We start from the raw sequence: 72,089 nt of genomic DNA on the forward strand, positions 1-72,089 counted from the left end.
AAGCCAAGTTGTATATGATGCAACCTAAAGGTTTTATCGATCCAAAGGATGCTAACAAAGTGAGCAAGCTCCAGCGATCCATATATGGACTAGTGCAAGCATCTCGGAGTTGGAATAAATGTTTTGATAGTGTGATCAAAGCATATGGTTTTATACAGACTTTTGGAGAAGCCTGTATTTACAAGAAAGTGAGTGGGAGCTTTGTAGCATTTCTAATATTATATGTGGATGGCATATTGTTGATTGGAAATGATATAGAATTTCTGAATAGCATAAAAGGATACTTGAATAAGAGTTTTTCAATGAAAGACCTCGGTGAAGCTGCTTATATATTGGGCATCAAGATCTATAGAGATAGATCAAGACGTTTAATTGGACTTTCACAAAGCACATACCTCGATAAAGTTTTGAAGAAATTCAAAATGGATCAAGCAAAGAAAGGGTTCTTGCCTGTGTTACAAGGTTTGAAATTGAGTTAGACTCAATGCCTGACCACTGGAGAAGATAGAGAGAAAATGAAAATTGTTTCCTATGCTTCAGCCATAGGCTTTATCATGTATGCAATGCTGTGTACCAGACCTGATGTGTGCCTTGCTATTAGTTTAGCAGGGAGGTACCAAACTAATACAGGAGTGGATCACTGGACAGCAGTCAAGAACATCCTGAAATACCTGAAAAGGACTAAGGATATGTTTCTCGTTTATGGAGGTGACAAAGAGCTCGTCGTAAATGGTTACGTCGTTGCAAGCTTTGACACTGACCCGGATGACTCTAAGTCACAAACCGGATATGTATTTATATTGAACGATGGAGCTATCAGTTGGTGTAGTTCTAAGCAAAGCGTCGTGGCGGGATCTACGTGTGAAGCGGAGTACATAGCTGCTTCGGAAGCAGCGAATGAAGGAGTTCATATCCGATCTAGGTGTCATACCTAGTGCATCGGGTCCAATGCAAATCTTTTGTGACAATATTGGTGCAATTGCCTTGGCAAAGAAATACATATTTCACAAGAGAACCAAGCACATCAAGAGATGCTTCAATTCCATCCGTGATCAAGTTAAAGAGGGAGACATAGAGATTTGCAAGATATATACGGATCTGAATGTTGCAGACCCATTGACTAAGCCTCTCTCACAAGCAAAAGATGGTCGGCACCAAGACTCCATGGGTGTTAGAATCATTACTGTGTAATCTAGATTATCCTTATATCATGATAAATGTTTATTATTCATGCTAGAATTGTATTAACCAGAAACATGATACATGTTTGAATATATAGACAAAACAATATGTCCCTAGTATGCCTCTACTTGACTAGCTCATTCATCAAAGATGGTTATGTTTCCTTGCCATTGACATGTGTTGTCATTTGATGAACGAGATCACATCATTAGTAGAATGATGTGATGGACACGACCCATTTGTTAGCTGAGCACTATGATCGTTACAGTTTTATTGCTACTGCTTTCTTCATGACTTATACATGTTCCTCCGACTATGAGATTGTGCACCTCCCGAATATCCGGAGGAACACTTTGTGTCCAATCTAACGTCACAACGTAAATGGGTGATTATAAAGATGCTCTACAGGTGTTACCAAAGGTGTTTGTTGGGTTGGCATGACTCAAGAATAGGATTTGTCACTTCGTGTTTCGGAGAGGTATCTCTGGGCCCTCTCGGTAATGCACATCACTATAAGCCTTGCAAGCAATGTGACTAATGAGTTAGTTGCGGGATGATGCATTACAGAATGAGTAAAGAGACTTGCCGATAACGAGATTGAACTAGGTATTGAGATACCGACGATCGAATCTCGGGCAAATAACATACCGATGACAAAGGGAACAACGTATGTTGTTATGCGGTTTGACCGATAAAGATCTTCGTAGAATATGTGGGAGCCAATATGAACATCCAGGTTCTGCTATTGGTTATTGACCTAAGATGAGTCTCGGTCATGTCTACATAGTTCTCGAACCTGTAGGGTCCGCACGCTTAACGTTCAGTGACGATCGGTATTATGAGTTTATGTGTTTTGATGTACCGAAGGTAGTTCGGAGTCCCGGATGTGATCACGGACATGACGAGGATTCTTGAAATGGTCTAGACATATAGATTGATATATTGGATGACTATATTCAGACACCGGATGAGTTCCGGGGGTCACCGGATAATTATCGGAGTGCCGGGGGGTTATCGGAACCCCCGGGGGAACTAATGGGCCAACATGGGCCTTGTGAGAGAGAGAGGAGGGGGCCTTAGGGCTGGCCGCGCCCCCTCCCCTTGAGGAGTCCGAATTGGACAAGGAGGGGGGGCGGCACCCCCTCTTTCCCTCCCTCTCTCCCTCTCCTTCCTTCCCTCTTCCCCTTCGTAGTTGGTCTAGGAAAGGAGGGAGTCCTACTCCTACTAGGAGGAGGATTCCTCCTCTCCTTGGGACGCCCAAGGGCCGGCCGGCCTCCCCCTTGCTCCTTTATATACGGGGGCAGGGGGCACCCTAGAACACACAACAGACATTTTCTTAGCCGTGTGCGGTGCCCCCCTCCACCATAATCCACCTCGGTAATATCGTTGTAGTGCTTAGGCGAAGCCCTGCACCGGTAGCTTCATCATCACCGTCATCACGCCATCGTGCTGACGAAGCTCTCCCTCGACACTCAGCTGGATCGAGAGTTCGTGGGACGTCACCGAGCCGAACGTGTGCAGATCGCGGAGGTGCCGTACTTTCGGTACTACGATCGGTCGATCGTGAAGACGTACGACTACATCAACCGCGTTGTCTAAACGCTTCCGCTTACAGTCTACGAGGGTACGTAGACAACACTCTCCCCTCTCGTTGCTATGCATCACCATGATCTTGTGTGTGCCCGCGCGGCGACCTCCACCTCCGGCGAACCACCCCCTCGTTCTCCCTTCACCCCTCGTCGCCACCGACCAGTGCAGCCGGGGCAAAGCCCTGCGCGGCGCTCGGCGGCGGGGCAGTTCTCTCCATCCGACGCCATCTTGCGGTGCTCGTGGGGAACCCCTCGCTGATCTGTGTTCGCCGGTGCCGCGGCTGGTGTGTGGCCTCTTCTGCCGCCTGAAGAAGCTCCTGGAGTACATGGTCCATAGTTGGAGTTTGTGATTGTCCCGTGCATGGCCTTGGTGCGGCAGGCGTCTCTCAGATCCAATTTGGACAGGGGCTACCTGCTGCGGCTGCTCGCCAACCAACTCCTCCTAGGTTGTGGAGTCCGGATGCATCACAAGGAAGCCTCATCCGACGATGGCAGCTATGCCCAGGTGTGTTGCAGCTGCTCCAGTGATGACGGCTTTCTCCACTGGTGGACTGCACCCGTGCCGGGGTTTCGACCCGCCTCCTTTATCATGGCGTGGTTGGTTTGGTCTGGATGCGCGTGAGTGATGACAGTGATCTGTCTTTCATGCTCTAGTTCCAGCAATACGGTTTTGGGTCGACAGGATTGGCCATGGCTCTCTTCGGCGAGGTGGTAGTCTGTGGTGGTTTGCTTCGCTGTCGGTGTAGGTCCTTGGTAACCTTCGGCTTGCGGTGGTGGCCTCGCAACAGATTGCGGTGACCATCCAAAGGTCATTGTGAGGGTTCCTCTCTTTAGACCTGATGGTTGACTTCGACAGGGAGAAGCAAACTATCAACGACGACTTGACGCAGAGGGATGATTGTGCAGTGGCGGCGGTCGTGCATCGCGCAAGCATGTAGCTGTTGGGATCGTGGAAAAGTGGTGGCGACGACACATGAGTGACTTTGATGGTTGTGCTACTTGAGCACATGCTCTCGAGCTCTGGGGTGAAAACCTAGGTGCAACCAAGTTGGTTATACCTGGCAATGACGATGTTTTTATGTCGTTACCTTGTTGAAGTCATTGCTCGGATATGCTTAGAGTGGTTCTTCAGGGTGAAAACCTAGATTCAGACTTTGGGTGGTTGGATCCGGTGACGACAACACTTGAGTGTTGCTCCCTTCCTGAAGGAGTTGCAGTTGAAGAACCTCATTTTCCATGTGATGTCATGAGATGGTCGGTGCGGATAAGGTCATTAATATAGTTTGCCAATTGCGGATCTGATCGCTTTGGGGTTTCTTTTTTTTCTTTTTTTTGTGGCCCATGCATAGCTTTGGTCTTAGATGACTTTGCTATTTGATGGCGAGTTTTTTGCGTGCGTGTGTTGGTGTTGGCTGTGTGCATCTTAACTATGCATTGTGTTTGTATCTTTTTGATGCTCCATTTTGAGCCAATAAAAGTTCACCCTTTGTCGAAAAAAAATAATCTTGCATGTTTGTAGGAATTTTTTTGAAATTACTACGTTCCCCAACACTATGAACCAATGGAAACAGATAGGATAGGAACAGCGTACATCATTCCTCAATGTTACAAACCATATATGAAACAAATAAATCCAGTGGTCATATTTCCACAGTATTACAAACTATAGGAAACAAATAATCCAGTGGTCAACGTTCCACATTATTACAAGTCATCGGAAGCAAATAAATCCACTGGCAATCACTCCACAACAATACAAGCCATAGGAATTGTCAGATAAATCCAGTGGTCACAATTCCACATTATTACAAGCCATTGGAAGATAAATAAATGCAGCATGGTCCGCAACGAGCATATAACGCCTAATGACAAGGCATGCGTAGGGCCAGAAATCACTACCGAGCCAATTTGGCAGCATATCACAACGATGGTGAATCTTCTACTTCATCTTCGTCTGTGTCGTGTTCTTCCTGGTATTTTCTAAGGTTAGCAAATGTATTACCAAACTTAAGCAACAATCATAACGACTATTAACTTGAAAGAATGAGGCATCAAAAAGATTTATAGATGTATATACCTGCGGCATGAATTCCGGTGTGCCAACATCAAGTATCGGCGGGTTCTCGAGATGCCGAAGCTTTTCCCAATTAGGATGACCTTCTAGTTTGCACGACTTCACGAACTCATTGTCGCTTCCCACCAATTTAAACTTCTTAAGAGAACTGGGAAGTTCTGGAAGAGATTCAAGACGCCAGCAATCAACAATCAGTAGGCTCTCGAGCCACCTGAGGTCCTTCACACTGGCTGGCAAGTGGTCCCAGTTGCAGCGTCCAATCATGAGCTTGCGAAGATTAATGAAAACCTCAAACAGTTGAGGAGCAGGTTCCAGCCAGCAGGAGTCCAGCGCTAGTGTCTTTAGGTACTTTGGGCCGCTGTTCTGCTCACTCAGCATCCAACTTGGGTAGCTCGGACCTTGGTAACCGATGATTTCCAGATTTTCAAGATGCTCGGGTGGGCAAAGAGCCTCAAGTACCTCTGCTTGAACTTGTGGTGTGCAGCTCGTATCATGGTCCCACTGCAGTACCAATTCTGTCAGTCCTTTCTTGTCAGCTAGCTTTGCTTCACACGCCTCCCTCTTGCTTTTAACATTTCCAAGATCACGGATACTCAGATAGCCCTGAAGCTTGTTTAGGTCTCTCAGCTGGCTCAACTCATACCCAACCTCCTTCCTTACTTCGAAATCTGCAAGTGTTCGTAATGACGTTAAACTACCAATGAACGCAGCCGCAAAGAAACTTACGCCGCTGACATGCCGCAAGTTGGTGAGGTTACTCAGATTTGTATCAGGGGAAATTTCTACAGCACATAAATGCAACATTAGCACCTGCAGATGGTAAAGTTTGCCTAATGTTTTTGGTAACGACAGGTTTTCTGTGGGGACCACTATTCTAAGATAGCGTAGATACTTTAACTGACCAATACTTCGTGGAATATCCAAATAAGAATCATCTAAATAATCATTATACCCAGCTTGTACAACAAGTACCCGTAATTTCTTCAGCTTCTCGAACACTTCCTCAAAAAAAATTGTGTTAACTAGTTCAGGCCTCTCCACATCAATAATGAGAGTGCATAGGTTCTCCAATTCAAAAATCTCCTTGGTTACCATTGCTGCATCTGCAACAAAAAGATGGCGAACATCACGCGGAACTTTTTTTGTCAAGCCATTCTCGATTCTGAAGCAATCATCCCCAGCCGCCTTTTCAGCTAAATCATGCATAAGATCATGAACTATATATTGATCATTCCCTCCGGGTTGCACAAATGAGGTTGCTAGTAACTTATGAAAGTAACCCCGACCAACAGCTTCCATGTCCTCCTCTGCATCAGTAGTCTGTATGAATCCCTCTGCCACCCACAAATTAATTAACTCATCTTGGAGCAAGCGACGCCTTCTAGGAAAAATACTACAGTAAGCAAAGCATCGCCTGACTTGCTCATCAAGATGCTGGTAACTCCACCACAGGGCCCCTGTAGTATCATTCAGAAGGTCCCGATGTTGAACTTCCCTCCAAAATTTAACATCATTTTGTCTGATACGTAGTTGTCCCCCCACTGTACTGGCTGCCAGTGGTAGTGCTTTCAGCTTCAGTGCAATTTTAGCTCCAATACTTCTGAGTTCTGCTTTATCTGGATCATCTGCATTTGGATCTTCAAGGGCATAATACATGAACAGGTTCAAGAAGACTTCGCCATCCAAGTCAGGTATAGCAAAAACATCACGGGCCACATCAGGACCTAGATCTGAAAATGCATCTTTATTGCGACTTGTCGCTAGGATCCTGCTTCCTTCCCCTCCAACCTTCAATGGAGAAAGTAACCTTGGTAGCTCCTTCGTATCGGCATCCTTATTGCACCAGATATCATCTAGTACCAAGAGAAATCGTTTGCCTTTTATTTTCTCCTTCAATTTGTCTTCCAGGACACCTAGGCTACTGTAACTGTATGCAGGTGGGTCATTGCTTTTGTCCATTGAAGCTACCTCAAGCATCTCCTTGAAAATGACACGCAAACTATAGTTCTGAGAAACATGAATCCACATAACAAGGTCGAAATAGTTCTCAGTTTTTTCATACTCACAAACATGTTGTGCGAGGGTTGTCTTTCCAGATCCTGGTATGCCATGAATACCAATTACAGAGAAACATTTGTTGTTCCCTGAGCTCAGATTGGCACCACGAAGCTTTTCACTAATCCTCTGACGATCCTCATCTCGTCCAGTTACCTTTGCTGTTGGAGCTGAAGTGGTGGGTGCATGTGTATTTTTGGCAGTAACAGTTTCACGCTTGCTTGACGGCTTTGCTAGTGCAATAATGTCTTGTGCTTTATTAATGTGTTTTTCTATCTTGTCCATATTACGCTTCAAACGACGATTAAGATCTCCGGTGAGAGTATAACTCGATTCAACAAAAATATCCTGCATAAGAAACCAACATTTGAAAATTCAAATGGCAAGTTCCAATACCAACATTTTTGGAACGTTGACAACCGCTCGGCACTGTAAATGAACGGGCTGGACATTCATGCATGCCTAATGCAAGTCTTTATTCACGTGGCTTGGTTGGAGCTCGGTGTAGTACACATTTATATCTATATCTATATCTATATGTATACCTAATTATATTATAAATTGCCCTCAAAAAAATCTATCTATCTATCTATCTATCTATCTATATCTATCTATCTATCTATCTATCTATCTATCTGTACCTCTGTACCTATACTAATTTTAGACTCCCTAGAAAATCCTACGTTAATCAGTAATTAGGAGCCGTTAATCTGGTGGGACCGAATTATTGTGGTGTAGATTGACTCACGTAATCCTATAGACTAACCGACGTAGTTGTGCCCAGTTCGGCCAAAAATAATAATGTCCAGGCCCACATATATTAGAAATAAAAGATGGAGGAGAAAGCCCACAATGCTTTCACGGTTGTGAAAATAGACGCCCAAGGAAGAGATATCCCTATAGTATCTACTATATGTATACTCCACATAAAAAAAACTATTCCACGTCCTTTCTCTTCTCGGTAATGAAAACAACAATGTGATGCAAAAAAAAAACAATGAAAGAATCTTACGCTATCAAAACTCTATTGTCTCTCTTCCTCCTCAAGAAAAACAAATCCATGTCTTTCTCATATTGGAGCAATCCAGATGGGATATGGATCCGATATGCCCAGGGAACGACAAGATCAAGTCATGGCCCTCACTATGCCGATCCCTAATCATGATGCCGCACCGCGCCTCAGATTTGTACTAAAGAAGGGGAGCTAAGGTATGCAACAGCAGGGACCTAGGAGGAGAAGGAGATGAAAGCGGTCTGTAGCTGAAAAAACCTGGTGCCGAGGAGGATCTCCAAATCAGGCATATCCAACCCCTTTCTACCAGCGCTGCCCACAAGTTCCCCTCTCCGCAGAGGTTGCAACAACACACAAGTCTGTTTGTTCTGCTGCAGTAACTCCATGGTTTTCCTCACTTAGATTGATCTAATCTCCTCTTTAATCAGTTAGAAAGTTGATTGGTTCTGCTATGCATGCCATGATTTTGCTACCTCGAGTTACTGCACCGGCAGAAAGTGCATACCGATTCACATACGTATCCAATTATTTCTAGGCACGATATTTATGCATCCTATCTAATGTGTTGTTTTTTTTCTTTTATGTTGTTTGTTATATTTCCAGTGAATATTTGGATCTTGGACCTAGAGAATATTGAGTTGGCTCATCCATGCACTCTAGGTAACTGCCTATGGTGCTGACAGCAGGCATCATGCAAGTCTGCAGTAATCTGGCCATTAACTTATATGTAATGTTTCAGTTATGCACAAAAAAGTTTGTTTTGGTCCATCATGGTATTGATTTTTATCAATCACAGGAGAGCTTAATATATATATTCTATACTACGAATATATCGTATCCAGAGACCACAACTTGGATATACTACTGCAGCATGTCTCGATCAATCTCCTACTCTATAATTGTTCGTAAGGCACTGCCTTATTTTTTTTGTATAGCACATGGAAGAGTCTTAGTTGGTGAAGCTATGGAGGTGTCCTTGGTTGGCAGAAACATTTTTGTAAGACAACGAGGCTTATGTTTATAATTAATGGAGAATAATGCCATTTGGTGATTCAATTCCAAATCTTCTCAAGTACGTGATACGTAATGCAGATCGAGTCGAAGTCGGAGCGCAACTAAGGTTGAAGCTGCTTGACTATTTCCAGCGGGCTTCTCTCCGACGATGGTTATGACTAGGGCTCCGCTTCCTTTTAAGGCTAGCGAACTACACACACAACTCCTCGACCTGTCTTCAGATTTAAGGCAAGCGCTTGGGTTCCTCCTTCTATTGCATAGTCACTAGATACATCCGACTGGGTTTTCTTTGATTGGATGATAGGTTTGTTTTCATCCCAATTCACCCTTAATCCCAATGGATGTGTCCGCCCAATCAAAAGGATCAAGATAGCTTTACAGAGATTAGTTAATTGGCCAGGTATGTATAAAAATGTGAATCTAAACAGGACGCACCTACATCGTCACACCAATATGTTGCACTGTACCACGGCCATGCCTAACATTTGCATGGCACATACATGGTTTGCATGGTGGATAAGAGATGCGCGTTAAGATGAGCAGCAGCATGTTTACACATTATCTTTGTCATTTAAATAACCATATTTGTTCTTTGAAGTTTCCGGTATAGCAGCATTTGTTTGCTGGTCTTTGTGAAGACGAGATAGGAAGATAAATGTTCTTGATCAATCAAATAAGGTCAAAACTGTAGTTTTTTTACCAGTATAACCTTATGAATTACTTTGACCAAAAGTCCTACAATCTCATTACTAATTAGGTGTGGACAAATATGTTTTCAATCCAGTGTGATCTGATATATTCAATTTAAGCGACAAAACCTTCCTATTTGGCTTTCCGTAAGGACTAAGTTCACAAGAATAGGAATGATTAGGAGTTGATACGGGGCTATAAATTTTTATTATACTCATAGTTGGTATCGAATCAGTTTATACAGTAGAAACTTGGACATTGCTAAGATTGATTAGCATGTAAAGTCGTAAACTACAGAAATAAGATTATTTGTCCATTAGTCAATAACGAATTTGATCATATTCTTCTGTTGAGATTATTAATATTCTAAAAGCATTCAGTAACAAGTCGAATCAGCTATAAGCCTCTTAGAAGGGTAGCCGCCTCTGCTTCCGCATTACATCTCCATGTACGTTTCTAATGTACATTGACATATATTTTGGTCCGCATTCAGATTGAAAATGGCATCATGATATATAGTTTGGATGTGCTAATATGTTCTCCTAAAAATATTCTCTAAGTAGATTATCCGTGATGTATATTTGGATGTGTAGGGCAATAGAGAAGGTTCTGTCACATTAACATTTATGCTTAGATGAATTATATGAACGCATATTTATTGGACACGGGCCCATAGGTAGGAGTGATTACAAACTCGCCAATAGGCATGAAATTCCATACTATCGCCATGCCAAATAAAAAATTTGAGCAGCTAAACTTTCTTAGAAATAAAATTCCATACTATCGCCATGAATCTTTCTCAGAAATTAAAAAACTACCTATGTTTTGTTTAGCTCGTGAAGCTAAGTTTAGTTTGAATTCTGCACCAACGAGATGTCACATGGTTTGAACTAATCATCATTGTTGTATGATCAAAAGCATTTAGTATTAGCCTTCAAGGCTTGATGTGTCATCAAGTTTTTTTACATGTAAAATGCATATATTCAGCTATTTGTTTTTGAATAGTGAAGTATTTCTCTCCCTAACATTTTGTGTTATCCACATGAATGGATCCGTTAAAAATATGACTACCGTTGAAGTTAGTGTCTACCTAGGTATCGGATATTTTTCTTCCCTTTGTTCATGTTCCTAAAGAGGTGAAGTAAAAGAAAGAGACTATGGTCAAAGGATAGAATGCATGGATTTTAAGAGGAAGACAAATAAGGTATAACAATGCTGATTTTAACCAGGAGCGAAAATGGTACATTCAAGAAAGTTGCATTCTTTATATCCATCATTGACATTCAAAATTATACAACCTGCTGTTGACTAAGTTAAGACACCAATAGAATGCATACTTTTATGATGGATCTGAATCCATTCCTATGGATATTAACACAAATACATACACAAATACATGTCATCCCTTATGTTGAATTTTTTTTCATGCACTAGATATGCTTGCCCGTGCGATTGCATGGGTTGGCGACTAGTTATATTATAATATATTAAAGGATGGAACATTTTATGGTTCTCCATCCGTCATCTTTTTATACCCGTTAATTTTGTGTTTCTCATAAAGATTGATGGCTAAGATTTCTTTCTGTTTTACATAAGTTTTTTAGAGAAAACGTTAGATCGCAGAAAAAAAATTACACATATTAGCATGTCCTGGGCTATCCGTATTATATAACAAAAAAAAGGTTTCACATTACGAAATTTGGAATCCCAATCTTCTTCGTTCCGGCTCACGCCGCTTCCACCACAGGAAACGTGACCGGAGCTGCCTCCGTCCGTAAAAAAAATTAACGCTACAATCCATAAATCATGCGAGGGAGTTTACTACCAAATCTGACGACCAACACGCATCTGATCCAATGGTCGTGGACTGGTCTGATAGGTGAGAAGCATCAGTAGTCTGATGCCTAGTAGTTCCCTTGATCAAATCTATCCCACACTAAGAAAACTTAGGCGACCACTACTGAGATAAAGGAAACGACGGTGCAATTGGGGACGCTGGCAGCGTGGGGCGGCTAAGATTTGTATTTTGGAGAGGTAATTGAAGGAAGGGACGACTAAGCCGGCGTTCCGCTCACCAGCAGCTGCAGACGCCATCGACAGAGGCTGAAGTCGGAGATCCGCAACTCAGCTCCATCTCATATTCCTCCTATATTTTCGAAGGGGACGATGATGGACGGAGGAGGAGGGAGGCGGAGGGGCGGTGCTTGGAGCCGGCCGGTGCCAGGCGACTCTCATAGGCGGTGCTGTCGGTGGCGGCACGGGCTTCGGGTGTCAGGATGTTGAGCGACGGTGGTGAGCGCTAGCAAGCTGGGTCCTTGCACGCCGTCGGGATCGCGCTGCTGGAGGTGGCTGTCGTCGTGGCCTGGACAGGCTGGCCAGCGGCTGTCAGAGCACCACATCCTCGAGCTCGATGGACTCCCCAGCCACCGGCTGGCCGAGGTCCTCGCCATGGCCCTCGAGCGCCGCAGCTATTGCTGGATCCGAGCATGCAAGGGTACGCCCTGGGTCCATCCGCCATCACCGAGACATACTCCGCCACACCGTCTCTCTTGTGGCTCTGGGCATAGTTGGCGGGAACGGGGAACGATACAGCAACCCTCGATCCAGGATCGTCGACACGGATCAAGGGTCGGGGTCGACAACTTGACATGCGGGACGATGTGAGACGATGTGCGGGATGCGACCCCGGACTAGGCACTAGCGAACCTGAAACACTCATGTAGATCCAAGTTCCTAGAAACGGAAGAATTGATCCCTTCCTGGAGATGTTAACTCAGGGGGAGTCCATGGAGTCTGCCTTCCTCCTGCGCGTGAATGTGGTGCCCGGCGGCCTGCAGGCCTGCCTCCCGTTGTCGTTGTGTCGCATGATGCTGGTGGCCCGGCGGTCCGGCGAGCGACCGCGGGCGGCGACTACGCTCGTTACGGTTACGGACGTGACCCCGAAGTGCTGAACCGGCATCTCTCTTTGGTCAATGTTGCCTCCGAGCTCCTGTGAACTTTCTGAAAGTTTTTGGCCCAATGAAAGATGGCATGTGTATGACTAACGTCGATAAAAGGGCTGATCCGCTGTAGTACCTACTCCCTCCATCACGGTTTAGAAGGCACAGTTAAATTTGCGTGCGTTTCCTCAATAGACAAGGTTTAGGGCGCATTGCATTTATTTCTAATAGCTAATTAGTACTCTAATATACTATTTTTATATGCATGCGTAGTGTGAATGCTATTTTTTAGCCCATCTCATAACCAATAGATAATTACCTAGGTCCCAGAGAATTTTCAAGCGCGCCTTCTAAACCGTGACGGAGGTAGTACTATAATTAAGCCATGTAATTAGCGATATGCTTTGTCTGTACAATGGAATCAATCAATTGTGTTCTTATTTGACTCTCGCAGTGACTTGGCTAACTTCAAAATATGAATTGGCAAGGGTCGCGTTCGATCCGCCCCATCACCGGAAGGGCAGCACTGTCTTGTTTTTTTTTTCACATCTGGGAAGCAGCAGGCGCGGGATCCGCGCGGTTGCCGTGTTCTGCTGAGTCGTCGATGTAAGTCTCCAGTGCGTGTGCGGTCTGGTGCTTGTGTTGTGCGGTGTTCACCAGCGACGGTTGTATGGCCATGGAGCAGTACGAGAGTGCCATCTCCTTGAATGTCAACAGCAAAACGAGGAAGATGGTGTTTTCTCCTTCAAAGTGTGTCCTTATTCTGAATCGAGGCCATCTAACTAGGGGAGTCGATTCGCTGACCATGCCACTGCCGCCGACCACTTGCTCATGTCAGTCTAGCGGTGCAGTCTGTGTTCTTTTCATCTCTGATGCAGCTATTAGTTGTAGTCTTGCAGAGTTGCCCATCATTGTTTTCAGGTAAGCAGGGATCTTGCTCCTTCCCATATTAGATTTTGAAGTATTTTACTTCTATTGTATATACAGGCATACTGCCTTGATTAAGGTAGCCACCACCATTTGGCCAGCTGTCTCTATATTGGCACATGGATGGACAGTTTATATGATGCATGCAAATCTCCAATCATTTATACATATTGCGCACCTGATTGAGAAATACTGCCTTATTTTTCATTCTCTTGCTGGCCTTTACACATTACTTTGCCGTTTTAAAGCTACATATGCTTTTCTCTGTGCAGACCATAAAGGGTTGCATCTCAAGACAAGCAATGGCATGCTTTCATTAAACTGAAAAACTTAATTTCTTGATGAACACATTTGTTGGCTGAATTGGTTCTTGTGGATACTATAAGTACTACTCCTTTGTTACAACTACCAAGGAGAAATAAGTCCGTTGAATGTTGTTATTACTTGCCTTGGTATGTGTTATTGTGCGGCTATTTTTTGTTAATTTCTAGAGAGGCAAAGATAATATATTTTTGTTTGATTTAACCTATGACGAGTTTTCAATATAATTCTAAATCATGTAAGTATTGCATTTGCTTGCCATTGGCTTCATGTGTTTTCCCTTTTGCTTTTTCTATAACAAGTGCACAGTGAGTTTCTATAGAATGGCAAAAGAATTTGAGTATGTGAGGATGAGGATTTCTGAATGCATATTGCCCCCCCCCCCCTTCTCTCTCTCTCTTTGTTGTGTTGCATGATCTGCTAAATCTTATCATGATCTGCCGAGATGACAATTGCCATTGTATATTGGTGTGTGGTAGCAGTAGTGCATCCCTTTAATGGCTCTCCAAGAGCTGTTGTGCTTTACAGTTCAACCGGCTTGATTTGGTGTGGTAGCAGTAGTGCATCCCTTTAACGGCTCTCCAAGATTTGTGCTTTACAGTTCAGCCGGCTTGATTTGGTGTGATAGCAGTAGTGCATCCACCGATCTGGTTGGTCCTTGGTAATTGGAATTAGGGCTGCAAATGAGTCGAGCTCGAGCGAGTTGGAGTTGGCTCAGCTCAACTCATATGAAAATTCGAGCGAGCTCAAACTTAGTGAAGCTCATGATCGAGCTGCAGAACATGACTCGTGCTCAGCTTGTAACGATCTCGAGTCGATCTCGAGCTAGTTTCGAGCTAAATGAGATGGTAAAAATTATAAATCTATGGATGAAAAACAAAAAAAATAAGGTGAATATGCTGGGAACCTTTGCCAAAAATATAGGATATTTAACACATAGTCGACCACGTGCCATAATTAGGCCTAAATCTTCTCTACACTTAATTAAGTTTCTATGTTCATTGCTAAATAAAATGGAAAAAAATTATGGACAACATATATGGTAATAAATTATTTTATTTTCATTTAATATATGACATGATCATTTAACATAATGATATTATGTCGAGCTATCGAGCTAAAATCGAGCGAGCCAACATTTGCTCAAGATCGGCTCGTTTCTCGGTCGAGCTATATAAAGTGTTCAAACTCAGCTTGTTTTGTTTTAGAGCCGATCTCGAGTCGAGTCAAAAAACGAGTCGATTTCGAGCGGCTCACGAGCCTCGAGCATTTCTTGCAGCCCTAATTGGAATGCACGGTGTTCCAGTCAAAAAAGGCAGTAGTGCATCCCTTTAACGGCTCTCCAAGAGTTGTTGTGACGGCCATCAAGATCCTCAACATAGAGCAGTTGGAGCCCATCGCCTTCGGTTTGACCATGTTCGAATATTTTATGATCATGTGAACATCATGTCCTATTTTTATCTCCCATTGCAACGCACGGGCATGTTTACTAGTGAAACTAAAAGACGGTGTGCACTCTAGGTCTAGGACGATGCTAACAATGAAGTTGGAGCAGGTACAGTGACCCGAATAACAATGACCGTCTCTCTGAGGACGAGGTAAACATTGCTTTCACTATTAGTCTGTCCCTTGGTTATTCAGTGTTCAGAGAGTACTGCTATGGTGGATGGTTTGCAGGATGCTTTAGCTCGCGAGAAGGATATTAATCACTAAGGGGTGCAAAGTTCTAGACAAGGTCAGTGCCCATCTCCAACTTAGTCATGTGTACAGAAGTTTCCTTTTAGTTTGTTGTGATTAAGCTATTATATATACTATTGAAAGAATGATGTAGGTATGTAAAATTCAAAAAAAATGTAGGTATGTTTCTATAGTATGAATGCGTCATAAGATTGTTTCCTGATGTTGTTTGTGTATGGCCTTTTGATGCGACATCAATTCGGTTCAATTCAAAGTGTTCCTTACAAAACTGTTGTAAGCCGTGTTGTGGCAAGCGGTCTGACTTAATCTTAAAGACAACTTCTGTATATGGTTTTGTTCTGTATAATAGACTAATACAGTATGAGTTGTCTTATTTTATACATTTTAAAATAGTTTCTGCCCCAAAATTTTAATGATTTACACTAATTTCTAAACATTATTCAAGTAGCCTAGCTAAGCCAGAAATCAAAGATGAATTCTCCTGTGGGTTTTTCTTTACCTTGTTGTGTTAGCTTACCTCACTTTTTCATATCCTATCCTATATATATTATACCTAAAAGGGGCTATTGCTTCTGACGGAACGTCACGAAAATTGCCCCCTAAAGTTGTAACATATTACCCACCAATGCCACTATAGGTTATAAAAAATGTTCACATAGGGAAATTCCCCGCCTTGGCCGGCCCATGCTGTAGGGACCTCCAATATTGCGTTCTGTGCGCTAAGAGGACACATTGTGCTCATTTGGGCCGACCCATGTCCAAGTTGCCAGTTTTCTCAATTTCGTTCTATTATTTTTTTTCTTTTTCGTTTTCCGTTTTTCTACTTTAAATAATTTGGGATTTCAAAATAGTTCAATTTTTTTAAAAAAATTAGAATTTCAAAATAAAATGTTTAATAAATTATAAAATGTTTGTGGATTCAAAAAATATTCACAATTTGGTAAAAAAAGTTTACTTATTAAAAAAATTCGAAATTTTGAAAACAAATGTTTGGGAAATTGGAAAATGTTTATGATTTTTCTAAAATTCATGTATTAAGAAATGTTAACGAAATTGAATAAGATTTCGCCAATTCAAAAAATGTTCATGAACGGAGAAATATACTGAAAATGTAAAAACTGTTCGTGACTTACAAAATAGTTTATTCACTCTAAAATGTTCGCTGATTCAAAAAATGATCAGGCATTTCAAAAAATTTCACTAAATCAAAAAAATGTTCGTGAATTTCAAAATTTCTTCCACCAATTTAGAAAAAGTTTACCGATTCTAGAAATGTTCGCCAATTCAAGAAAATTGTTTAAAATTACAATTCTAAAAAAAGTTTTAAAATAGTTTAATATTTTCATTAATTGAAAAAATATTGTTGATTTTAGAAAATGTTCAAAATTTGTAAAAATGTTCATGAATTTGAAAAATATTCACCATTTTGAATATGTGCACGAGTTTTAAAAAATGTTTATGATTTCAAAAATTGTTCATGATTTCATGAAATTGAGAGTGATACTGTATCTCGGTGCTGTAGCAAAATGTGGAATGCTCACGTAAATTATCAGTGCTTTTAAGTAGGGAAATATTGAGCACTAAACTTTCTATTATACAAAAAGGCAAAAGCTAATTTGTTTACCACGGAATTGCAATGTTCAAGAAAGTGTTTTTAGCGGTGCTTAATCGTGCTTAAGCGTTTAGCGCCAACTAAACGCTTCACTTCTGTCCTAAGCGATGGTTTTAGCGTTGAGCTTTTTCAGCGGTGATTTAGCGTTAGGAGCTAGCTAAGCGTGCACTGTGCGCGCTTGATCGATGGAATAGTGATGGGATCGCTCGAGTGGGAGTATGAAAATGGTTGGGCGGGAGGGCCACAAGGGGTATTAAGGGCTTGGGCTAAAATTGGTCTGTTCGGCTAGGGTTACAAGGTTAGAAGCGGGGGAACAAAAAGAGTTTTGCGGCGGCGGCTACTTTGCATCCTGCGGTGACTTCGTGGCGTTCTTCCACCTTCTCGGCAGTCTACTAGATCTGGAAGCCGACATCTCCTCCTCCTCCTCCTCCGGGACGTCCCCTCCTACTAGTTTAGGTGAGGATCTCCTCCTCTTCTCCTGTGTTCCATAGATCCTCCTCTCATCTGTAATCTTTTCTATTTTTCTTCAGATCTCATCCATAGGTTGACATGCAACACTGCAACATCAGTTTGCTTTGTTGTTCTTGTTCATTTCTTTGTTTCATTTATTGGTCCTCGGTTAATTTCAACAACAGGTAGCAATAGTTTAGCGTCCATTGGTGATTGGATAGTATGGAGTCAGGAGGAGGAGATGATGCTAGTTTCATAGCAACGACGGCAGAAGAGAGAAAAGATTCTCAAGAGGAATTTTGATGATATGGGTTGGGTTTATGGTCAGCTGGTTGATCCTAACAACCTTCAAAGAGTGAGTTGCAATTTCTGCAGTCAGATTTTCACGGGAGGTATTTACCGGCTAAAGTAACACATTGTGGCAAACTGAAACGCGATGAGGTCTTGCCTACGATGCCCACAAGAAGCTAAAAAGCTTTTGAAGAAAAGGCATCAAAGAAGCAAAATAAATATGAGCATGAGGAGCTTGTGAGAGATGCTGTTGTGATTGATGCATCATCCACTCCTCAAGGTCAAGCTCGAGATGGACGAACTCAGTTCTATTGGTAGCTCACAAACTCATGTGTTAGGTCCTATAGATATAGATGAGTGGACACGTACCATTGACCCCAAGTTAACCGGAGAAGCAAGACTCAAGAAAATGAAGATTAACAAGGCAACATGGGAGGAGATCACTTTGAGCACATGAGTACATTGCAAGATGGGTGTATATGCACGGTAAGAGCTTGTTGCCCTGTTTTTGAATTGTAGATTGTTTGTTGCCCTCCTATGCTAAGATGTGTCTCTCTTATATGCAAATGCATCGATACCATTCAATGCAATTGACCATGATGAGTTTAAGCAGATGGTTCAGGCCATTGGTCAATTTGGAAAACATCTAGATCCACCTAGACAATACGATCTCCGGGAGACTTTGCTGAAGTCTGAATATGCAAGAACCAAGAGTGAACTCAAGGACAGAGAGGTTGAGAAGGCTAAGCATGGTTGCTCTCTCATGACAGATACTTGGACTAACATGAAGAGGAGCTGAATTATGAATCTGGTCACACATTGAAACTGAAGAGGCCGAAGATATTTTGGAGCATTAGGTGCTGAACATGTGGTGCAGGTTATGACTGACAATGTTTCAAACAACATGGGAGCTAACGATCTCTTGAAACTGAAGAGGCCGAAGATATTTTGGAGCTTGTGCATGACTCACACTGTCAATTTGATGATCCATGGGTTAGCAGCTTAGCTAAGTTCAAGAAGATAATTGACCACCAAGGCTTTCACAATATTTTTGTATGGGCACCATGTAACGCCCCGAGACCGTTGCGCCAGGTGTCTTCCAGTTATTCGTTGTCGTTGCCGTGTCATTCGCTTGCGTGTTGCATCTTTCCATGTCATCATGTGCATTGCATCATCATGTTTTCAAAACTTGCATTAGCCCGGGTTCTCCCAGTTCCGTCCGTTGTCCGTTCTGAGCCCAGACACACTTGCACGCGCCCGCGGCATGTCCGAAATAGTATTTTATAAGTGGCCGGAAAATGTTCTCGGAATGGGATGAGAGTTGACGTGTGGTCTTTTTATAGTGTAGATAGACCGCCTGTCAAGTTTCATCGCATTCGGAGTTCGTTTGACGCCCAAACAATTAACTATAGCGGCAGTATAGCCAGTCTAACGCCGGACGTTTTCGGTCTTCGAAAACAGTTGCCGGGCTGCACTCCTCTCCTCTCATCTCAGCCCAACCTCTCTTCACAGCCCACTAGCCCACCTATCTAACCCGCCTCCGCTCCGGGTCGTCCGATCGAGATCGAACGGCTCCGGAACGGACTAAAATCTCCCTAACCTAGCCCCCTTGTCTATATATAGACCTTCCCCTTCCATTTTTGGAACCCTAAACCCCCTCCACCTACTTCTAGCCTTCCCCTCGGGATCCCCGCAGCCGCCAGCCACCCTCTCCTCAAATTCTGCCGCCGGCCACCTCGTCCCTGCCACTTGGCGCGTGGCCATTGGCTGCGCCGCCCGTGGCCAGTGGCAAGCCGCCACGTCGCCTTCCCGCGCCCCACTTCGTCGTGGCCCGCCCGAGCCGGATCTGGGCCCGTCTGCCTCAGCCCCCGGTGCCCTGTCTTCCTCCCCACGGTCAGGGAGCCCGAGCTCCCTCTGCGCCGACCTGCCGCCACCTCGCCAAACCCCGATGGCCACCGGGAGCTACGCCGGCGACCGCCACCCCTGCATCAGGCTAGCCCCGCCGCCCCGCCTCTCTGCTTCCTTCTCCTTCGGCCTTCCTCTCTAAACTCTCCCTCTCGCGCGCGCAGGAGAGATCACCGTCACTGGAGTCGCCCATTCCATCGTCGTCGAGGACGTTGCCGGCCTCCTCGCCCTGAAACGTCGTCAGATCCGGGACCCCCTCGCCAGGATCTGCTCGTTCCCGACCTCGCCGACCGCGCCCGTCATCGTTTCCCCGTGCGCCGCGCTCGCCGGAGTTCGGCCGCCGCCGCCGGGGTTCTTCGCTGACCGCGCCTGCGTCGACCGCACGCACCTGGGCCGCCTCCTCTTCCTTCGTTGACCGTGGCCACCTCCCCATGGGCCGATACCCAGCGCAGGGCCCGGCCTGTGCCAAGTCGGCCTACTGCACCCGCTCCGTCCGCACCAGGCCGGATCTGCCAACCGGCCCAAGGCCCGCTGTGAGCAGATCCCCCAGTCCCTCCTCTCTGTTCAGCCCAGCAGTGCACCAGATTCAGCCCGTTGATGTTTTTTTCAGGATCTGTGAATTTGTCTATTTATCCTGAGACTGCAGTTTTACAGAAAAAACCCTCATGTTCATGCATATAATAACTCACAATTCGTGCATCGGTTTAAAATGAATTATATATGAAACTTGCTCAGAATTTTGTCTAGTTTAATAATATGTCATTTTCACCCATGTTTAAAATGTCTAAAATTATGTTTGTTTAAATTTGCTCCTAGCCATGCTAAAATGATTTAATTCATAACTATTCAACCGTAGCTCCGAATTAAATAATCTTTATATGTAAATGGGGTAGAATTTTGCCTAGTTTAACATGGTGGCTTTACGTTGCATGTTTAGCAACTCTAAAATTGTGTTTAGGGCATATCAGTACCAAATCTATAATATGCATATGGGGATTTACCGGAATTGTTGTTCGTTGCTTCCGGCCTCATTTAACCTTGCCTAGATTAGATAGTTTTATTATGCTTCACCCTCTTGCCATGTTTAACAACATTTAATATTGTTGGGTACATAAACAAGTTCGAACCAAATAAGTCATGTGGTGTTTTGGCAAGTGCTCCACTTAATTTGTAGGTTTGCTTGTGCACTTTGCCATGCCATGCCTCATTAAACCGGACATGCATCATAATTGTTTGTGCATCATGCCATGTTGATGTGTTGATTGTTTACTATGTTGTTTGCTTCTTTCCGGTGTTGCTTCTTCGGGTTGGTTCCGATAACGTCGTGTTTGTGAGGAACCGTTCGTCTACGTCCATTTGTCTTCTTCATGGACTCGTTCTTCTTCCTTGCGGGATTTCAGGCAAGATGATCATACCCTCGAAATCACTTCTATCTTTGCTTTGCTAGATGCTCACTCTTTTGCTATGCCTATGCTGCGATACCTACCACTTGTTTATCATGCCTCCTAAATTGTTGAACCAAGCCTCTAACCCACCTTGTCCTAGCAAACCGTTGATTGGCTATGTTACCGCTTTGCTCAGCCCCTCTTATAGCGTTGTTAGTTGCAGGTGAAGATTGAAGTATGTTCCTTGTTGGAACATGGAGTTGTTGTTCCTTGTTGGAACATGTTTACTTGTTGGGATATCACAATATATCTTATTTAATTAATGCATCTATATACTTGGTAAAGGGTGGAAGGCTCGGCCTTATGCCTGGTGTTTTGTTCCACTCTTGCCGCCCTAGTTTCCGCCATATCGGTGTTATGTTCCCGGATTTTGCGTTCCTTACGCGGTTGGGTAATAATGGGAACCCCTTGACAGTTCACCTTAAGTAAAGCTCCTCCAGCAATGCCCAACCTTGGTTTTACCATTTGCCTCACCACCACCTACTTTTCCCTTGGGAGTCGCTCTCTCGAGGGTCATCATTATTTTAACCCCCCCCCCCCGGGCCAGTGCTCCTCTGAGTGTTGGTCCGACCGAGTAGACTGCGGGGCCACCTCGGGGCAACTTGAGGGTTGGTTTTACTCGTAGGATGTCTCATCTGAGTGTGCCCTGAGAAAGAGATATGTGCAGCTCCTATCGGGATTTGTCGGCACATTCCGGCGGTGTTGCTGGTTTAGTTTTACCCTGTCGAAATGTCTTGTTGTACCGGGATACCGAGTCTGACCGGAATGTCTCGGGAGGAGGTCTATTCCTTCGTTGACCGTGAGAGCTTGTGATGGGCTAAGTTGGGACACCCCTGCAGGGATTTGAACTTTCAAAAGCCGTGCCAGCGGTTATGGGCAGATGGGAATTTGTTAATGTCCGGTTGTAGAAAATCTAAAGTTGACCTTAATTAAAATGAATCAACCGCGTGTGTAACCGTGATGGTCTCTTTCCGGCAGGGTCCGGGAAGTGAACACGGTTGTTGGAGTTATGCTTGGCGTAGGTTGCTATAGGATCACTTCTTGATCATACTTTTATCGACCGTGCTTTGCCTTCTCTTCTCGCTCTCATTTGCGTATGTTAGCCACCATATATGCTAGTCGCTTGCTGCAGCTCCACCTCATACCTTTTACCTTACCCATAAGCTTAAATAGTCTTGATCGCGAGGGTGCGAGATTGCTGAGTCCCCGTGGCTCACAGATACTTCCAAAACCAGTTTGCAGGTGCCGATGAGTCCGTGCAGATAACGCAACCAAGCTCCAGGAGGAGCTCGATGAAGATCTTGTCCTTTGTGTTGTTTCTTTCTAGTTGATCAGTAGTGGAGCCCAGTTGGGGTCGATCGGGGACCTTTGTCGCATTTGGGGTTCTTCTTTTATTTTGGTTCCGTAGTCGGACCTTGATTGTATCTGGTTGATGTAATGCTTTATTCATGTATTTGTGTGAAGTGGCGATTGTAAGCCAACTATGTATCTCTTTCCCTTATGTATTACATGGGTTGTGTGAAGATTACCTCACTTGCGACATATGCCTTCAATGCGATTATGTCTCTAAGTCGTGCCTCGACACGTGGGAGCTATAGTCGCATCGAGGGTGTTACACACCATGAAACCTTAGAGTGCATGAGATCCTTCACCAAGAAGAGAGAAATCATAAGGCCGGGAGTGACCAAATTTGCTTCCCAATTCCTCGCTTCGCAAAGCCTTGTGGACAAGGATGATTCACTAAGGAAGATGGTATCCTCTAAGTGGGACAAGGTCAAGGATGTGCACTCAAAGAATGGCAAGGATGCTACAGCCACAATTCTCAACAAGCCCTTCTGGAAGGGTGTGAATGTTTGCATTAAGGTATTCGAGTTGTTGGTTAAGGTCCTCCGGTTGGTTGATGGTGAGGCACTACCCTCAATGGGCTCTGTGTATGGAGAGATAGTGAAGGCAAAGAAAGAAAACAAAGAGGGTTTTGGTAACGTCGAGGCACGCTACAAAGATGTTTTAGCTATAGTTGACAAGAAGATGAAAGATAGGCTAGATGCCCCACTACAGTTGACTACATATTTGCTAAATCCACATTTCAGCTATACAGAGGACAGTATATTTGATTTTGTTGACATCAATACAACCTTCTATTATGCAAGACAAAGTTGTGAACTATGAAATAGGTAAGTTCCAAAGCAGAGCTGCATCATTTGGAAAGAAGCTTGCTAGGATTTGTCAAAACTTTGACTACAATCCTGGTTAGTCATTACTTGTAAAACTTTCACTTGGTTACATTTTTTTTCCAGTACTCAAGTTCCCATAGTACTCCCTCCATTTCTTTTTAGTTTGCATATAACTTTTGTCTGAAGTCAAAGTATCTTTATTTTGACCAAACTTATAGAAAAAAGTATCTACAATTACAAGGCCAAAAGAATATCTTTAGATTCATTATGGAATGTAGTTTCATATTATGTATAATTGGTATTGTAGAAGTTGATTTTTTATATGGGGAGTAAAAAGGAACGGAGGGAGTATTATTTAGTTCCTGAGTATGAAAAATTGTACAAGCACACTGGCTTGGTGGAGAATGTATGGAGGTGAGACACAAGGGCTTAAGCCTCCATTGCTCTAAATTGTACAAGCACATAACAAACTTAGACATTTATATGTCTAATTCATGTTAAGAATGTTATTTTTCCGCAAGGAATTTATTTAATTCCACCTTTGAATTAACTTTGGCAAATTCCTTCTTTATATATAAAAAATATGCAGACATGCCATAAAGATGATCCGTTCTACAAAAATACATGGGGGGAACTAAGGGTAGCAAGAAAGGACCTGGTTTGAGGAGCTAGCTTCAGCTTCGGAAGCCGTTCTGGGCCTTTTCTTCTCTCTCTTTTGTTGGAGAATTTTCTGGTTGTGCAGCTTCTTGTGGTGACGAATATACTCCAGATCATCGAGGATATATTCCATGTCATGGAAAGCGGATTTGAGCTCCCTCACGATCTCCTCAAGGAGTTTCCTATGACGGATGTTCTCTACTGCTTCCATGGTAAGCGCCAGTCGAGGGAGAACATCGGTCAACAGGCGATGAAGCGTCTCTTCTTTGTCGAATTTGCAGTAGGACAAGGCTTTGTCCAGAAGCTTGGAGATGATAGGGGACATGATCCATTTGTGACAGATATGCCCCATGCAACTCCTTGAAGCGCCATCGAGGCTTTTCAGAGGTAGAAGAGAAGACATGGAAGAATTAGGCCATTCTGCTATGAGAACCAACCCAGGAGCTGGTATTCAGAGTTGGCCAGTCATAACAGGTACCGTGCAATAATTAGCTTAAACCATAAGCTATGGCTAATAGATGTGGGAACTCACCAACCCCCGCAGGACGAAGTCAGTCAAATTAAGTAAAAGGAAATAACTTGACATATATAAAAAGAGCCAACGGAGAGAGATGTTTGGACTAACACACTTGTTTGTTTCAGAACAGTCGAACTGGTGCGTAGTAATTTACGGGGCTATAGACAGTACACATGGCTTTAATTTTGTTCGTAGCAGGAAATTTCCAATCATGTTCCTGCAAGTTCCCACACATCACACAGAACATAAACACCTACCTGCTACCGTCTTGTTTAGTTGCCGTGGATAACCCGTATTCCTCGCTGAGCTATATAATTATGCAGAGCTAGTATATACAACCAATTTGAAAACAAAATTAAGGAAAATGACTCTTGAACTAATCTGCCTACGTCTTGCTCCAACTGCTAGAAAAATAATGGCCAGCTACCGCATCTTGTTTGGTGAAATTTTGGAGTTATCTCTCAAACCTAGAAACATCGCAGAAAGATAACGCACATAAAAAACAATCAGAGATCTAAAAATCTCCACCGAGGATGATCCTAAGCTTAACGGAATTAAGTTTTTGAGAGATAACAGCTTGGTGCTAGTTTGTAGCTTACTGACCTGCCCGAACCTATGTGACGGTGGCTGGAAGCTTTTCAGTTTTCACTTCCGGCTGCTTGAAACGAGCAGTGCCTGCTTCCTGCAGCTAGCATGCCAATTCGTGCTGGAATTTAGTCCATTTTGGGGGCAGTCCAATAACTATTTCAGAAATTTCTAATAAATCCTAAAGGCCCACTTAGCCCATTCGTGCAAGGCAGGGGGCACTACTAAAGTTTAGTCCCACATTGCTAGTTTAGAGGGCGTTGGACCTCTTTATAAGGGAGGTTCTTTCCCCACATGTATGAGCATGAGAACAAGAGGGACATCCACGCGCGCTCCTCCTCCGCCGCCCGTTCCTGCATGACTTGCTTTATCTCTGCTATATTAGTCATGCTTTATCTAGTATTTTCGTTAGCAAAATTATTTGGTAAATTGCTCATATTTCCAGCAATCCAAAAACCTTATTATAGGCAATTTACACCAAGTGGTTTTGCTGCTTCTATGAGACCTCCTATGTTTGAGGGTATCCACTATGAGAGGTGGCGCGTGAGAGCAGTCTTATGGTTTCAAACCATGAGTTGCTATGACGCCACTCTTGGCAAACCTGAAGGAGAGCTTGATGCTCAACAGGCACAAGCTTTTCAGAAAATGGATACTCTGTTTAAGGCTGCTCTCTTGAGTGTTCTTGGTGAGAACATAGTTGATGTGTATGCGTCAATTGACAATGGAAAAGATATGTGGGACGCACTCGAGGCCTAGTTTGGGGTCTCGGATGCTGGCACTGAGCTGTACATCATGGAGCAATTCTATAATTACAGGATGACTGAAGAGCGCTCCGTGGTTGAGCAAGCTCATGAGATACAGTCATTAGCTAGAGAACTTGAGCACTTCAGTTGTATGCTACCGGACAAGTTGGTTGCCGGAGGTATCATCACTAAGCTTCCTCCTTCGTGGAGGAACTTTGCTACCTTATTGAAGCATAAGAGACAAGAGTTTTCCGTCCTGGATCTCATTGGCACTCTTGATGTGAAGAAAAAGGCGAGAGCAAAGGACACACATGCTTGAGGTATTGAGGGAGGATCTAGTGCCAATCTGGTACAGAAGAAGAACTTTCAGCCCCACAAGTTCAAGAACAAGGGCAAGTTTGATGGTAAAGCAAAGTTTGATGGGAAGAACAAGGTTGTGCAACACACGAACTTCAAGAAGAAGAATGACAAGAAGAAAGGTGTCTGTCATGTGTGTGGGGATCCTGATCATTGGGCTCCTGGTTGCCCTAATCACTATGACAAGCGTCATCCTGGGAAAGGCGGCAAGACCTCTGATGTTGTCATTGGAGACACTGACATGAAGGATGTTGGGTATGGTATATTTCCCACTATTCTTTTAGTATGCCATTCTCCTGATTGGTTGATTGACACGGGTGCTAATGTGCATGTATGCGGTGATATTTCCATGTTTTCGTCTTATCAGACCGCAGGGATTCAACCGTGCTGATGGGCAACGGTTCAAGTGTTTCTATTCGTGGTGTTGGCACGGTCGATCTGAAGTTTACTTCAGGGAAGATCGTGCGGCTGAAGAACGTGCATTATGTTCCCTCCGTCAATAAAAATCTTGTTAGCGGATCTCTTCTGTGTAGAGATGGCTACAAGTTTGTCTTTGAGTCGAATAAATTTGTAATATCCAATTATGGAACCTTTGTTGGTAAAGGCTATGAGTCAGGAGGCCTGTTTCGTTTATCCTTATCAGATGTTTGCAATAAAGTTGTTAATCATGTTTGCAACAATAGTGAATCAAATGTGTGGCATTCACGTCTTTGTCATGTTAACTTTGGTTGCATGTCGCGACTAGCGAAGTTGAACTTAATCCCTAGTTTCAACACTGTCAAGGGATCTAAGTGTCAAGTTTGTATGCAAGCTAAGCAACCTCGTAAGTCTCACACGACTGCAGAAACGAGAAATCTTGCACCACTAGAGCTCATACATTCAGATCTATGTGAAATGAATGGTGCTTTGACAAAAGGTGGAAAGAAATATTTCATGACGTTAATTGACGACTCCACTAGATACTGCCGTGTGTATCTTCTGAAATCTAAGGATGAGGCTTTGAACTTTTTCAAGATCTATAAAGCTGAAGTGGAAAACCAACTTGATCGAAAAATCTAGAGGCTTAGGTCCGACCGTGGTGGAGAGTATTTTTCCAATGAATTTGATGCTTTTTGTGTGGAACATGGTATAATCCATGAGAGGACGCCTCCCTACTCACCTCAGTCAAATGGGGTGGCCGAAAGAAAGAATCATACTCTAACTGATTTGGTTAACTCCATGTTAGACACATCGGGTCTCTCCAAGGCATGGTGGGGGGAGGCGATATTGACAACATGTCATGTCCTAAACCGAGTCCCCAAAAGAACAAATAGATAACTCCATTCGAGGAGTGGGAGAAGAAAAGATTAAAGCTCTCTTATCGACGAACCTAGGGTTGTTTGGCGAAACTCAATGTGCCAATTCCAAAGAAGCGCAAGCTTGGACCAAAAGGTGTGGATTGTGTCTTCCTGGGATATGCTTTTCATAGCATTGTTTATAGATTCTTGGTTGTAAAATCTGAGGTACCTGACATGCATGTCGGTACGATCATGAAGTCGAATGATGCGACTTTATTTGAAGATATCTTTCCCATGAAGGATATGGCTACCTCATCTAATCAGGAGATGCCTAGTTCATCAAATCAGGAACCAGTTACAATTAATGAACCTGCTATTTCGATGGAACCATTTGAAAATCCTGTGGAGGAGAACAATGAAGTTCCTACTAGGAGCAAGAGACAGAGGACTGCAAAGTCCTTTGGTGATGATTTTCTTGTATATCTCATAGATGAAACTCCCAGTTCTATTTCAGAGGCCTATGCATCTGAAGAAGTTCGTAGCGAGATGGATTCCATCTTGGCGAATGAAACTTGGGAGATAACTGATCGTCCTTGTGGGTGCAAACCTATAGGATGCAAATGGGTATTCAAGAATAAGCTTAGGCCTGATGGTACTATTGAAAAGTACAAGGCTCGGCTCGTGGCTAAAGGTTATACCCAAAAGGAAGGTGAAGACTTATTTGATACTTACTTACCTGTGGCTCGACTGACCACTATTCGAGTTCTACTTTCACTAGCTGCCTCACATGGTTTTCTCGTTCATCAAATGGATGTTAAGACTGCTTTCCTAAATGGAGAGTTGGACGAGGAAATTTATATGGAACAACCAGATGGGTTTGTACTTGATGGTCAGGAAGGAAAAGTGTGCAAGTTGCTGAAGTCTTTGTATGGGCTCAAGTAAGCACCTAAACAGTGGCATGAGAAGTTTGAAAGAACTTTAACAGCTGCAGGCTTTGTTGTGAACGAAGCTGATAAATGTGTGTACTATCGCCATGGTTGGGGCGAGGGAGTTATCCTTTGCTTGTATGTTGATGACAGACTGATTTTCGGAACAAATCTGAATGTTATTAAGGAGGTCAAGGTTTTCCTATCTCGTTGTTTTGAGATGAATGATTTAGGAGTGGCTGATGTCATTCTGAACATCAAGTTGTTGAGAGATGACGATGGTGGGATTACATTGCTTCAATCTCACTATGTGGAAAAAATCTTGAGTCGCTTTGGCTATAGTGACTGCAAGCCCTCTCCAACACCATATGATGCGAGTGTGTTACTTCGAAATAATCCAAGAATTGCTAGAGATCAATTGAAATATTCTCAGATTATTGGCTCGCTTATGTACTTAGCCAGTGCTACAAGACCTGACATCTCTTTTGTTGTTAGCAAACTGAGTCGGTTTGTCTCAAAACCATGTGCATTGGAAAACTCTAGAGAGAGTTTTGCGTTATTTGAAAGGCACTGCGAATTATGGAATCCACTACACCGGGCACCCAAAGGTGCTTGAAGGGTATAGTGACTTAAACTGGATCTCAGATGCTGATGAGATAAAGACCATGAGCGGATATGTATTCACTCATGGAGGCGGGGCTGTTTCTTGGAAGTCTTGCAAGCAGACCATCTTAACGAGGTCAACAATGGAAGCAGAATTCACATCACTAGATACAGCTACGGTCGAAGCAGATTGGCTTCGCCGGCTCTTGAATGACTTGTCGGTTGTTGAGAAACCTGTACCGGGTATTCTTATGAACTGCGACAATCAAACTATGATCACGAAAGTGAGCATCTCAAAGGATAACATGAAGTCATCAGGCACGTTTAGAGAAGGTTAAAGTCTGTCAGGAAAATGAGAAAAGCCGGAATTATTGCTTTGGATTATATCCAAATGTCTAAAAATCTGGCAGATCCTTTTACTAAGGGTCTATCACGTAATGTGATAGATAATGCATCGAGGGAGATGGGTATGAGACCCACAATATGAGTTGTTCACAGTGGTAACCTATTCTTTGTGATCAGAGATCCCGTGAATTAGATGTGGAAGATAATTTGTTGATCAACTGAGAGGAGAGTATCCTTACTATTAACAATATCACTCCATGAAGATGCAATACTCTCCTAATCTGCATGGCAGGTTGATGTATATCTTAATGTGTTCTAAGTGGCTCATTGAAGCAGAGATGTTGTCCTGCAGAACATCTTTTGAAGAACGCACCTATATGAGTCTGATTGTTAAACGTCGCAATCTATGAGAGTGGGATTCTCTAGTAAACTCATGAAAGGTCTCGAAGTATGACGCATAAGCTCCACCCGCGGGGAAGACCCACGGTAGCCACATATCGGTCAAGGCTTTATGTGAAGTTAGATTCGCAGAAAACTTGCAGTTCAAGGCCCAGTCCACTGTTCAAGTTGCTTACTAGTGTAGCATAGAGTTCTAGGTGGAAGTTCAACTTAACAGTCTCCACTGCACTACCGGTATATAAAACAGTGTTTTTGAAACCAAAGGCAAAATTTTGTGTGCCTCTGGGATCTGGTGGGGGATTGCTGGAATTTAGTCCATTTTGGGGCAGCCCAATAACTATTTCAGAAATTCCTAATAAATCCTAGAGGCCCACATAGCCCATTAGTGCAAGGCAAGGGGCACTATTAAAGTTTAGTCCCACATTGCTAGTTTAGAGGGAGTTAGACCTTTTTATAAGGGAGGTTCTTTCCCCACATGTATGAGCATGAGAATAAGAGGGACATCCACGCGCGCTCCTCCTCCGCCGCCCGCCTCGCCACGCCTCGTCACGCCGCGCCGCGGGAATGAGCCGATGTCTAAATTTTTGCCACGCACGACGGTTATACGAAAGGTCACGCGGGAGCTGAAACGTTTTCTGTAGTGGACACTGAATTCGAACGGCATGCCTCTTCGGTCGCTGCCTGTTCGCTTCGTCTCTCTCTGTTGCTTCACCTCCCGTCGCAGCCTGTTTGTGTCCCTCTCCTGTGCCTATAAAAGGGAGGTCGCTCCTCCCAGAGAGACACACCAGAAGATCCTTTTCCTCCCGCCACAAGGTTCCTGAGCACTGCGCTGCTGCTACAATCTTTCCCATCCGGAACCGCACCTTTTGAGACCTGTACGGGAGAAGGGTGATAAGGTTTTTGGGGAGCGCTCCGCGCGACTACTGACTTCTTCATCACGGACTCCGATGACTACTTCCCCGACGACGACTTCTTCCCCGACGTCGACAACCTCATCGACGACATGGCTTGAGAGGATGTCGACCCCAAGTCCAGTGCTTCCGCTGCTGTTGTCCCGTACGTGTTCTTGCTCTTTCTGTTAGAAGTCCTGCCACAGTTCTTTGCTCTAGTTTCTGCCCTACATATGTTAGATTCTACTTCATATATGCAACTTCATCTAGTGTCTGTTATAGATGTGTTTAGTTCAAGTTCATATATGCAGATGCTATTTACCTTCTTTTTGTCAGATTGTATGACTTGTTTTATCTCTGTTATATTAGTCATGCTTTATCTAGTATTTCCGTTAGCAAAATTATTTAATAAATTGCTCATATTTCCAACAATTCGCACTCACTCGTAATGGAATCGAACCGTAGTGAGCGGATTTGGCATTGAGCACCGCCGCTCGCGACAGTCTTAGCCTGGTATGCACACAAGGGGGCTGCCCCCTCTCTGAATCGTCTAGCCTGTTGGAAATTCAGTTGCTTAACCAGTGATACAATTCACACACACACACACAAAAAAAAAATCCCTAAATCAAAGAGCGTACGAACAAATCGTCCAAGGATGATGAAGACCTAGACGATCTTCGGGAGCCCAGCGTGCTCCGGGCCTTTCCGGGAGAGTTGAGCTGTGTAGGCGCTGACTGAGGAGATTCGGACGGAGGAGACATTTCCTGATAGATCTACCGCCGACGGTGCATGGAGCAGCCTGCGCAGGCGGCCATGCTTGTGGACATTGCGCGTGCGTACTGATTAGGAGGAGCGGGCTGGAGCCAGCGGGGGTGCGCCGCCGCCGGCCGCGCTGACCAGATGGGGAGACAGCGGCGGTCGCTGGACTATTTTTTCTTCTTCAGAAATTCGCTGGACTAGTAGGGCTAAAGAAGGCCTCACGTTTACTTGGAGTGGGCCTCTAGAATTGGCATCAACATTTAACATTTTGAAGCCCTTCACATGAAGCACTTCATTTTGAGGCCCGTCTTGAGTGGGCCTCTAGAATTAATTTATTTTCTATGTCTTAAAAAAGCATGGAGCTTTTTCTCTTGGTAATAAAACAACATGTTCAAACAATTTTGAAACCACTGCAAATAGACCTTTGTGATGCCCTTTGACTCATAATCTCTTGCATCAAGCATTGCTTTGATCTCAAGATCATTTTCAGACATGCTCAAATTAATTATGCTTTGTCCATCTAACAAACGCAAAACAATATCAGGGGACTTTTTGCTTCAAGACCAAATCGCGGGCGGAAGGGACAGAGGAAATGGACAAAGGTAAGGACATATCTGTGTGGATCAAGTTCAGTTCAGTATTCTTGTCCCTATTTAGAATTTCATGAGTTTCTCTCCATTTTGTTATTTTTTTGGAAACCGTAGAGATTTTCTAAATTTTTAAGCTTATATGAAATTTCATGAAATTTTTGTAATCACAAAAATATCAAATGTGCGTTAATTTTTAAAATTCATTAAATTTTCTCAAAATTGTGGTTTTTAAAAATTCATAAACTTCTTTTTTGAAATTGTGTGAACTTTTTCTATATTTATGAAAAATTATCAAATTCACAAACTTATTATATTTTCAGTTTTTCTTATAAATTCATATTTTTTTCAAATTGTTCGCTTTTTTAGATTAATAGTTTTTTAAAGTAAACCAATCAACCTGGCAAACCGAAAAACTGTGCAAGTGAGAGCAGGCACGTGAGCGCCAGTTTGGTTAGCTAGCACAATAGGCACTGATTAAGTTAGGCCATGCGGGGGACCTCAAGGGTCATTTTTTATGGCATGGGAGCGCATCAAGTGATGCATCCAGCCACCGCCATAGGGCACTCCCTTTGGACTTTCTTTTTAATTATGTTTTTTCAAGGTTTTTCAGTTTTTTTTCCTTTTCAGTCTTCGCCTGGTTTTCTAGGTTTTGGAGAACAAATATGCTTCCAGGAGAATCTTAGGTTTGCCTTGTGTGAAAGCACATATTTTCTTCTACGAGAAACATAAATGTGCTTCTCAGGAAAAAAAATTGTGCTGCTATGAGAAGTACAGATTTGCTTCCACGAGAAGAACTATTTCTGCCAGGAAAAAAAAGTGTTTTCACAAATTTGCTTCTGCATATGAAGAAAAAAAAAAGCACAACCCATGCTTCAAAAAAACTGAAAAATCACAACTGTGCTTCCGGGCTCAAGTTTTTTTCTTCCGTTTTTCTTCGGTACTTGTTTTGTTTTGTGGGGACATTTTTTTTCATTGTTTAATTTTTTTTCTCTGTTTTCTACTTGTTTTTATTCCCTTTTTAGGGTTTCATGAAAAAAGATCATTGAAATTCACTAACATGGGATCTAGTTTCAAATGTATCGACGCAAAAATCCAACAATGAAAAATTGTTCGGTGTTTGAACGTACAATTCAAGAGATAAAATGTTTTAAAAAATGAATCTATGAAAAAAACTCCTTGTTGCCGCGTCTTCCTTGGTGAGCCTTTGTTAACTTGATGGCCCAACTTGTCTAGTAAAGACATGTACTCATAAGAAGTGCCACGTAGGATAAATGATGAGGTGAAGGAGAGAGAACTCATAAGAAAATGCTTGTCTTCTCTTATTTAAGAGAAGACAAGAGATGATCTCTTAGCACAATATGCCTCACCATATTTTTAGGAATAGTTAGTTATTGAATATAAGGCTAAGAGATGACCCATTATAGACATTTTTTCTTGTCATCTCTAAATTACATGCAAGACTTAAGATAAGACTATCTTATCAAGCATTGTGCATGCCCTAACACAAGTTCACAGACAAACACTAATAACTGGAAATAGAAAACAACAACGCGGAAAAATAGCGAGCCAGCTATACTGCGATAGTGGCAAAGACTGAAGAAATGAAGGAATTTCAATTGAATCCAAACAAATCCATGAAGGATTTGATTAAGTCGCCTAATTTCATTCTCTCTCTATCTACTAGTAATTCTGAAACCAACACCAAGAATTTGAATGGCCTAAACAAAAGCTTAAATGCTGGCCTATATCAACATTATACCAGACAGAACCACAAAAGGTGGAGAAGGAAATAAAGGTGACAAACTGAAGGAATTGTGCTGTTGAACTTTCCTTGGGCACGCTGCCGATAGAGCTCACCTTCACATACCGAGATCCAAGGAGGAATGCGCTTCTGTCTGCGAGGATGACGGTGATGAGGCAGCAGCTGAGAACTCCACTCCAGCTGCACCGGCATTGGCATCATGGGTTAACTCGCCACCTTGGGGCTGCTGGGTGTCGAGATTGACTCCGAACAGCCGCACCCGCTTCTGGACCGCCCTCGACGGCCTGTCTAACTTTGGCAACGAGTCATGGACTACGGCCCGGCACTTCCAGTCGATGAAGAGGCGGTCCCGCGTGGCCAAGGTGGCGCCCCGGCAGAAGGAAACGGTGTCCCCTGCATTGAGTTTCTTCTCCTTGACAAAGCGGCTCCACCCCTTGGTCATGACGTAGCTCTGGCTGCTGTTCCAGTAGGAGTAGCGGAACCGCCAGAGCTTGCCCCCACGGTCCTCGAAGCTGAGCAGCATGCCCTTGTCGTTCGCCGCCGCATCCAGCGGGAAGTACTTCTCCGCGAAGTGCTTCGGCACCACCAGCCGGTTCAGCTTCCCCACATCGCTCGGCGTTACCACCTTATCAAAAATGTGTTCCCGCCCCACATCACTGCCGCTTGGTGTAATTTCTGGAAAAATAATGGCAGGTTAAGACATCTTCTTTGGTGCAGTAACTTCAAAGGCAAAACTTCTCTATCAGCACAAGTTGACTACAGATATACCTGCATCATCCAGCCGCGAAGAAGACTCCACAGGTTGACAGATAGAAAAAGCTGGACAGTCAAAAAATTGGGACACAGACATAGGCAGGTCATCCAGACTTGAAGAAAACTCCAGCGACGTTGCAATCCTGATTTCAACAACCATTTAGCTTCGTTAGAACATGGAGGATTAAATCAAGTTAATTGAGGAATTGAAGCCGAAGTAAAGGAGGGCTTATTTCTTTGTTTTTACAAGGAGCATTGTTACCTTTTATCAGCTGGTATCTCTAATCTCTTGGCGTAGTCATCCTTCAGAGTGTCATCCGGTTGTTGTTTCCGTTTTCTGCTTCCGTCAACATTGGAACTACAACCCACCAACTGCATGTTGATTGTGGGATTGCTCGGATGATTACTGATGAAGGTCCTCGAGGCATACTCTAGATCAGAAACTGCACCCTCAAATTGTGCAGAAATCTCTTTAAGTCCTGGCATATGCTCGATGCTAATTACTGCAGTACCATGTTCATGTCGTACTTTGTGTCGTAATTGGCCCGAAGTAAAAAAGAGAGGTTGGTCCATTGGTGGGATGGCATTGAAAACTAGCTTGAGCTTCAAGAGATTAGGCATTGCATCCGCCTCAAATTTTAGCCATGGGATACCAGTCGTGCACCTCAACTTGAAGTACTTTAGAACTGAGAACCCAGCAGCCTTGTTAAAGATGATCTTGTGAATGGGCGCTGTCTCCACATACAGTGACAGAGTAGTCAGGGCATGCAATCCACCGAGAATATCAACACAAATCATCTTCAGTTCCCTCACTGGAATCTTCAAAATGCATAGGTTGCCATGTTTCTCAACCCACGGAGGAATTTGTGAGAATATGCAGCAGTTGTGCAGTGAGAACTCAAATCTCTGGAGAAGGGGGGGAGGTGCCATGCGAAACAATGGGATGATTGCTTTTGAAGCACCATAGCCAATACTATGATTCACGATATTTTTAACTGAAGGACCATGAGCCACTACTATAGTTTTCAGGTTGCCATGTCCTCCGATTAATGAACCCAGAACTTCCATGCTTGTCTCCAGATGATTGTAAAAAGGTAATGTAGAAAAAAATGTAAGATGAAGATCCTGCAGGTAGTTCAGCTTGCCAAGGCTCCACTCACGGATAACAGGGTCACTCATGCTGCCAATCCAATCCAGCAGGTTTGTGTCAACAGGAAGAATCAGGTGCAACAAGTGTGGGAGATGTATAATATCCCATGGAATAGCAGTGACTCTTGTTGCATTCAGAATATCCAGTGTTTCCAAACATTTCAGGCCTTGCATACGATTTGGTAGTCTTATGCAAACATCACTTGCAATCTTCAAATATCTAAGCTGAAACAGTTCTGAAATACCAGTGAGGTCTATGGGGTCAGGGTCACCACAATAACCAAATAATTGAAGGTCCAGAAGACGGAGAACCTTGAACTCTCTAATACAAGGCATGCACTCAAATAATCCATAAAATCTAAGTGACCGAACTTGTGACTTTGTGATGTTTGCTGGTATCTTTGCATACTTTGCATCGCCAAAGACGAGAGAGAGTCGACGAACCTTATGAGAAAGTGCTATATTCTTCCGATTGCAGTCTACTACCACAATGAAATTCTCTTCTGCAGATTTATGTCCAATAAGATCACGTACTACTTCATGAACAGTACAGGACAACACCTTATTGTTGTAGTTGATATATGAAGGTTGGATGAATCTTCTCTCAATAAGTGCATCGAAATAGAGTCCTGCAGCTTTCTCTATCATTTCTTGATCTTGCTCTTCCCCTTTTCTTGTAGCAATAAACCCTTCAGCCACCCATTGCTTCACCAGATCATCCTTCCAGATTATGGAGGCCTCTGGATAGATATGCAGATACAGCAAACATGTCTTCAGATAATGTGGAAGACAATTGTAGCTGAGGTTCAATACTTGTTTCGTTCTTTCTGAAGTAGAATTTGACCACAAATAGGACCTCAGCGTATCACGTGTGTATGCCAGAAAATCCATTGATACTTCTGTCTCCTGGTTTGCCAAATGACTTGCTATGTTGATTGTTGCTAGCGGCAAACCACCGCATATATCAACAATTTCTTTTGAAACTTGTTTGAATTCTTCAGGACAGTCACTTTCAGAACCAAAAAGTTTATCAAAAAATAACTTTCTTGAGTGATCGTTGTCGAGAGGTTTCATCTCGAAAACATGCTCTGAGTGATCACAGCAACATGTTAATGCAACATCGTCAATCTGTGTAGTTATTATTATTCTGCTACCACAGTTTCCTTTTGGAAAAGCATATTTAATAATATCCCATACTGATGGATCCCACAAATCATCAATAACAATTAGATACCTGCATGCCAAGAATTCACGCACATCAACAACAAACCTTTTGTCCCAAGCAAGTTGGGGTAATGAAACCCAACAGAAATCTATGATAACCCATAAACTAAAATAAATAGCATAAGGGAACTCGGCCAATAGTACCTTTTATCTTGCAGATGTTTGCTGATGTTAATATCGTTGATGTCAAGATCATTACAGTTGGCGGGCTGTGGCTTCTTCTTCTGGTGGAGTTGCAAGAATAAGTCGCGGAAAAGTCTCTTCATATCAGGATTTTTGGACACTTGAATGAAAGCGCTGCATTCGAATTGCATCCTAATTCTGTCATACAAAACATTGGCAAGTGTAGTTTTACCCACACACCCAGATCCAAGAACAGATACCACCTTGAGCTGCTGCTGATCTGCCGCATCATTGGCGGCCAGTGAGTTGATAAACTCATTCATCCGGCCATCAATTACAATGTGTGCAGCTTCTTCATAGGGCATTGGAAGCATAATGCTAGTGGACAAGAATCGACGCCTCAAGGTGCTGCAGCACTGAAGGCTATACCTGTCGTACCGTTCAATAGCCTCCTGGACATAGCTCCTGAACTCCGATATTGTTTTTGCAATCTTGGGCTTATTAGGAAGACGAGAGACATTAACATGAATGATTTTACTGGTCTTGATACCATATTCTGACACTTGCGCTCTGAATACAATCTGTTTGTACCACTTGAGCCTCTTCTTTATCATCATCTTCTTCGTCTTCCTCCTCCTCCTCTTTTTCTTCTTTTTGATGAAACAGTCAGGTGGAACAAATAATAAGCTGTCAATGTAATCCTCCATATCATAAGACAGGTCATGCGCCTCATTCATCCAGCACTTGGCCATCGGTGGAGGGTCCTCCACCTCTGTGAGTTCATCAAGGTAGAAGCTTATCACTTCAACATCATGTTTGAGAAGCTGCATCCCATCCTTGATCCTCTTGGGCAAGCTACTGTATTCCTGAGCGGAAGCTAGCAGCATGTCGAGCTTCTCGACAAGCGGTCTCATGGCGCCCAACGAAGCACTCACCGAGCCATCTACTTAATCAAGCACACATAAGATAGAGGTGAAAGAAAATAAGAGCAATTAAGTGAAATCAAGGTAGGGAGATAGATCAAGCACACTTACCAAATAACATCGAGATATCAGATGTTGTAAGCAAGAAAGATTCTTCAAGGACCGTGCTGTTTGCAACTCGTTGTAGAGCAACAGGATCAGAAACTGAAACCAGAAAAACATGCATGCTTACTTAGTAATTAAGAGCACTAGCCGCGGCCGGAAGGAGATAGAGAGTCTTTGCGGGCGCGCTCACATGTGGCTGTAGTTGGATCGTAAATGAATGCACTGCGCACCAACGATTTCCGCTTCCTCAGGTCCGGCTCCTCATCCTCATCCTCATCTGTGAGATCTATCCCCATCCTCATCTGTGATTTCCGCTTCCTCAGGTCCGGCACCAACGATTTCTGGCGCCCCCAACAATCTCTCTTCCTACCCCCCCCCCCCCCCCCCCCCCCCCCCCCCCCCCCCCTCTCTCTCTCTATGTACATACATTTATTTATTTTCCTTTATCTATCTCTCAACTGTGCTTAAAAAAATCAAAGGCTAGTTTTACTATAGTTTATGCATGGTTTGTTCTGATCAATGCACCTAGTTCCTGCGGTTTTGCATTCAATGCTCGAGGCAGATGAGATCCGATATCTTTTCAGATTGACAATTCCAAAAACAAGCACAACCTAACATGGCGACTCTGTCTTGATAGGACTACGTAGTTACGTACTACTACTACTACGTATCCTACCAAGATGCATAAGAGTATTGTTCTAAATCTCTGCATGTGAATGCACACAAGACACAGCTAACCAAACCTATACGAAAATAAAATCGGTCAGATTAAGCAAAGAGAGCAACTTGACATTATAATATCATATTAATAATTACAGTCTTGCTAGGTCTCAGTCGACTGAGACTTCGTTAAGTCTCAGTTGATATTATATCCGTGAGATCTTACACTGAGATTCATGTAAAATTTTCCTTTCAGTTTTTTCTTTTCTCTCTACATGTTATCTCACTTGACTGAGACTTCGTTAAATCTCAGTCGACTGAGACCTAGCCACACCCTAATAATTATGATGAATATGTTATTCCAAACAATTATTTGTGTCAGTTAGGTGAAGACTAAGCCGTGCTTGCATAGTTAAGCATCCGACTGGTGGCTACTGACACCTAATTAAAATACATAACAAAAATAAATTGAGAAAGATGCTTGAACTGACATCATGTTCCCTCTCTCTCTCCCTCCCTCCCTCCCTCCCTCTATATTTTAAAATTTCTCTGTCTCTCTCTACACTTCAAAAATCTGAAGATTGAATAACATTACTATAGTTGACGCATGGTTTGATCTTATCAATGCACCTAGTTCGTGCAGGTTTGTATTCACTGCTTGAGGCAGATTCCAAAAACAAGCAGAACCTAACATGGCACCTCCTGTCTTTCTTCTTTGTTTCTTTAGCATTTTTTCCTTCTCCACTTTATTCTGGATCTCTGCTCTATGCGTGTTTGTGTCCATGTTTAATGCGATGTTTGTATAGAACATTTTGAATGGGAGTTTTAATTGATTCTTTGCGATGTATCAAAGTGATACCACCTTGTTACCTACCGTGCATGACTGCCTTGAGGGCACTCCCTATGCTTGTTTCTACCATTGGTTCATAGGTAAAATGCTGATGTGCCACATCAATTAAAGAGGAGAGAGAGGAGGGTTGTATCTTAGTGGAGTTGCGGCTCTTAGCACGTTTCCCTACACAGTGCAATTAATGCCTTGATCCAAAGTGGCTTTCTCTTCCTATGTTCCTCTTGTTTCTTTCTCTCCGCAACTAGGCCACAATGTTGAGATGCAAACATGATCCCTAAACTAATTAAATGCAACACACTTAGATACAACATGTAAGAAACAATGCATTGGGGTGGTTGTCTCTAATTTTCTTCCACCACCTAGGATAAGGCAACAAGAGCCAATGCATTAGGAGCACCCTGATAGGAGTATGTAACTATGTACTACTACTATCATGTATAAGAGTCTTGTTCTAATTATCTGCATATCAATGCACACAACTTATTACAATAACCAAACCATATAGGAAGAAATCGATCAGATTAAGCAAAGGAAGTAACTTGGCATTATAATATCACGTGAATAACTAAGGAAAACTCAGAGCTCTATGGATGAATATGCTATTCCAAACAATTATTTGTGTGAGTTAGGTGAAGACTAACCGTGCTTGCATTGTTAAGCATCCCACTGGTGGTACTAACACCAAATTAAAATACATAACAAAAACAAATTGAGAAAGATGCTTGAACTGGCATCATGTTCCCATACAATAAATTAGAAACAGCTACCTGCTACCACCTTAGTAGTTGTGCATGATTCTATCTTGAATCTAGCTAGGGTATGAACTGGTTTATTGTCAGCACATTTCCAATCATATTCCTACAGATTACCACACAATAAAATAGAAACAGCTACTTGCAAACATTAAAAATGAGCAGGCAAATTGGGCTCCCATGGGGCCTATGCATTTGGGAAATATTATCCCGAATAATATGCTCTGATAATATTAACCATTTTATGCTTTTATGTTTTCCTCTGCATCAACTCTCCCTTAACTAATTGAATGAGGCAAGCCCTTTGTCCACAATTCCACATTTCAGAAAAAATTTGCACCCTTTCAGTTCACAAAAACATGATTTTTAGGACATGGATTTAGTCTGACTACTTGTCTAAATATTTATATTGAATACTTGTAAATCAATATGTGCAGATTCGTAGCGACGGGTACTTTCATAACACCTCAATTTTATTGTATTTCATATATAAATTATAATAGTACAAGCTAGTGGTCAAAGCTGTGTACTGAAGACAAGTCCATGTTCGAAATTTGAGCTTTTGTCGATCTCAATTGGAGGGAGCAGTTTAATTAGTGCATCATTTAAAAGGGTTCAGTGGACGGTGGCGCAGCGATGTGAATAGATTCTTGGTACCATCATATGTAAAAAAATAATTCCAGCAAGTTGGAGGACGGGTGGATGGGATGACTAATCAAGGATGTTGGAGAAAAATATCTCTAAGCAGGCACTTGCAGCTAGCTACCTTGATCTGGCCATGGCCGCTCCTGCAGTGTCCTCAGCTCCTCGCTGACCTCCTATCTGTATACATGAAATTCCGTGATCTGATCTTCCAACCCGAGTGAGTGAGAGAGGGAGACAGAGGCCACCGGGGAGATGGAGGCTGCGGCGGCCACCGCTTTTGTGGGTAGGATAGCGCCAAAGCTCTTTGAGTTCTTAGCTGCAAATCACAAGCTTCGGCAGAACCTGGAGCATGACATCACCTGCATCCAAAGAGAGTTTGCATTCATTTCTGCCGCCATTCAGCAAGACGATGACCTTCGCTGGAGGAGTGGCAATGGGGACCATGTGCAGAGGGCCTGGATCCAAGTTATATGCGACTTGGCGCATGCCATCGAAGATTGCATCGACCGCTTTATGCCCCGTGTGACGATATCCAATAAGTCGCGAATCCATCAGGCTGCCCACAAGTGGAAAACAATGAAGGCCCGTAAGGAGTTTGCCGAGGCAATTGGCAAGCTCAGGAAGATATCAGAGGAGTCATCCAAGCTGAGAACAACCTATGGTACTAGCACCTCCTCAGCATCGTCGTCGTCAGTGGCATCTGAGAAGAAAGATTTGGAGATGGAGATGGATGAATCCCTTTCTGCTCGCAGCCCCGTGGGTATGGACGCGCAACGTGACGAGCTTCTGGAGCTGATCCAGCAGGAGGGGCAGCAGCTCAAGGTGATCTCCGTTGTTGACTTTGATGGCATAGGCAAGACTCTCCTTGCCAGACATGTATATGAGAGTATGCGCCAGTACCAAGCGCGGGCTTGGGTTTGTGCCACGGAGCAACGGCGCCCAATGGAGGTTCTCATTGAGATAACCCAGAAACTTGGCATCCCCACATCCATTGATGGTGGAGGTCGTCCCAGCTACACCTGTGAAATCCTAAGATCACACCTTAGAACCAAGAGGTATATTTCCAACCATTGCTAATTTACTCAAAGAGAGCTAGTAAGAATGACTAGCTTAGATAGTTAGTACTCCCTCTGTAAACTAATATAAGAGCGTTTAGATCACTGTTTAGTATTATAAACGCTCTTATATTAGTTTACGGAGGGACTATTTTTCAGTCTTGATGGGTATCTGACTATATGCTGATGTGAAGCAAATAATCTGACAACCAAGCAATAAAATACCACTGTTTCTGCACTAAGTAAGGGATTTAGACAAATGTATGGCAGCAACCAAATAATCTGATTTCCACATTCAAGTAAGGGATTTAGACAAATGTATGGCAGCAGCCAGATTTTTTACATCACAATTTCATACTGTTTACAGTCCAAACCAAATCTAGCATTGAAACTAGAGACCAGACTAACACCTGAGATACACATACAAAGTGGAATTGCCGAGACCATGAAAGATAACACAACCAAATTGGCTCGCCGTTCTTCAAAAAATGCTGCTTAAGAACATTGTATGTGTCCTTTTTTGCTACCATCTGATTGAAAGAAAATTGAATGTGGAAATCAATACGTACAGACTGACCAACTCTTAGTCTTTACAAATTACAAAGATATTTGATCCAAAATGTGTCACCATTCCCTCTTAGTATATTTGTTGGTACAAACTAAATATTAGTATTAATTTTAGTTTCTACGCGATATCTCTCCTTGTTAGATTTTGATCATGTAGTCCTCTTGGCACCTTGTAGGTTCTTCATTGTAATTGATGATGTGCGGACAGAATTTTGGCATGCTATAAAATGTGCCTTTGAGGGGTTGAATGGCAGAGTTATAGTGACGACAGCCATTCAGTCAGTAGCCAATGCATGCAGCAGCTCTGCTCATGGTCATGTGTACGTAATGAGAACTCTTACCGAGAAATACTCAAGAAGGTTATTCTACAAGGAGTCTTTGGGCCAAAATGATGACCGGGAGGATCAACTTGGCTCAGAAGTGCTGAAGAAATGTGACGGTCTACCCCTTGCTCTTGTTACCACTGCCCGGTACTTGCAAAGCACAGATAATCCGACACGGGAAAACTGGGCAAAATTGTGCCACAACCTGGGAGCACATCTGGAAACAAATGAGATGTTAGCAAGAATGAAACGTGTGCTTGTCCATAGCTACACCAGCCTTGTTAGACATGATGTCAAGACATGTCTGCTATATTTAGGTATCTACCCAAGTGGTCATCCGGTCAGGAAAAGAAGCCTCATAAGGAAATGGTTAGCTGAAGGGTTTATCCAAGGTGATTATATATGTAGCGCCTTGGATGCCGCTATTGGCAATTTTAATGAGCTGGTCAACCGGAGTATAATCCAGCCTACAGATCAAGGTGCCAACAGGAACAAAAACAGCGCAGAGGTAAAGACATACCATACTCACGGCATGATGCTCGAGTTCATCCTGCACATGTCCAAGTGTGACAAGTTCATTACCATGTTATATGACCAGCTGGCCGCCCCAGCCCCAACCAGCAAAATCCGCTGGCTTTCCCTGCATGATGCAAGTGCCAGCGTAACAGCCAATGATCTATCTCTTGTCAGGTCTCTGACAGTCTTCGGCAGTGCGCACAAATCTGTCTTGGACTTTTCAAAGTATGAACTGCTGAGAGTTTTGGATCTAGAAGAATGTGGTAACCAGTTGGAGGACAAGCATCTCAAAGAGATATGCAGCAACCTGTTGTTGCTCAGGTATCTAAGCCTCGGGGCCGCTGTTAAGGCACTTCCAGACGAGATCAAAAAGCTTCGATTCTTGGAGACACTCGATGTAAGAAGAACACAGATAGAGATTCTGCCCACTGAAGTCATTAAGCTGCCATGCCTGATTCATCTATTTGGAAAGTTCAAGCTCCAACAAGGTGTAGGAGCCCGGAAAATCCTCAAGCTACAGACTTGGTTCTCAGAGAATAGCAAATTGGAAACTGTAGCAGGATTTGTTGCGGACAGCAACAACAACAGCCAAGGATTTGAACAGCTCATGGAGCATATGAGACACTTGACAAAGGTGAAAATATGGTGCGAGCAGTCCACTAATAGTATTACAGATCATATTGCCAGCCGCAGCAACTGGAGTCATCTATCTGAGGCAATTAAAGGGTTTATCAAGAGAAGCACCAACTTGAAAAAAGCTCATTCACTCTCAGTCAATTTCGCTGACGGATGTTCTCAAGACTTGCTGAATTTCTCCTTGGAAAAAAAAGATTCCTCGCCAAGCTGCTATCTTAGCTCACTGAAGCTACATGGGAACAATGTATGCAGCCTGCCTCCATTTATTACAATGCTGGGCAGTCTCACTAAACTGTGCCTTTCATTCCCACATTATCAGCTGACCAGGGATATTCTTGCTGCCCTGAGCAGAGTGCGCTGCTTGGCGTACCTGAAGTTGATTGCATCTCAACTGGACAAGCTTGTCATCATAGAAGGTGCATTCGAAAGCCTGAGACACCTATGCATCGTGGTGGAAGTCATGACTGAGCTAGAAGTCGAAGAGGGAGCTCTGCCGCTCCTAGAGTCATTCCACCTGTTGTGTCAGGATATAAATGGATTTAGAGGCACGGCGATCCAATCCCTGCGACGTATTAAGGAGGTCACCCTCCATGATGGAGTAAGCGATAAAACAAAACACGAGTGGAAAGAAGCAGCAAAAAAACACCCCAGACATCCCAAGCTCTTGTTTGTTAAGACAGCTGAAGATATTCATATGGGAAGTGAACCTGCAGACAATTCTGAGAGCCCAGCGGCACCAACTACTGATACGACATTATCAGTGACAGTGCTCCATGATGCCACTTCTACTGTACAATCTGGTAATCAAGGGCCCTACATCTTATTTTGCTTATATATACACTCTCTTCTTGCATCCATATAACATTTTTTATTGTGAAGTACAAGTTGATGGCGATGATCTACAAAATTATGATGATGAGAAAGAAGATACGGAAGACATTGATATCATAGACGATTTTGGTAGCAAAACTTGTCTGGACCCTCTTATAAACAAGGAAAATTTGGAACAGGAGAGGGAAGGAGAGGTAGGTTTAAAGGATCAGCAGATTGAAGATGTCCTTCGGTCTACTCATCAGGCTGATCAAAATGTTGTACTTTTCGTGATGAGTGAGAACACAAGAAAGAGGGCAAGGTTGGATATTGGTGAAGACAACTTAATGGACAAGGTTGTTGATAGGGTGAAGCGCAAGAACCCAGAGGATGTCCAAGGTAATTTACAAGTTCCAAGTTTCCAGCTGTCTTAAATTCTTCCAATATTTCTCTTAGTGACATAACTAGTAAAACTGGCGCGATGTTTGGAAGTAATATTCTTCAGGTAAGTAAATCTATTCAAGTGATTAGACATTCATAAGCTGCTAGATGTAGTGCTTTTAGAGCTAGCTAGGAGAAGTCAGACAATGTTCCTATGAGTTTTGATTCGTTCTATGCCCTGTTTCTAAATATCTGTGGAGTGTCGTTAGCGCAAACTGAATATTCAGGCTATTCCTGTTTTTTAACTGTCTGTGCAGTTTGGTTCTGAAGTTTACTGATGATGTTAGAAATCTGATGGCTGCTGGAGATGTTGTAGTTTGGACCATATGGGAATCTAGAAATGCTCCTGGCTTCAGAATATCTTTCCTACCAATCCTACTCCTATGCTTTTTAATCACCACATTGATTATTGCCGCTGGCCGGTTTGCAGAAACGAAGCCTACAAAACAAACAGCACCTGGGCATGCGGTTGTTATCTCTGATGGAAACTGAGGTTTTGTATGGAGTTTGCAAGCTTGGGTCAATCTTGCTCGTGAGTCGGGGCACGATATAGGTTTGCATTGAGTGTCAGGTTGGCATTTGGTGTTTAACTAAGTAGTCATCGATTCTGTTGCTTCAGGAGCTGGTCTGTCTTTTCATCCCCTGGCATGCTCACATGCTAATGGTGAATTCTCATGTGCTGCGGCTTGCTACAACTCCTTACCAGACTGATACGGCTCTGGTGAAGGTGGTGAAGTGCTTCCAATAAGCTTCTCCTTTAAGTTTCTACTTGTACTGCAACATAAGTCTACTTTTATGCATGTCAATTTGGTGGCTTTCTGCTATGTCAGAGTTCATCATGTATTTTGTTGGATATGTATTTGGTCCCAGTTAACTTTTGACATCTGTTCCACAAAACATAATCATCCTCCATTCAGTTATAAGACCATCTTATTTTTATGTTGTTGACAATAATATTAGTTCTTGCATTTTGTGGACAGCTTTTCTTGTTGCTTTCCTTTTCATAATTTGAATCCTCATGCTAGTATACAATAATCAGCTTGGAAACTAGGGCTAAAAAAGTAAAGGTTCAAGAGAGAACAGCTTGGTTCTAGTTTTGTGCTGACCTGTCAGAACCTAGGTGCTGGTCAACAGCAATGGGTGAAGTTTCTATCGGGAAGTCCGCTGCAACTGCCGGACAGGAGTTACCCCAAGCAGCATCAGAGACATCGATGTACCTCCCGCACACCGCGTTCTCCCATGTCGCTGGCACGCCCCTCCTTGTGCGCCATCCAGCATTTTCATGCGACTAATCCTTGCTCGGAGCTGTTTGAAGTACTCTGAGGACACAAATTTGAAGTAGTAGCTACCATCAAACAAGCCAGCACACTAATCGGCAATCCTAATGAAAATTGAACCATACTTGCAACGCACTATTTGCTCGGCAGTGTGCAGAATTGACATTGAGCACTGATGCTCGCGAGTGGTGACAATCCCAGCCGCCTGCAAGTTTGGCCCCCTGCCTGAATCTCTGCCTGCTGAAAATTGCAGTGCAGGGTTATTGGTTCCTGAACCAACCCAGTGGAATTAGAACAACAAATAGTAGATTAGAACAACAAATTTGAAGTAGTAGCAACCATCAAACAAGCTGTTAGGTAAGGAAATGAGAAGCTCAAACGATGATAAGCAAAAACTATGTCGAGCCAGCAAACTAATTGGTAATCATAATGGAATTGAACCATACATTGCAACGTGCTATTTGCTTGGCAGTGTGCAGACTTGACACTGAGCACCGATGCTCCCGAGCCAGGGGGGGCGGTCCAGTTTTTGTCCCCTGTCTGAATCTCTGCCTGCTGAAAATTGCAGTGCAGTGCAGTGCAGGGTTATTAGTTCCTGAACCAAAATACAAATACAGTAGCAGATTCGTACAAACCATATTCTCGAGTAATAAATAGTACCAAAATCATCAGCGTCGAGGAGTGCAGTGGTCCGGATGGGGGTGGGGGTGGGGGTGGGCCAGAGCTTGCTGAGGGCATGAGCTCCATGGGGAAGGCTGGGATCCGCCCGAGAGCGATGCCGACGGCGGTACATCGAGCGCGGCCCTGCGGAGGCGTCGGCGTCGGCGTCGGCGGCCATACCTGTGCCCATCGCGTGTGCGAAATGCGTCGATGGAGAGAGGCCGTGGTCATCCGGGTAGCGCCGGCGCCAGCGGAGGAGGCCGGTGCGGCTTTGCCTCGCCGGTTCGAGCGAGGGCGAGGGTCTTCTCGCTCTCCTCGATGGGCCGCAGAGCAGCGAGGTGGGATCCGCTCCGGCGGCGACTTGCTGCGGTGGTGGTTGGCCGCGGGTGGGCGGCGCCGCCGATGATGGTTAGCCGCGTCCAATCTGGCGAGTGCATCCAAAGGTAACAGACGGGGATGGGGATGGGGTGACAGGTGGGGTCATGTCCAGCCTCGCTGATGTGGCGCCACCTAGGCACAAAACCAGGGTCAAAACTGGGGACGATGTTGCAATATAAACGATGTTGGGTATTTTAAACCATATATTTCGATTTCAGAATTTTAATTTTAACTTTATTACGTACAAGTTTGTCTAAGCTTCGGTTTCAAGAACAATGGACGATACTTCTAGGGGAAATATCATATGGGGGTTCGGAAGGAGGTGTCAATCCCAAAATGTTAAAATTTAATTCTATCAAGCATTAGGATTTTGGTTTTCAAATGTTGTGTTCGTCGTGTCAAGCCGACCTCCTCCCTTAGTGGTCGCGACATCATCAACTCACGGCTGGTGCATATTTGTCGACGCCATCGCCAAGCACGCACGGGGCCTTGTCGTCACGAAAGGCATCCTTCTTGGTCTTGGAAAGCAAGATAGAGCGGGAGCGCAACGGCGAGCCAGTATTACTATTCCCCATGACCATCCAGGGGCTCTAGTGCCAATTGTGCACTGAGGGTGTTTCTTCCAACGAACACACACAAGAGAGAGATAGCTCGAGGAAGAAGACACACAAGTGTTCTGCTCTGCTCAAATTTTCGCAGCTTTTCTGCTTCCTCTCACTGCTAATTTGTGACTAACAAACACTAACAGAAACAACCGAAGGTCAGTGATGGTTGGTCTCGTGTGAATCATGCCATCCTACGACTCGAGGATCACCCCCATAGCTCACAATTGTACATGATCTTTAAGCTAGACTGCTCTCTGCCCTACCCCGCCTCCCCCCATCGAGAGGTCAGTGATCGTTGGTCTCGTGTGAATCATGCCATCCTACGACTCGAGGATCACGTCCCCTTCCTTTAATGTTAGGTAACCAGTACTATATGGACTCCATTAACAAGAGAATCATTGGTTACAACTCAATTACAAGGGAAAGCTCTGAGGAATTGTGGAGATCAAGGAGGAAGATGAACAATATAGAGAGACGGGGAGGACAAGAACAAATAACACACGCCAACCAAGCCCTTTCCATCAGGGGTTTCCTATTCGGCGCGCAGGCCGCCTGTGCCGAGCGACCTGGCTCGCACCCCCTTGGGCATTGGGCATTCATTTGGGCCGGCTCAATTGCTAGTTTTTTCTTTCGGTTTTTCTTTTTCTTTTTTTCTTTTTCTTTTTTTCTCTTTTCTGTTGTCCTGTTTCTTTTCTCTTTTTTTAAGTCCTTACTTTATTCACTTTTTTGCGAATTTTTATTTTTCAAATTCCAAACAATTTTTTGTTCCTCAAATTCAAAAAATGTTCATTAATGTAAAAAATTCAGCAATTCAAAAGATGTTCATTGAATTCATTTTTTTGTCCATCGGATTTTAATATATGTTCATCGAATTAAAAAAATTCATCATTTTCAGAAAAATCATCAAACTCAAAATTTGTTCATCAATTTTTCAAAAAAAATGTTCTTGAATACAAATTTTATTCATCAACTTAAAAAAAATGTTCATTGAATTAAAAAAATCATGAAATATAAAAAATGTTCATCATTATTAAAAAGTGCTCATAAAAAATTGTTCATAAAAATAAAATAAAATCATCAAATTCAAAAAAAGAATCATCAATTTTTTAAATGTTCTTGATTACAAGTTTTGTTCATGAAGTTCAAAAAATGTTCATCGAATTCAATTTTTTTTCGTGAAATATAAAAGAAATGTTCATCATTATTAAAAAGTTGTTCATAAAAATAAAAAATGTTCATTACATTTAGAAAAATGTTCATTCTTTTGAAATCGCGAACTTTTTTTGATTCAAGAACTGTTTTTGACAATTCACTATTCATTTTTTGCAATTTAGAACATTTTTATAATGCCGAATCATTGTAATATAGAATAAAAGAAAAACAGAAAGTAAAAAGGAAAGTAAAAATGAAAACTAAAGGGGGGGGGGGCGTCCCTCCCCGTGCATGGGTCGGCCCATTCGCGCGTCCTGGGCGCACCGGTGCCAAATAGGACCTCCCTTTCCATCCAACCACCTTCCTCCTCTGTTGTTTCTCCTATTAATAGTGGATTGCCCTTTTCTTACATGGCCTCTTTGCATCTAAAGCCCATGAGCAGGTCCTTATGTCCAGCCCGGCCCACTGCATGGAGCCGCGTCGCTGACATTTAGCAACGAACGTTAGTAGCACTGTATGTATTGATTGTAATCTAATCCACATAAGGTGGCCTTCAACATTATCCGGTTGGGTGCTTGCACAAGCTCGTCGGCAAGTCCAACAGGGATAAGGTCTCATGCACCCACTTAATAGATCCCACCGGATCATACAACTCCCGACCATGTGTCAATCTGTTGCTAGCTTAAATAGCACATGCCCTAAGTCCTTTTTGATGAGCTGACCGATTACAGCTTGGAGCCTGTAAAGGGCCTTGACAAGGTGGTTCAGTGGGTGAAAGATCATGGCTACAAGCGTGCAACAGTAACCAATGCCCCCATGATCAATGCAAAGCTCATGATCAAGCTTCTTGGTCTATCAGACTTCTTCTAGGTTGTGATAGTTGGAGGCGAATGCGAGAAACCAAAACCCGCACCGTTCCCGTACCTGAAGGCCCTCAAGGAGCTTCAAGTATCTGCAGCACACACCTTTATCTTCGAGGTACAACTACATTGCGTTCTATCATGTTTGTTGAACATGCCAGCTGATTGGATTTTCTTATAAATCTTGCTGATATATGTGCTTTGATTGCAGGATTCCGCTTCAGGGACACGAGCAGACGTTGCCGCGGGAATGCCCATCGTCGCCGTCTTGACGAGGAACCCGGAGAAGTCCCTAGAGGAAGCTGGGGCGTCATTGATCGTCTGTTGCTATGAAGACCAGAAGCTGTGGAACGCGCTCAAGGAGATTGATAGGGAGGAAGCGAAGCTAAAGGCTGGTGGAGCCTGAAAAAGATGATGGTGATGATCAATTGATTAGACCACTGCAAAATTACCCATTCTTATGATTTAAGGGATCCATGTCTTAAAAGTTATTATGGTAGGGCAGAGCTCATCTAGGTATTTTGAGCTATTAGCTTGGTATTTGTTTCTTTTTGTTGTCTAGTAGAGAATCAAATAAAAAACTTTCGTGCCCATGACATGAGATTTGTTCTGTTGATGGGACCTATGAAAATGGCATATATGTCAGGCTCATTGCCTACCAGCTCTGAATTATGACTGCTATCTTATGACCACTCTGTTTGATTGAGCTTCTCTTTATTAATCTGAAATGATGAACATCGCAGTGGGGACTGCTCCTTTCAACAGAAGTTATGGTAGCACAGAGCTCATCTAGGCATTTTGAGCATTTAGTTTGGTGTATATGTATTTCTTAGAAACAAATAAAATATCTTTAGAGCCCATGACATGAGATTGTTGTGTTGATGCACTGGTACAACGAGGTGCTATACAAACGGTTTTTAACCCCTTTCCGCGACGGTGTTCGAAACCATCACCTAGTGAGTGACTGTGATTGGGGGGTCCTTCCCACACGACCCAGAAACCGTCAGGGATATGCCCTCCTGTCACACACGCTCGACAAAATGAGGTCGCGTGCGACCGGCGAGCGACCAAAAACGGTTATACGTATAGTAGTGCTAAAACAAATACAATCATACAGGCGAAATCGTTTCCAGTCGTAAGTATATCCCACACAGTCAGTCCCTGCTAAACGTTTCCGTTCGTATATACATCCCTCAGAGTCACTCCAAAGAAAATGTTTGCGCAAGGTGGCGTAACGCAAACAGTTTTCAAGAAAATGCTGTGTGTGATTGTTTGTTGATCCAACATGGTTTATTCTTAAAAATTGTGTGCGTTGCGTGATGTCATCACCCATGTTGATTTCTCAATAACCGTTTGCAATAGGAAAACCCAATTAGTAGGCTAATTGCCCTATTATTAACAATCCATTTATTAATCTAATTGACATTCATATTAAGTACATAATATATTTCATTTCCATATTAAGGAAGCAGGATTTCGTAATTGAAATACATCCGAGTACAACATGATATAGCTTCAGCACTCAGCTATCCCATTACACAACTGCACCAGCACCAAGTTTCACATGCAACATCTAGAAACTTTCGAAATTAGCATCATAGACGGTACATAGACAGATGCATCTCATCTAGAAAACTGCTGAAGCGGAAGGCGAATATTGAGCCTTCATTCATGTTGAAGGTCTTTGCAATTTTAGGCCAGTGCATGTGGATGATTGACCGTCCATCCTTCGTTCTCTTCAGAAACACTTCAATATTGAACCGTGGGTGTTGTATGAAAACTTTCATCGCCTCCTGACCATAGAGGTGGTTTGAGAGGTAATCATCAGTGAACTGCTTTGGAAAGACCTGAAAACAAGGATGTGCATAAATATTTTCTCTATATTGAAAATGGGGCAAAGGATAAAAAAAAGGCAAGGTATAATAGTTAGTACCATCTTGTAAACCTTAGTGCTTCCTATTGTTTGCCTGCAACACATATACGGTAGTTAGTCATCAAGTTAAGTAAGGGTTCACATGCTATTAGTAAAATATGTTGATGAAAAATAAGCACATTGCAGATTCATCAGATTAATTCAAGCCACATGGAAAACCCATTTATTCAAACCAAGCATGATTAAGAACTAGGAAATATAGCACTTGTATATGTTTCTCATGTATTAAGTGCAGCCGAATTCGATTTATTCCTCACATGGTATACAATAACAGAATGCAGTCACAACAATTGAACATCGCATTGCAGAATTGAACCAAGCAGTTAACTAAACACCACAACAAATGAACCAAACGTCAACTAAGCACCACATTGCACAATATAACATGCTCCTAATAGAAGATTAGACAGTTAACCAAACCAAGCATGCTTAACAACTTGGAAATATAGCAATTGTATTTGTTTCTCATGTATTTAGTACAGCCAAATTTGATTTATTTCTCACATGGTATATAATAACAGAATGCACCCACAACAATTGAACATCGCATTGCAGAATTGAACCAAACAGTTAACTAAACACCACAACAAATGAACGAAACGTTAAGTGAGCACCACATTGCACAATATAACATTCTCCTAATAGAAGATCAGACAGTTAACCAAACCAAGCATGCTTGACAACTTGGAAAATTGCACCCTGAAGAATTGAACATCACATTTGCAGAATTGAAACAAACAGTTAACTGAACACCACATTGCACGACATATAGAACATATACACTATAGCAGAAGATTGCATGGTAAAAGTAGATAGCACAATTCACTAGAATTTGTTAAGGAAAGGCAGTAGCTAGCAAACTGAACATGGGTCCTTATAGTGAGCTAATAATTAAGACAAGCTACTCCTCATAGTCTTCGTCGAAGGCACCGATGGTGGCCTCGAGAAAACGCCACGAACTATCGTTTAAAGCAGCCAACCGCGTCACGGCGTCGGCGCGCGAGGCGTCGACGGTGGCCTCGATGGCGAGGTGCTCCTCCAAGATCTGGGGGTCGGCATGAATGGCAGCCATCGCAACCTCATCTGCGCGTGCGGCCACGATTTGCTTCTCCGCTGCCAAATGCTCCTTGAGATCCTGGCTATACTACGTGCACCATGGTTTAGGGCAGCGCTTATTTGGTGGAGGGGTCGGTGATTTGGGTGAAAGGTGTCGTACTCGCGCCGACGGTCGGGGCATGTGAGATGTGGAAGGAGGAGGAGGATGGGGGTCAGGTGTGGATTACCTGCCTGGATAGACGAGGCCGACCAACGTGAAGGACAGTCGCCGGCGAGGAGGCGGCGCTGCAAGTAAGGAGTGAAGGTATCAATTTGGAAAGGAAGGCGAAAATAGGGGAAATGTGGCTTTTGGAAAGAGGGAGGGGGCGGGGAGGTAGATATTTCAGCAGAAGCCGAAAATTTGGAATCGCTTCAGCGAAAAAACTGGCACGCAAAGTGTCATCAGACACGGTCCCTTATTCAGAGCGGGCTGTGGACTGTAGCCGTCGCACCTTCTGGCGTAAGACGTATGCATACTATACTCCGACGGTGCTCCAAGATATTTTGTGCTGCATCTCACACGGTTGGTTATAATAAACTTTGTGGGATCTACTTGATTTTTCATCTTGATTTGAATTACATAATGGGGTCACATCGGCAATGGACGGTGTTTGAATTGCTGGACCTTTTATCTGCAGTGAACATGCAACTATATGTGTGTCGTAAAAGAATTGGAATTATTCAGGGTTCGTTTGGACATTTTACACGTTAAATTGGTTTTCTAGTCATTTCAGGTGTACAATTCAAAATTAAACTACATGCACATGCTCCGGTGCACCAACATGGGTTGTAAAATTATATATGTGTCCACGGGTTTATGCTTATGTCCCATGCAAGAAATAGGGATGAAATTCAAACACCACGGCCCTGTGGCTCTCCGCCAAACGTCGACGTACTTGCTTTTGTAATTCTAGTATATCAAAAATTCGTCCGAAATTCGTGAAACTTGGCATGATATCATGGAGCGACATCAACATGCCGTGGTAAATTTTTTGTCCCATTTGGGGCATTTTTGGGTATAAGCTTCTCATAAAGAAGAGCTTCTCACAACAAGTGTGATGGTTTTGGTAGGGAACGTTTCACCTTTCTGGACGAAACGATATCCGTTGCCTCTTCTCGATTTCAATATTTTTCCTAGCGTCAACAGAGAACAACGGAGTGTTGTGTTAGTTTTTGGGATTTTTCGGGGTTCGCTTAGACATTTTTATACATTAACTGAATTTTCTATGCACTCATGTGCATAATTCAAATTTGAACTACATGCACATGCTCTAATGCATATAAATTAGTTAACAATTCAAATAAGTGTCCTTGGTTGCATGGTTAGGTCCCATGCAAGAAATGTGAATGAATGTCAAACACCCTGCCACCGTCACTCAGCCGCAAACATTGAGATACTTGGTTTTTAAATTCTAGTAAATCCAAAACTCGTCTAAAATTCATGAAACTTGGCATTCTGTCATGGAGCGGCATCAACATGCCGTGGTAAATTTTCTGTCCCATTTGGGGCAGGTTTGGGGATATGCTTCTCACAAACCAGAGCTTCTCACAACAAGCCTGATTGTTTCGGTAGGGAACGTTTCATCTTTCTGGACGAAATGATATCAATTGCCTCTTCTCGATTTCATTTTTTTCCTAGTGTCAACATAGAACAACAGGATTGTTGTGTGAATTTTTGGAAATTTTCGGGGTTCGCTTGAAATTTTTGATGTATTATCTGAGTTTTCTATGCATTCATGTGCATAATTCAAATGTGAATTACAGGCACATGCTCTTGGTTGAAAATTCAAATTTGTGCCCTTGGTTGCATGCTTAGGTCCCATGCAAGAAATGAGAATGAATGTCAAACACCCTGCCACCGTCACTCGGCCGCAAAAGATACCTGGTTTTAAATTCTAGTAAATCCAAAACTCGTCTGAAATTCATAAAACTTGGCATGCTATCTTGGAGCGGCATTAACATGCCGTGGTTAATTTTTTGTCCCATTTGGGGCAGGTTTGGGTATATGTTTCTCAGAAACCAGAGCTTCTTACAACAAGTATGATGGTTTCGGTAGGGAACGTCCCAACTTTGGGGACGAAACGATATCCATTGCCTTTTATTGACTTTAAAAAATTTCTAGTGTTAACATAGAAAACTGGAGTGTTGTGTCAATTTTTGTGATTTTTCGGGGTTCGTTTGGACATTTTTATGCATTAATTGAGTTTTCAATGCATTTATGTGCATAATTCAAATTTGAACTACATGCACATGCTCCAGTGCATATAAATTGGTTGAAAAATCAAATCTTTGTCCTTGGGTGCATGCTTAGGTCCCATGCAAGAAATAAAAATGCATTTCAAACACCAAGGCACTGTTTTGATTGCCGGCAAAATGTTGAGATACTTTGTTTTTAAATTCTAGTAAATCCAAAACTCGTCTGAAATTCATGAAACTTGGCATGCTATCATGGAATGGCACCCGACATGCTGTGGTATTTGTCGTGTCCATTTTGAGAGAAGGCGCACTCGAATAACAGCCAACAAAGGAATTTTGAAAAAATAGCTGCCACTTTAGTATCTCAAATGTTTGTATAATTAAACCGTGTATGTTCTGTTAACCATTCACGTGACGCCACGTGTCTTGGTTTTAATGGCTATAGGTTTTAATGGCTCTTGATCCCAAACGTTTTAGATAGAACAGCCGTATGCAAAGTGAGAGCAGGATTTGTGCATCTCTTCAACGCAAACGGTTCTTTCGGATGACCCGTGTGCAACCACTTACAAACAATTTGGTAAGATTTGCATCTATCATATTGGGTATGTTGCCATTTGTCAAACTGGAAAGATTAACATTTGTTGATCTAGTAACATTGCCATTTATCAACCTTGTAACACTGTGATTTGTCAAAATATGAAGCTAAAAATCACTAGCAGCATCTAATTTTTGCAACTAAAAATTCAGTAATTAAGCGTAGATGGAGGCGAGGAGGCGTGTTCAGCCGGGCGTGCAGCGGGCAACGCAGTACTATTTGATTCGACAGCGGGCGACACAATTCCTGATACGGCTTTAATGCAGACGAGGGAGAGGGTAGAGGTTCCCGAAATGTTGAACGGCCAATGATGCATCCTCCTTCAATTAGCATCGTGAATGCATCAGGGGAGTAATGGGAGGAGGACCGGGAAAAGAGGCAGCACGATGTGAATGCAACATAGTTTGCACTCATATAAAGGGGCCCCTCCATTCCAATGCATCTACCATATCGTATGCACCTAAGCATTTGCCTAAGCACCTACACTAAGCGCAAAAGTGCTCACTCCAGACCCGTGGTGGCGATGCGCGCGAGTGGCCAGTGGCTGTGCCAGATGGTCCACGACGCCGGCATGCGGCATGGCACCGAGGATCGTCTTTAGACGGTGTTGGCGCCCGGCTAGTGGATGGCCGCCGTCGACGCCAACTACGACTCTCAGTTGGACCAGATGATCGTTGCCACCACCAACAAGTTCACCGTCGTTAAGAAGCTCGCGGATAACATCGCCGTACTCCTCCAGCCTGCGCGCCCGGGCTCCTCATTGCCTGCCACTTAATCGGCCTCCATGGTCGGAACCTCTTTCAAGCACTGGTGGCCCTGCAACTGCCCGCTGACGCCACGAAGAATGTCCACCTGGAGGTCACGCTCGCCGCGAGGCGCATCGCCCTGCAAGAATTCGTCGACCTACACATCCACGTGTACGAGCAAATCGTGTACATTGGTATCTACAAGGCAAGTGAGGACGCTACGGTTTTGGCCTTCTTCAACTGGCTGGAAGCCTTGGATGCCTTTGCTGAGAAGCACCTTGACCTCGCCACAAAATCCGCCGCTCCTTAGCCGCCGGTCGGTGGCCCGGCGCACTAAGTTGAGAAGAAGGGGGTCGTACGTTGATAGATGCATCTTTCTTCTTGCCTCCTGTAACCACCACTGCGATCGCATCATCGTGGCCTTAATTCTTATTGTGCTATTGCATTCTCGTTCTAGTCAATAAAGACATGTGCGATCCCTTTGCTTAATTATATGCATCACTATAACTAGTACTCCATCCGTCAATTTATAAGTTGTGCTGCCAGTGTTTGGGGCCTGGCGCAGTTCCTTGCCGAGGACAAGTACCAAGTGGCCGGCTTCGACCTCAAGTACACCATCGGTCGTGCCGGGCACATTCACGGGGACGTGGCATTGACCATTGGGCGGCAACAGTCGGTCATCCGGGTGCCTAATAAAGGATGGAAAGAGGGATCCTACAACAGCAAGGACCAGCTTCCCTACCGATAGCTCATCTAACAGAACTCCCAAGTTAACTGTGTTGAGACTTGAGTAGTCATCAGATGGGTGGCCGGATGGGAAGTGACCTCGATGTTAAATTAACTGATGTGATGGGTCACTGTAAACATTTAATTGCATTGAATGAATATAGTGCTCCATCATATTAGTTGAATTAACCTCGAGGTTCTTGTTTTGTAATTTTTGACAATTTTTTTGTTTTTTGTACACATGTTGATTGGCTTGAAGAAGGTCTATCTCGTTACTTTTTGATAGTTTTTGTTTTTTCGAACACATGTTGATTGGCTTGAATGAAGGTCTATCCTATTACTTTACGACATGTTTCCAAAACATGGACCTCGAGGTTAATTCAGCTAATAGGACGGAGCACTATATACACTAGTCGTCAACCCGTGCATTCGCACGGGCTAGCCAATAAACTTTATGTATTAATAGAAAACCACTTACTTATAGTTAATACATAATGTGAACTACATGTCAACCTAGTAGTTTTATTAAGAAAAATGTTGTTAATCATGTATTCTCGAACTATCAAATATATCATTTTTGTAGTTACAACTCATAGTTTATTTAAAACACAAAAGTATATTATATTCAATGATATTATAAAACTGTAACTTTTGTAGTAGCACAACACTTTAGAGACATAACTGAAAGCGAAGTATTGTTTTCCCATCAATTGTAACTGTTAAGTGCATTTTTGTATAGGCACGAAGTGCGTCCTGTATGAGTGATTGCTATATACATAGAGCAACTTACACAACTCTGAACAAAGCTTGGAAATATTACAATTATATATTTAAAACCCTAAATGGATTAATAACTAAACATTTAGAACTTACCACACAAAAATCTATACCTAAAGTTTCCTACAAATATTTTGAATATGTGTATAGCTCTTGCGTTATGGAGTTCAATAATGCATTTAGGTGTCTCAAAGAAATATGTTCACTTTTGCAAACTAAAACTTATAGATGATAACATGAATTAAACGGTCAATTGGTTGTACAACAGTATAATAGGGAGTAAACACATTTCATCGCCTCACATGAAAATGTGACGGGATTTCCATTTTACAATAACAAAATTGTGTAGTCAAGTATAGTTAGCCCACTGCGTGCATTAGAAACTAATATAACAAACTATATATTACACTAAAAACAAAGTAGATCATCGATATATCCTATGAAATATCTACCATATTTCAAGGATGCGCTTTTGGATATAGAAAAAAGTCTAGGGAGATGAGAACCAATCAGTCTACAATAGTTTTGACATTTCCCCTGGATTTCCCCTAAACTAACTATGTTGTCAAAATCATGAAATGATGCTACTATTTTTTGAATACATTTAGAAAAAAGCATTGACTTCCCGTTGGGGTTTGAAGGATGGCTCTGCATAGCTAATTGCACGTAGCAGTTGATAATCTAAAGTAAGACCATCTGAAATGGCTTGCCCATGTTTCATCTGAAAATGTTTTTCATCAATGCACCGCTTTGGAAATATGAGCCAACAATATCATCTTATAATAAAACAACATTATTCCTCACTCCTTGAGGCCCAAGAAGATGCTAGGAATCATTGTGCCATGTTTTGGCATAAGCACCAAGGAAGAAATGTTAGATGTATTTATGTGTAAATGATAAAATGATGGCAAGTTGTTATACTGTATTCACCTTTTCCACTCCAAATTTTTATATCTATCACAAAGATCCAACAATTTTATTTATATAGAGAGTTAACTTTGGCTACCTAATAGTACGAAACTAATTACTGAATTTTGTGGAATGTAAACAGCGAAATCTAAACTTCAGTAAATTGTTATATGTAACGGAATAAGCTAGAGATATTACATATGTGTGGTGTGATCTACACCTAGCCACCTAAATTTAGATGTTTAGGAAGAAATCGTGCAAAAAAAACATGTGTGCATATCTAATGAAGTGTAGCCGTATCTGCACACATGATTTAGCTCATGCCAATGTAACTTATTAAAATACCATGTCTAGTAGTAGCTTGATATAGGAGTGAACCCAATTCTCCGCCTTCATCTATATATATTTGCTAGGATGGTCGGCCACTTATTGAATGCACAAAGAGAACATCATGAGATTTTTGTAGAAAGGGCTAATTGTAAGTCCCGTAAATAATTTTCAGCTTTTGACTACTAATCTCTACTCCTAATGGAGTAGTTGGTAGTCTCGCTTCCAGGTTTTTTTTCGTCCCACCTCCCATGGTTTTTTTGGGTACCTCGTCCCACCTCACACTGAGCCGTCACGAACCGAAAAAACCGTGTACCGAAGCCCCCACCCGCCCCACGCACTCCAGGGCCTAACCTCCGATCGCACCCAAGACAATCCAGCGAAGAAAAACCTATGAAAATTAACCAGCGAAAAAAAACCTAATGGAGGAGTTGGTAGTCCGGTACGGTTTATTTTCAACACTTTCCTAATGACAAAAGATCACGGATCTAACTTTCCTACCTTAGCCAAATCAACGAATCTCTCTCATTAATGCAATTTTCTTTAGGAAACAAATAATAGATTCTTTCCTACCTTAGCCAAATCAACGGATCTCTCTCATTAATGCAATTTTCTTTAGGAAACAAATAATAGATTCTTTCGTACCTTAGCCAAATCAACGGATCTCTCTCATTAATGCAATTTTCTTTAGGAAACAAATAATAGATTCTTTCCTACCTTAGCCAAATCAACGGATCTCTCCCATTAATGCAATTTGCTTTAGCAAACAAATAATAGATTCTTTCCTACCTTAGCCAAATCAAGGGATCTCTCTCATTAATGCAATTTGCTTTAGGAAACAAATAATAGATTTTCAGGAAACAAATAATCTCTATCTCTAATATCTAATTCTCTAATAATAATAATAATAATACCTAAAAGAAACGCAGCGTTCCGTTTCCCGTCTTACTTCGTCGAGCCTCCCTCCCGTGCGCTGTTGGTTTTCCATGCGTACGTTCCATCCCAAACGTGATTCGTTCTTCTTAATTACGTGGTCCCACCCCCATGTGATCCGGCAAAAGAACCAGCAAAACCGTCATACCCACGCACGCAAGCAACGAAAAATCCACGCAAGCCGTGTCTCCTCCTCCCTGTTCAAACCCTAGCCGCCCCTTCCCAGTTAACGCCGCTAGCGAGTAGCTCATAGCACAGGCACCAGTGCGGCCCTTCCACGGTCCCCCTTGACCTCGCAATGAAACAGCTCGTCGGCATCGACAGCGAGCCGGTGCGTTCGGTGTTGATTCCTGCGGATGGGTCAAGCAGGACAGGGGGCGGTGGATCCGGGACATAGCCATGAAGTTTGCTTCGATGCGCACCCAGTATTGTCTCAAGTGCATGGGACGATCCTGGACAGCGGGCGATGGATCAAGGACGTACATAGCAGCTTTCACCTACGCAAACGGCTGACTACTCAACCTCCTCTCAGCGGTGGCAGCGGCCAGGTCTGGTTAGCTACCATTTATCTTTAATACATGCCTTGAAAGGCGATCAAGAGGAGCAATCATAAGCAGCGAGGTGTTCCAGGGCTACGAGCGCCAGTACTGTGACTCGGCGTCTCCGAGGTCTTCGCCAAGATCGCCACCCTCTCTTCCCGTGCCTATTTCTATTCGTTGTTTTTGGTTTCGTCTTACATGGTGAGATCTAAGCAGACAAGATGAAGCAGAGGCTCTTTGAGATCCAGTCCGACATGCAAGATACTGAATCACTGGTAAAGACTAGATTGTGTTTTATGATTTGATCATCCATTCCACTGCCTTACATACCGCCTTTGGGACACTATAAGAACTAGGCATGTGATTTTGGCAGGTGGAGGGTTCATTTTGGATGTAGGTGAATGTGTGATTTCTAGAAGCTCTGTATATTAACTTTATGATCTGCTCTTGATTTCCTTCCTGGGGACTAGATTTGAAGATTAGCCAGCTACACCATCTAAAAATCTGGCTGCTGATCCAGGTACATTGCTACTCATCCTTGCGTTCAATTGAAGTTTTCTGAGATCAACTCTTCTGAAACTTCAAAACGAGTAGTCCTCGTATTTTGAGGTTGCTACTTGCACATTGTTCATCTTTCTGTCAATTTTGTTTCATTATTTTGCACTCTATCTACCAATTTGATTGCATGGTATAGGGTGTGATGGTGGCGTGGGCGCCGAACGGGGTAGGAGCAGTGCCCTGCACAGGCCAGCCCATGCCGAGAGCTAGCACCGCGCCAACGCCTCCATGAACGCCGCCATGACGCGTTGCATGGTGTCGCTGTCGGGTGTGGCCCCCAACATCGCGATGTGTGCTCAAGCATGTCGTTTGTGGCTTCAAGCCGCCTGGTGGCCACCGTGGCATCGTGGCTAAACAAGAGGTTGGTGATGAAGAGCCTGCGCTCGTCCAGGCGGATATGGCAGAGCATCCACGGCGATGTGGACGCGGATGCAGCCGTGGCCGGATGGAGAAGCCTTAGGTCCTGGTAGATTATCTACTGATGGCATAATCCTCCAGAGCTACAATAGCTAGAAAGATGCCTTGCCGTGGGGAAGCCTCGCTGCTGGAAGCGCCATTAGTGATCTGATTTGAAGAGTCCAACAAGAGGTCAATGGAATTCTCATCTCCAATATGTTCGCATTCTAACATGTCCTTATTGATTCAGCTGTTACATTGTGTCATGGTTCACTTGTTTTTCACCTTTTTCGTACAACTATGCACTGGAATGTCCATGTTTGCTAATTTGCAGATTGAATTGTTCTGATAAAATATGCTAATATATGTCACTTCTTTCTGAAAGGTATCCGAAACTCTTAACTGCATTGCTCTGGTGATAACTTTTTCTTATTGTTGCCATTTTGTGTTCCAGTCAAGATTTTCTTCTTTCACAGACATTAGAAGTCTAGACCTGGGATAAAAATAAATAAAGTTTGGAATAAGCTAGAATCTTAATAATCTCCAATATCTGCTCCACATGTGTGGAATCGATTATCCATATATATATATATATATATATATATATATATATATATATATACTCGGATTGATGCAGCCATGCCAAATAAGAATCTTCATGTAAATAAATCGAAGGATTCTCTACTGATGAATAGGAAGCTGCACCAGACATCATATGGTCTTTTCATTTTCGTGGTAAGGCTGGATTGACCTCAAGACTTAAGTATCTCGGAACCATGCTTTTCCTGCGTAGTTTTCAACATGCTATTACATGGTCTATTAAGTGCGTGTGAAGATTCTTGAATTTACCCTGACATTATGGAACCTTTGTGCTGAAACAATTAAATATGTTAATCTATAATGATAGCAATGAAGACACACAGTTCCATTATCAGTACAGTGCAGATGGTCATGTGGCCATTATGGCCTATCTTCAGTATTGTGGTTAACATTGACATGATTAATGTAATCTTCGAAACGACATGTTCCATTTTCCCTATGTATTTTTTTGTTCAGATGCCCTACTACTGTTTTATTGACTACAGGCAATCTATTTTGTATGGTATGATTTTGTTTGTTGGAGAGATACTAGCTGCCCCTTTTCCACTTGTTAGTAAGTTTTGTAGCTGACTTCTTAATTGACATTATAGACATTCTAAGGTAGACGTGGTATTTTCAGTTAGACTGATTTCTTATATTTTATCCACTGTTATAGGAGTTTGTTACCTTTATTTTTTGATCGAAAATTAAAATGTGCATGCATTGTCGAAGTTTGTGAAGTAGAATTAATAACCTTCTGGTTATTGATCAATATATATATACTACCTCCGTTTCAGTTTACAAGTCCTACGCGTATACCTACGTTACCAATTTTATCATCTTAATATAAATTATATAACATAAAAATTATACGGTTTGAAAATAGAACATCTAAAGTTTATATTGTTATATTTTTTATAATATATGTCTTGTATTAGGTTGGTCAAATTGACGACCTAGGGGAACGCGCACGCCCTGTAAACTGAGAGAGAGGTAGTAACTTGGATGTCCCATAGCAACGCAAGGGCATTCAACTATCCTTGAAAAAAAAGAACTATCAAACCGCTCAAGAACCTGCCAGGTCAAGCCTCTCCCTCCGCTGTTTGGCACTGCCTACCCCCTCTCCCCCGAATACCGCGACAGGGAAGATCCGGTCCATCGAGAGAGACCGATGCTATCGACCATTGATGTCGCATGGGAGATCTGCAATAGTGGAAACATGCTCCCCTTCGCGCCAACGGCGCCTCAAGGACACTGACACGGGTGACCCAGCGATTCGCCGCTGCCATCCCGAGCTACTTTGCCAACGTCGTGGGCGTGGGCTACTGGCCTTCCAGGTACTCGACCGTCGGGCTTATCGAATTGGGCCGCCACGGTGCTGCTGGCCGCCGCCGGTCTCACTATAGATGCATCATGTGCCGTCGGCCATGCCAGCATCGCCGCCTACATTTCCCAAATCAGTTACCCGTACGGTCCATGCATACCCGAAGACGTTGGTGCGTTCACACTTCTCATGGATCTTTGTATTAGCCTGATAGTGTTGGGATCTCGAAATTTTGCTGTAGGTGAAGAAGGGATTCCTATCTCGAAATTCGGTTGTAGGTGAAGCACCTCCTGTAGGCCATGGAGATGACCAGGGATGCATTGGGAGGCGGGCGACGTAAAGCGCTGGAAAGGAGTATTGTATTATGTATGGTCCTCCTTCGCTTTTTAGAAGGTTGTATAGTCGTTTTGATACATAAGATATAATTTCAGGTTCTACATACATATTGGTTTGAGATGTTTTCATTTTTTATCATTTCAATGAATAATGCAATCTGGATTTGTTTTATCATGCCAATTTGAGGCATTCTGTATGGGCTGGTTGGAGGAATATTATTTTTTGACGCACTATGTGTGAACATGTTGAAGGGGCATGACCATCAACGAGCTTGCGGCAGAAGTTTGAATGTGAGTAGCTCCTACCTTTTGTGTACTTATTTTCAGTCTATCAATCAAAGGGTAGAATGATTACACGTGCAGTTATTTTGGTGTGAGCTTTGACAAGGGATGCCGATTGTTATGTTGAAGAGGCTAAAATCTTCCTCGGTAAGTGATGTGCATTATGCATCTGATAAAAAAAGAGGCTTTAGGGAGTTGATTGTGCCCATGAGAGGTGGTCCTGATATTAGGCTTGCTATAACATGTCATATTTAATATGTAATGTTCTTTGCCAACCAAATGTTCATGTTTTAGATTATAAAGAATGATGACCTCAAAGACAAAGAGCTCCAAGAACTCGGTTCTGAAACTTTTGGTTAGTCTGAGTAATGAAATGTGACCCTATTGAAAGTTCTACCTCATTTCAGTTCTTCTCTTTTCCATTTAATTATCTATTTCAATCCAAGCTAATTGGAACACATACCTATATCTTTCAATGCAAGACTACACGAGGACTATGGTCTATGGGATATTAAGCTCCTTTAAATAATTTGCACCAGTTCTTCTGGAGAATAATGTGTATGCATGGTCTACAATGGAGTTTACAAGATAGATTCACTTACTCAAAGATTCAGCCTAACATTTTCCATAAGGATTATGTATGTTATACCAACTCTCAGTAATATCTAGTACTAATGCCTTAGTTGGTAGTCTCGCCTCACTCCACCTCATCCCACCACTCCTATCTTTCGCCCACCTTTGGCATCATCACATCACAGCATTGGGCTGGCCCATTAACGTGTATGTGAACGTAATCCTCCCATCGCCTGCCCTCCTCGCGATAATCCCGACGTCCTCACGCTGCCGTCCTCTTCTCCCTGATCTCCTCTACCAGCGTGCCTTCCTTGCGATCCTCCCGACGTGTCCTCGCGTCGCTGTCCTCTTCTCCCCAAACTCCTCTACCAGGGGGACTCCTCTATGACCCAGGCGGAGCGAACATTGTACGCAGGTTTTTTTGGCTTTCACCGGTTCATTCTCTACCCCTCCTCCATGACTCCCTCACCATCGGTTTTTTTCGACGTCTAAATGCAATCCCTCCGTGGGGAAGTATGGTGTGAAGGAGAGAGGCTGCGATGGCGAAGGTGAGGTGGGCGTCATCCCGTTTTAAAGGAGAGGGCTCCAGCGAGAAATGTCTCACTACGACGAAAACCGAGCGGAAGGGGAAGGTCCGACAGGAAAACATAAGGGTGTGTCATGGGGTGGAGTTTTTATGTTGGGTATGCGTGTTGAAGATAACAGGGTTCATAGTTTAGACATTTTTCTCTCCAATATGGTCTGGATTTGTGGGAGTCCGGACTGTCGCATTGTTACATTTTTCATACAGTGTATCATAAAGTGTATCATACATACAGTGAAAACAAATCCCCTTTATTATATACAGTATAGCCCTCCAATATGGCCATGTTTATGCTACACTAGATCACGGGAACCTGCCGTCGACCTTGAGGTTGGTGTATGAGAGAGAAATAAGTTTCAATATCAATAATTTGTCTGATTCATTTATATACAGTATAGCCCGTAGCAACGCACGGGCGTTTTACTACTAAATTATATAATGGAAAACAAAGTAGCTTACTTGTCAAATCTTTTCGGACTTCTGTATCTGGAAGGTACCCTGCATTCATATAGAGGAGGCATATAAAGTCATACACGTGTATGGAAGGTTAGGATAATTAGAAAAAATCACTCACCTTAAGCGCATCCATCATTTTAGTCTCATACTTAACAAATAAATTTCAGAAGAATTTGAAAATGACCATTTCTTCAGCCAATCACACCTTGTGACAACCTGTGGTACACATGGGCATCTCAAGCGACTGAACGACACCCCTGGCCCTTGACAGAACGACAGCCTATTAACAGATTCAGAGGCTATTGATGCAGAAAGTATAACATTTACCCAAATAATTATTTTCTCGAGTGGTCAAAAAAAGCACTTGCGTATATGAGCAAAATATAAATTGTGTTACAAACCAAAACAAACCTAATTAGGATATCTAGGTGAGACCAAAAAAATCCAGTACTGATTAATTCCTACCATTGTCCCCAAAAGCCCAATACTATTACACATTTCTGTTATCACCGTGCATGTCCAAGGCTCCAGTGCCTCTGCAACTCCATCCGATCACTCATGTGCCGCTAATTCCATTACATGGTGCTAATGCAGCTCTTCAATATCAAATTATGTACTTATTGTACCTACAGTTGTAAGAAAACAAATACAACTTTCCATATCAATTTATGTACTTCTTACATATATATGTCCACTTTTGTAAGAAAAGAAATACAAAGTATATTTTTCACTAACACTCCTCACATATCACAACAGGCTAGCTGCTCTTCATGGTATATATATTTCACCTCTCTTTTGAATGAACAGATAAAATATACTCTATCGTGCTAGTGGTGCAAGCATGTTGTTCCAAATTGAGTGGCATGTCTATGCATCACGAAATCCTTTTCTCAGTGTGCATGCTCGTGTAGGCCATATCTGATAGAGCGGAGGCACACGTCCGAGACACACATCAGTGAGGTCAAGGCTGCAAGTCGGTAGTCTAGAAATGCAGAGGGCAGTCGTCATGAGGCCATGGGCACCCGGATAGAGAGCTGCATCAATGGGTTTCGGGCACCCATAGCAATTAGGCAGCAGCGCGATGAGACCTTCTTTGCACGAGCCGGAAGCAACACATTCCAGCTTCCTTCCTCGCGGTCGTGGAGAAGTCCCTAAGCAGACGCCGTCGTTGCCGGCGCCATGTGGTCGCCGGCCCTTGCTTTGTTTTTCCGAGGAAGATAGGCCGCCATTCTTGCTGCCGCCATGGATTTTTTCTTTAAGAGTCGGCTATAGTTGACACAAAATTCTGAAGATCAGCGGCAGGTGGTGATCTGTCCGCATCGAAATTAAACATATAGTGAGACCTTAAAGTTAGGATCGGGTGGTCAGTGAAGATTGAGGAGGCGGCTTCAATCCATGTAGACCGAAATTCTTAGTTGTAGCTATTGATCTTTGCTTACCTACGATCCTGTCTGGGCGCTAGGGGCAGGCGGCCAAACCTAAAAGTCCTGCTGTATCAAACGGACAAAGATTGAGAAGACACAAAGATTGGATTAATTGGAGTAGTGCCATGCTTTGAATCCTACGATGTGGCTAGCAAGGGGATCGAGAGAGACACAAGGAGAGGCGAGGCAAGGCGGTGGCGGAGCGAGATTGTCATGCTTTGCAATGACGTGTAACAACACTCATCTGCACATCTAGTTGATTCACACTGAACAAAAAAATCTGCTCTGGCGCACCTGTGCATCGTGCGACGTAGCAGTGTAGCATGTGTTACTCGCCCGTCGCCACCGCTTGGACGTCTTAATAAGAACGATCTGATGGACCTGCAGATGAGACGATGTCTTGAGGTTTCCTTAAAAAAAGATCTGCGCCCTCGTCACCATAGTTTAGCGAGGCGTGCACAAAAGCACTCGAAGGAGCGCGCCTATGATAAGCAGAGGAGATAGCATGTGTTACTCGCCCGTCGCCGCCGCCTGGACGATCTGATGGACCTGCAGATGAGATGATGTCTTGAGATTTCCTTAAAAAAAGATTCTGCCCTCATCACCATTAGCGAGGCTCCCACAAAAGCACTCAAGGAGCGTCGCCTATGATAAGGAGAGAAGAGCACGACCGTTCTCGAAATCTAGATGGAGGAGAGGAGTCACAGCAGTGTTTTTTAGAATAGAAGTCATGGGGGATTGGGAGTGGAGCGATTTTGATAGAAATTTTTTTTGGATGCACATGAAGGAGGAGTCGTTGTAGAGAGAGATGGATACATATTGTTTTTAGAGAGAGACGTAAGAGAGAGATGGATACAGATTGTTTTTCTATTTTTTAGGAGTCGTGAGAGATTGCTAGAGAGAGATGTGAGAGAGGGATGTATACCTGAGATTAGTTTTCTCGAGATTGTTTTTTTGGGGGTGGGGGGTGGTTGCAGTTGAGATTGTTCTTTACAATGGAACTCATGAGTCGATCTACACCGTTATAATTCGGTCCCACCGGATTAACGGCTCGTAAAATCAAATTTACGTAGGAATTTCTAGGGAGTCTAGAATTAGTATAGGTATAGATATAGATAGATAGATAGATTCAACGCAATTAAATGTTTTCCAAAAAAGTGATATGATTTCTGTGAAACTTATAAGTCATATGTATGTTGAATTAACCTCTGTCTACTTGTTCTCGAATTAACCTTTGGGCATTTTTGCCGCGTATCACACACATCTTGTTAAGTTCAACCGTTTATGTTCGCTTTCCTAATCGAAAATAGTTCATTCGACTGAACCGTATCCCGTATATCACACACACCTTGATCTGGCTGAGCATTTCTGTTGCTTTCCCTAATAGCAAACAGTTAATCGGAGCAAACAGTAGCCAATATATCGCACACACATTGATACGACTGCCCGTTTTTGTTGTTTGCCTAATCGCAAACAGTTTTTCTGGATCAACCATATGCCCTGCTTCACACACGCAACTAAAATATGAACCGTGTTTGTTGCATCCCCATCACAAATGTTTTGCACCTTTTTTGACGTTTTTTTACACCACCGTTTGTGATTATTGCATCGCACATAGTTTCGTCAAATGGTCTCTGATCGTAGTGTCGCATTAGCAACATCCTGCAGTAGTGATGGGACCTATGAAAATTTGAAATATGTTGGGCTTATTGCCTACCACTTTCGGAATTCTGACTTGTTAATCTTCCGATCATTATGTTTGATTGAACTTCTCCTTATTAATCTGAAAACAGTATACGGCGATGATGGACATCGCAATGGGAACCGCTCAAAGCAAGTGACAAAAGCTAGAACCAATCAGATGATGTATGGCATGACACGAGATGGATTGCCCGAAAACCTCACCAGCTAACCAAGCCTCACCAACCAACTTCTCCTTACCAATTTGAACATCCCATGGCACATCAGCGCCAACATTGATGTGCATCCCACCTATCAGGTAGCTCACCGGCGGAAAAACATCTCGAAGTTACAAAGACCGATGTCTGCCTCGGCGTACTTGGCAGGTGCTACTTGAGCAATAACGCAGAAAACGTTGACAAACCACCTGTCGACATCTTTTTATATTCAAGATTTTTCTATTAGTTTTTTAGATATCAATTTTCTACTATCTCCATCCCATAATATAAGAGCGTTTTTTACACCGGGAATATTAATTAAGAGAAAGCAACATTATCATATTCTATGAACCTTTTATTAAAATATTTGCTAGACGTGTGCATTATAGAAGCCTCTCCGAAGATACTTGAATATATTAAATAGAAACAACAACATATAAAGACACTAGAATATGCATTTAAGTAGCACAAATTGTTCTTTGGATGGAAATGATTTTTGTGATAACTTATGCTTTCTTTAGGTTTAGAAGGAATTTGATTTAACAAATGTACGGAATAAAAATAAATGAATAAACAACACATTTTTTCAGAACAAATTATATTTCCAATATTTCATTGTTGTGTTTGTGATTATACATTTATAAGTTGTAAATGATAAAAATTGACATTATTAGTATCAATGCAATAGTGTATTCAGTATTCATATCTAAAATAATAAAATGTATACTTAATGATATATACTAATACAAAACAATTTATGATTTTATGATAGTGAAATGTAATGAATTAAAAAAATTTAGTATAAATGGATGAAAATTGAATAAATGATACTATTTATGGATAAGTCATGCGGGTAGGCTCATACCATAGACATGTGCAGTGTGTGCGTTTGCATAGAGACCCCGAATCAGCATTACCCAAATTTTTTATTTATTTACTGTTGTTCTTAATAATTGACAAATGTTAGTGTAAACAGATTAAATAATGGGTGTAGCAGGCCCAACGATTAATTAACTCGGCAAAGAAGGAGTAGTAGTCAATGAGACGGTTGGAGTGCAATAATTATTCAGACCTCTCCTCTCTCACGTCTCTCCATGTCACACAAAACTCTCTCGCTGCTCTTTGTGTTTCCCCGCCTCAATTGTAGTTCCTTTTTTCCCATATCGTACATACTCATCGATCTTCACTCTTAACTAATGTTCCACTCCGATTTTCATTTATTAATTCTTCGCCATTGTTCCAGAATAACCCGTTGTAAACTAGCAATGAATAGAGGAATATGTGGCGTTTCACTTGGCACTCCCAATCCCCATCTATTTATTTGGTGTTCTATTCTTTCTCAAATCCCTAATCACTGGAAATCGGTTTTTCTCTCACCCCCCTTCATTTCCTGTTGGCAACCCTGCAAATTTTGTGTGTCTGCAGCAATTGGAGCCTAGAGGCCTGGACTGCAGTTGGAGGCTACGAGTTCTTGCTCGCCGAAACAATGCGCCACCTGGTCTGCTTTATCTATATGCCCAGTTTTTAGTCCTGATATGCGTCACTTATTTTTACTTTTTGTTGTGTTATCTAGAATGCTCAAGCTCCATGGAGCCCTTTATTTAAAAACTTCAAAATTCTAAGTTAAAGAATCTGAAAAAGTACATATAAATATGGATGTAAACTACTTATCTGCGAAGTTCATGATAAAATACCTTTTATGAGAGCTATAAAAAAATTACAAAATTACGTATTTGTAGTACATGTACTATTCACTATAATATCAAAAAAAAAAAAATTTTTTTAGGCCACATAAAAATGTATTTCATGATTAAATTTCACACACATCTAATATACATCTATAAGTACTTGTGTATTTTTTCAGAATTTTTTGAAACTCTAAAATTTAATTCTTCAATGTTTGAAAATAAAGGGCTCAATGGAGACCGAGAGAAAAAAAATCCACTCAATAGGATTTTGTTTTCCTAATTGAAGATTGCTATGGCAAGGGCCCATTTTTCTGATTTCGCACTAGGCCTCCATTTTCTTGGGTACGGCCCTGATTACAAGAAACATATAACTGTTGCCATGCCAAGTCTTACCACGGACATGTGAGCGCTGCCTCTTGCCTGGAAGCTCGGAAGAGACTGGATGGTATTGTGCGTCATAGGTTCTATAGAAACTACTCCCTCCGTCTCAAAATATGTGTCTCAACTTTGTCATATGTTTCTCACAAAAAAAACTTTGTCATAGGTTTAGTACAAAGTTGTACTAAGTTTAAGATATTTATTTTGAGACGGAGAGATTACTAAAGATAAATCTAAAGTACATGTGTTTTTGTTCATATTTGAAAACCAATAAAACATATGCAGCATGTGACAAAATTTTGTACACAGAACCGCCGACCTTCTTCGTCGCCTTGCCGCGGTGGACAAGATCGCCTTGCCGCGGTGGGTGGACCACGTCGTAGCCGCCGACCTTCTTTGTCGCCTGAGCTGCTTGCGGCTGCGCCGGCATCGCCAGGTGCCGCTGCCGGCGACGGGTGATCGTGTTCGGCGTTGGCGGCGTCGTCGACACTGCGGCTGCCGCCAAGGTTGGAAAAAGCGATAGGCGTAAGCGAGGCGGTCGGTCTTCGCCTAGTTCTTAGGCAGTGCCTAAGCGCCCTAGGCGTGGC

The 72,089-nt window shown here is 42.9% G+C and overlaps 3 protein-coding genes and 2 pseudogenes across 17 annotated transcripts; 2 read left to right on the forward strand and 3 right to left on the reverse strand.

The window, feature by feature from the left end:
- Positions 1–4,363: 4,363 nt before the first annotated feature.
- Positions 4,364–24,500, reverse strand: LOC125525732 (putative disease resistance RPP13-like protein 1). The gene is made up of 3 exons (XM_048690736.1): positions 24,034–24,500; positions 4,849–7,248; positions 4,364–4,741 (listed from the first exon to the last, which is right to left on the reverse strand). Exons 1-3 carry the CDS (start codon positions 24,436–24,438, stop codon positions 4,691–4,693), a joined length of 2,856 nt encoding a protein of 951 aa, XP_048546693.1. The 5' UTR covers positions 24,439–24,500; the 3' UTR covers positions 4,364–4,690.
- A 9,034-nt stretch (positions 24,501–33,534) lies between these two features.
- LOC125524620 lies at positions 33,535–38,422 on the reverse strand (annotated as a pseudogene).
- Positions 38,423–39,277: 855 nt separating this feature from the next.
- LOC125522840 (disease resistance protein RGA4-like) lies at positions 39,278–46,411 on the forward strand. Its single transcript, XM_048687876.1, has 4 exons — positions 39,278–42,027; positions 42,771–44,869; positions 44,949–45,278; positions 45,751–46,411. The coding sequence occupies exons 1-4, from the start codon at positions 41,225–41,227 to the stop codon at positions 45,810–45,812; spliced, it is 3,294 nt and encodes a 1,097-aa protein (XP_048543833.1). The 5' UTR covers positions 39,278–41,224; the 3' UTR covers positions 45,813–46,411.
- On the reverse strand, positions 42,231–47,723 carry LOC125522841. 15 transcript variants are annotated; one of them, XR_007289990.1, is made up of 5 exons: positions 47,258–47,723; positions 47,044–47,152; positions 46,734–46,867; positions 46,427–46,639; positions 42,231–42,557 (listed from the first exon to the last, which is right to left on the reverse strand). XR_007289990.1 is itself a non-coding variant. In XM_048687882.1 (5 exons), exons 1-4 carry the CDS (start codon positions 47,486–47,488, stop codon positions 46,601–46,603), a joined length of 480 nt encoding a protein of 159 aa, XP_048543839.1. In that variant the 5' UTR covers positions 47,489–47,723; the 3' UTR covers positions 42,240–42,557; positions 46,427–46,600. The 15 variants fall into 15 exon arrangements, 6 of the variants coding, with proteins under 6 accessions (XP_048543839.1, XP_048543838.1, XP_048543837.1 ...); XR_007289987.1 differs by having other exon boundaries at positions 42,234–42,557; positions 46,723–46,867; XM_048687882.1 differs by having other exon boundaries at positions 42,240–42,557; positions 46,734–46,834.
- A 2,103-nt stretch (positions 47,724–49,826) lies between these two features.
- Positions 49,827–50,658, forward strand: LOC125518096 (annotated as a pseudogene).
- The last annotated feature ends 21,431 nt before the right edge of the window (positions 50,659–72,089 follow it).

Source organism: Triticum urartu, chromosome 7, assembly GCF_003073215.2.
Source record: "Triticum urartu cultivar G1812 chromosome 7, Tu2.1, whole genome shotgun sequence".
In the NCBI taxonomy this organism is placed as follows: domain Eukaryota; kingdom Viridiplantae; phylum Streptophyta; class Magnoliopsida; order Poales; family Poaceae; genus Triticum; species Triticum urartu.

Bases quoted from the DNA above. Each gene is read 5' to 3' on its own strand.
- LOC125525732 (XM_048690736.1), bottom strand. From the start codon at position 24,438: ATGTCTTCTCTTCTACCTCTGAAAAGCCTCGATGGCGCTTCAAGGAGT. The intron at 7,249-24,033 runs GTCCTTTCTTGC...TTTCTTATGCAG, and splicing joins AAGCTAGCTCCTCAAACCAG to GATATTTTTGTTGAATCGAG. The intron at 4,742-4,848 runs GTATATACATCT...AGAAAATACCAG, and splicing joins CACCGGAATTCATGCCGCAG to GAAGAACACGACACAGACGA.
- LOC125522840 (XM_048687876.1), top strand. From the start codon at position 41,225: ATGGAGGCTGCGGCGGCCACCGCTTTTGTGGGTAGGATAGCGCCAAAG. The intron at 44,870-44,948 runs GTAATCAAGGGC...TTTATTGTGAAG, and splicing joins CACTTCTACTGTACAATCTG to TACAAGTTGATGGCGATGAT. The intron at 45,279-45,750 runs GTAATTTACAAG...GCCGGTTTGCAG, and splicing joins GAACCCAGAGGATGTCCAAG to AAACGAAGCCTACAAAACAA.
- LOC125522841 (XM_048687877.1), bottom strand. From the start codon at position 47,488: ATGACCACGGCCTCTCTCCATCGACGCATTTCGCACACGCGATGGGCA. The intron at 47,153-47,257 runs GTACTATTTATT...TGCAATTTTCAG, and splicing joins CCTCGACGCTGATGATTTTG to CAGGCAGAGATTCAGACAGG. The intron at 46,640-46,722 runs GTATGGTTCAAT...TTGTGTCCTCAG, and splicing joins GAGCAAATAGTGCGTTGCAA to AGTACTTCAAACAGCTCCGA.